General features: G+C 46.8%; 1 protein-coding gene and 1 long non-coding RNA gene across 2 annotated transcripts; one reads left to right on the top strand and one right to left on the bottom strand.

Annotated features, from left to right (window-relative positions):
- The first annotated feature begins 52,358 nt into the window (after positions 1–52,358).
- On the top strand, positions 52,359–54,310 carry LOC115651725. The gene is made up of 3 exons (XR_004000419.1): positions 52,359–52,396; positions 52,838–52,986; positions 53,476–54,310. It is a non-coding gene; the product is annotated as an uncharacterized LOC115651725 (long non-coding RNA).
- Positions 53,564–63,900, bottom strand: ALOX5AP (arachidonate 5-lipoxygenase activating protein). The gene is made up of 5 exons (XM_030562918.1): positions 63,778–63,900; positions 58,933–59,032; positions 57,829–57,899; positions 56,484–56,565; positions 53,564–54,481 (listed from the first exon to the last, which is right to left on the bottom strand). Exons 1-5 carry the CDS (start codon positions 63,845–63,847, stop codon positions 54,319–54,321), a joined length of 486 nt encoding a protein of 161 aa, XP_030418778.1. The 5' UTR covers positions 63,848–63,900; the 3' UTR covers positions 53,564–54,318.
- Between the last annotated feature and the right edge of the window lie 7,948 nt (positions 63,901–71,848).

Here is a 71,848-nt window from a genome sequence, read left to right as displayed (position 1 = left end):
AGATGGAAGATGCTTTAAGTGTAATGAACTGGGACATATCAAGGCCAACTGTCCCAAGAACACCATGCGAGTGCAATTGATTACACCACCATCACACCAAAGATCCCCAGGCCCGGATGCCTCTCAAATACCCTTGGAGCGAAGGGAAAATTTGAGAGTGGGCGGAAAGAAGGTTACTGCGTGGAGAGACACGGGGGCACAAGTGTCAGCTATCCACCAATCCTTCGTTGACCCCAAATTCATCAACCCAAAGGCCAAAGTGACAATTTACCCCTTCATGTCACAAGCTGTAGACTTGCCTACAGCTGAACTGCCTGTCCAGTACAAAGGCTGGTCAGGAATGTGGACTTTTGCAGTCTATGACAATTATCCTATCCCCATGCTACTGGGGGAAGACTTGGCCAACCAGGTGAGGCGGGCCAAGAGAGTGGGAATGGTTACACGTAGCCAAACCAGGCAAGCTTCCAGACCCATTCCTGTTCCTGAGCCGTCCACAGAGGCCCCGTCTGTGTTACCAGAGACCCAGACAGAGGTAGTGGACCCGGATTCCATGCCTACCACTGAAACAGCCACAGCATCTCCAGTCCCAGGCCCGGAACTGGAACAGCAACCAGCACCAGCACCAGCAAGTGCAACCACATCTTCAACCTCAACGCCAGAGGGCGCCAGCGAGCCAGAACTGGCAGAAGCAACAGACAGCCATACCCAAAAGGCTCAGCCAGAGCCTGAAATACCCTCAGGTGCACCAGCGGAGAGCGGTTCACCAGCAACGGAAACAACCCCATCACCTACATCGGTTCCAGAGGGACCAAGCCCAAGTCCACAGTCTGAGGAAGAACTGGTGACCCCAGCCTCAAGGGAACAGTTCCAGGCTGAGCAGGAAGCGGATGACAGCCTTCAGAATGCTTGGGGGGCGGCACGGAGCACCCCACCGCCTCTCAGATCTTCTAATCGATCCCGGTTTGTTATAGACCAAGGACTTTTATACAAGGAAATTCTTTCTGGTGGACACCGGGAGGAATGGCAGCCGCAAAAACAGTTGGTGGTTCCAACTAAGTACCGGGGGAAGCTCTTAAGCTTAGCCCATGATCAACATCATCCTCCCGTGTCATTTTCTGCAGCCAATGGCTGGCCCGAATGAACTGCGTCCTATCATGGCCATGGTTCAGCTCTGTAAGGGTCTCTACCTGGTTTACCAGTTCCCACAGCATAGCTCGGTCTTGAGAAACCTGGTCCATCAGCAGGCGATTAGTCTCTTGCTGCAGCTGCACTGCCTCCTGTTGGGCAGCTGCCTGGACACGGGTAGCCTCCTGCTGGGCAGCCGTAGCTTGTATCAATGCCCGCACTAAGTCTTCCATTGTGGTGAAAAAAATAAACCCTCTACCATTTTTTAAAATCACCCTCCTTCTTCTGCCGCGCTGTGCACACCAAGATCCCACCACTGACACCAGTTGTGACAAAGTTCCTCCTCTACCTTGGTGGGTCCTGCGCTTATTGGCAGATTTGCTTACCTCAGCGATCTCCCCCAGGTCTGGATCAACTCCTCCTGTGTCTGATCAGGAGTTGGGAGGTTTGGGGGGAACCCGGGCCTGCCCTCTACTCTGGGCTCCAGCCCAGGGCCCTATGGATTTGCAACTGTCTATAGTGCCTCTTGTAACAGCTGTGTGACAGCTACACCTCCCTGGGCTACTCCCCCAAGGCCTCCTCCAAACACCTTCTTTATCCTCACCACAGGACCTTCCTCCTGGTGTCTGATAATGCTTGTCCTCCTTAATCCTCCAGCAGTACACTCTCTCACTCACTCTCAGCTCCTTGCCCTCTTGCTCCCAGCTCCTCACACAAACTCCTTCTCCTCTGGCTCCTCCCCATCTGACTGGAGAGAGCTCCTTTTAAAACCTAGGTGCCCTGATTAGCCTGCCTTGATTGGCTGCAGATGTTCTAATCAGCCTGTCTGCCTTAATTGGTTCTAGCAAGTTCCTGACTACTCTAGTGCAGACCCTGCTCTGGTCACTCAGGGAACAGAAAACTACTCACCCAGTGACCAGTATATTTGCCCTCTACCAGACTCCTGTACCCAACTGGTCTGGGTCTGTCACAGCACCTATAAGGATACATCTACATTGTGTTTTGAAACCATCCTAGCGAGTCTCAGAGCTTGGGTCTACAGACTCAGGCTCATGAAACTCCTGCTATGGTGCTAAAAATACCTGTGTAGACATTAGGATTGGGCTAGAGCTCAGGCTATGAAGCCTGGGAGATGGAGGGTTCAGAGCCTCAGTACCAGCCTGAACAACTGCACAGCTGTTTTTAGTACTGTTGCATTAGGCCTGGACTCTGTGACTTGCTAACACAGGTTTAAAATACAGTGTAGACATACTGTTAGATACACACACATTTCAGATAGGGTTTGAATCTACTCCATATGGGGCCAAATTTAGTGGTATGCGCCAGTTATTTTTGAGCCACTCCATAAACCCAATTTAACTTGGAGATCAGACCCCAGATTTACAATGGTTTTCCATTGTCATGATGTTGCACAGGAGCTAGAGTGCACAAGGGAATCTAGCCTAGTTAGGAGAAAAACATTCGAACTGAGTAAAAGGAGATTAACTCTCATCAGGGGCTGCTTCCCATCTGCTCCTAGCAACTCTCCCTCCATCCCCTAGGACTGGGCACCCCAGCCTCCTGCAACCTTTCCTCTGGAACAGCTTAGCTGAACCATAATGAGACCTGTGCACCGCCTGTGAAACCTTCCCGCACTCCCCACCCCCAGCCCGCACTCCTGTCTGGCCTCCTGCAATCCCCGTGTGCCCCTACACCCTTCCACTTGAACTCCTCACTGTTGAAGCGGTAACTTCACTGTGGTAAGTCAACAGCTGATTCTCTCCCGTCTACTCCACTTGTGCTTCTCATTCTAGATGCGATAAATTGACCCCCGCTGGATCGATCACTGCTCGTCAATCTGGCGGGTAGTGTAGACAAGATCTAAGTGTATAATCTCATGTATAGTAGAACCTCAGAGTTATGAACACCAGAGTTACAAACTGACTAGTCAACCACACACCTCGTTTGGAACCAGAAGTACACAATCAAACAAGCAGCGGCACAAACAAACAAACAAAAGTTAATACATTACAGTGCTGTGTTAAACATAATCTTTTAAAAAAATAAAGGGCAAGCAGGATTTTTCTTCTGCATAATAAAATTTCAAAGCTGTATTAAATCAACGTTTGGTTGTAAACTTTTGAAAGAATAACCATAACATTTTTTCAGAGTTAGGGATATTTCTGAGATATGAACAACCTCCATTCCTGAGATGTTTGCAACTCTGAGGTTCTACTGTAGGTTGACTATATTTCCCTGTGATAATACAGGACACCTGGTAAAATTACTTATATTCAAGCGAATTCAATGGCAATCAATCAGAACTATGCAGTACAAACGTTCAAATTAACATCAAATTGACTGAGCCCTTGTTAAAAAGAAATACTGCGTACTTGGATTCTTTTTATTTACCTTCTTATCTTTAAGGCTTTAGGGTTCACACGGGGAGAGGTGACACACACATACTTTCGTACACCTCTCTCACACACTGGGGGTGACTGACAAACCTGACCCTCCCTGCCCGGCACTCTCTACCCTCCATGCCTAGCTGGGCCTCCAAGACGGACCCACCTCTTCTGGTACCTGGCGCCGCATCTTTCTGAGGCAACACGTGGGGTGGGCATGCAGAGTCACATGCCCCCCTCCCCAGATTTCTGGCAGGATTCACACCAGAATGTTGCCAGCAGCAGCCTTTCCAAACTGTGTGGGAGGGAAGGGACGGGAGCTGCTTCCAGATGCGGGGGGCGGGGGGGATATGACCCCTGGCCTGTGTCTTTGCAGAGCTCATCAATTCCTCACCCCCCTCTACCCCACCCCAGTGGCTGGAAGGAAGGAGCCTGCTAGCCAGACTGTTGGTGAGCTGAGCACTTCGACCAGGGGCTGGTTCTCCGCACAGTGCTCGGAGTGGGATGCAGCCTGCTGGGATGAATATGAGGGAGCAGCCAGGTGTGAAGGGGTAAAGCAGGGAGAGGACAGCAAGAGGGGAGCATGTAAAGGGCCAAAGGGTGGGCAGCAGAGGCTACACATAACAGGCCGCTGCCTGGCGCCTGCCCACACTCACTGGCCGCTGGAGCTCGCAGTGCGTAGCCAGTGCTGGCCAGAAACGGGACAGGGGGTGAGACTCTGCTGACTGAGAGCCAACATGCAGCGGGGGCTACGCTGATGGACCAGCAGGGAGAGCGCTGCAGCTTTCACCCTCACCAGCCTTGCACACTGGCTCCTTTTGTAATTTTCATGGGTATATTGAAATGACATAAAGTGGCCATGACCTATGATTCTCTATCAGTCAGGTCCCTGATTGATAACTACTTTTGTTTTCCCTTTTAATTGGAAATTACACTATTGCAATAAAGTTCATAAGCTTGGCTGAGAAGCCACTCAAGAAAAGGGAAAACTGAGTGAATACCAGTGTATTCTCCCTCTTTCCCATTGAGTGCAGTTTGCTAAAAGAAGATATAAAAATACAGCTGACAGAGAAGATTCTCAAAATCATTCATTGTAGTTGTTTTTCTACTGTTTTAGAAACCAAGAGAGAGTGTTTATATAAAGGAGAATGGAAGTTGTGAATAATTCCCACCAGAAGGCCATAATAAAATGAAAAGGAGTAATGCTCAATTCAATACACTTGCCCAAGAAAAATTGGTGTTTGCAAAAGGAAAAAGTAGCAAATGTTACTAAAAGAAGAATATTAAGGGCCACATCATCCCCTCCACTACATGGCATGAATGGGATGAAAGGAGGGGAAAATACACTGATATGGCATAATAATGTCAGAGGGAGGAGAGACAACATGGTGTTGTGCTCCCCTCCTTCTGAGACTGGATAGTTCTATCCACTTTAACAATCATGTGGTCAGGGCTCTGTGGTTTTTTAATGGAGTGTTTCAAGGCACAGGGGATGCAGCCAAGGAACCACATTCTTTCATATCATGCTCCCCTGGCATCTGATGGATATCTTTGCCCCGGTCCAGCCATCTCACGCTTTCTTCACAAGAGGTATTTTTTTTAAATAATATTTGGATCACACATTCAATTAACATTTCCTGGGATGTCTGCTTTGCATTTCAGAATGCACTGAAGCTTCCAATGACCATGAAATAGATACATGATCAGACAGTTGCTCCCCAAACTATTCCCTGCCTGAGAAGCGGCTCACCAAGCATCCCTTAAGGTACCACTGCATCTGGGTCTTTACTAAGTGTGCACTCCTTTCGTGATGGATGCCTGGATGGGCCACGCTGAGAATGATATACTCAGGGCAAACTGCAAGGAAGAGGGCAGACAATCCTCAAACTGGTGGTTTATTCTATAATTAGACTCACCAGGCCAGTAACAAAACAGCTTCTGTAATACCACACTGGTTACCAAGAAGCCGAATACATTCCCCAGAGAGCCAAGACTAATATAGTGAAAGGTTATTCACCATACATGGAGTTGACCAGTCCCAAATGGCCTGATACAATATGAGTCTCAGATCTTACCCAATACTTAGATGCCAGTCCTTTAGTAACTAAAAGACTAAAGGTTTAATAAGAAAAAGAAAAAGAAAGAAAAGAGTTGCTGCGGCTAAAAGATCAATATACATACAGATATGTGAGAAGTCCTCAGGTCAGTTTCATAGCAGAGATGATGAGATTGCTGATTTGTAAAACTCTTTCTGGAATCAATTTAAAAGGCAGCCCAGGTGTAGAGTTTGTTCAAGTTCTTCCATGAGAATTTCAGGGTAATCCAGAGTAAATCTGAAGACCTCAGTCTTCTAGCTTAGACCTTCCCTGTTAAAGTTTAAGGGTAAAAAAGGATCAGGCCTGAAGCTTTCTTTATAGTTTTCTAGCCCGCTGATAAGACTCTCGACAGCAGTTGTCACATCAGGACCTTCTCCTGACAAAGAATAGGCAGTGCATATTGTTGCTTTGAAGCTAAACTTCTATTTCCTATGCATACACAGGTAAACTAGCTGTATCCATTTACATAAGGCAATTAGCCATTCATAACTATCAAGACAGTTCACAAGTAATTTACTATGTGGAATTACATGTTTTTAGGAGCTAACAGGACAATAATATTATTACACCACCAGTCCCATCTAAATGATAATATCCCCTTTTGATCTCTGAATCAATAAAAGACGTTAATGAAGCATTATAAGACAGGAACAGGGTTAGCATTGACAAACTTATTAGATAATTTTGTTGGTAAACACAGACAAATTCACTTAGCATCTACCCTTGATTTCTATTCCTACAAATAAATGAGTTAATGTTTGCTGGTCTAGGACATCTCTCTGAAATTCACATACAAGTAGATTGTATGATTACATTTCAGTGCCTCTTGTTAGGTTGTTAGGAGTCATAGCCAAGTTGACCAGTTTGTCAGTATCACAACTTGTAAATTGTATCTTGAGTATTCATGGTATAGATAAAAAAGTGGGCACTTCACAGAGGCACCACAGGCAGGCAGGCAACGTTTGTTCATTCATCTCTATATCTTTCCATTAAAAAAACCCATGGGAAATTAAATGGATAAAACACTGAGCCAGATCCTCAACTAATGTAATTTGTTATAATTCCATTGCTTTTAGCGGAGCTATACAGTGGAGATACAATGCTTTACACCAGCTGAGGACCTAACTATGTTCATATAATGTTAAGGATGCAAACAACTAACAATAAAAAAGTCAACAACTTCAAAGGTTTAGGATTGTACAACATTAACTGTGTCAAATGGCACAAGTAGAGGGTTGTCTATTTTCTATTCATCTTATTAATTATAGAAATCAAAGAAACATTAGTGTGGGAAGGGACTTCAAGAGGTCACCCAGTCCATGCCCATGTGCAGATACAGGAATAAGTATACCCAGACCATCCTTGACAGATTTGTCTAACCTTCTCTTAAACAGCACCAGTGATGGGGAGTCCACAATCTTTCTAGATAATATGTTCCAGTTCCTAGTTAGGAAGTTTTTCCTAATATATAAATTAAATCTCCCTTGTTGCAAACTATGCAAATTATTTCTTATCCTCCCCTCAGTGGGCATGGAGAACAATTGATCATTATCTTCTTTATAACATCATTTTACATACTTGAAGACTTATGTCCTGCCTCAGTCTTCTCTTTGTTATACTAAAAATGCCCAGTTCTTTCAACCTTTCCTCACAGATCATGTTTAATGGCTAAAACCTTTTCCCACTGGACAGCCCAAGTAACTAGGTGGAGACTTGAGTCAGTGAGCGAGTAATAATCCTGTACTATAGTGGCATGATTACGAAACAAAACTAAATGATTTTACATTTTTATGGAAATACACTGTAATGGAATGCTAAACAGATATCACTCAGTTAGGGAACTGCCAGGTTTAGACTGGTGATTGTTCATGTCAGACTGGATGGAGAAAAAGGAAGGACAACTCCAGCTGTTGTAAAGAAAAGGAATTCAGTGCCCAGATTATATATGATTGAAACCAACAGTGGAGAGATCAGCAGAAACTGTCGACATCTGTAGTTTGTTCCTCAGCAAAAGCAGGCAGCATGGCAAATGCTACAGATGGTGGGTGCAGAACAAGAAGATTCAGAAATGACCACAGCCACTCATTGTAACTAATGAACAGCCAGATGATCAAGTTGTTATGTGTTTGGGTCATGTAATTAGTAAAACTGTTCAATTCGGAGACATTTAATAGACTGATATGTACCAAACATCAAAGATAGCATGATAGCTTACATGTTGTAAATGGTAGGAATGTAAAACTTAAAGGGGGAGATATAATGGAAAACTAATCTGTATTATAGTGTTCAGCCACTAGGTGAAGGTCTTCAAAATAACTTATTTAAGCTAACCTTAGCCATACCTGGCAGTGTATTAATGTAGGCTGACCAGACGTCCCATTTTTATAGAGACAGTCCCATATTTAAGCCCTCCTGCAGGTGTCCCAACTTTTTCTTAAAAATGGGCAAATTGTCCCATATTTTCTGTCTTCCCCGCATCAGTATTGACATGTCCTGCTGCTAGCTGGATCTCTGCTTGCCAGCAGCCTGCTCACCAGTGGTGAGTGAGAGGGTCCAGTGGCCAACGATGGGGATGGGTGTGCAAACCTGGTGGCGGGGCAAAGCTGCAGCGTGCGGGGCTGGCCAGTTCCCCTGCTGGTCCATCAGCGCAGCTCTTGCTGCGTACCAGCTCTCAGCCAGCAGGGCCTCGCCCCCCATCGTATTTCCAGCCAGTACTGGCTGCGTGCTGCAGCGGCCAGTGACTGTGGGCAGGCACCAGGCAGCAGCCGATTCCGTGTCACCTCTGCTGCCCATCCACCAGCCCTTTACATGCGCCCCATCTTGCTGTCCTCTCCCTGCTTTGCCCCTTTGCCCCACTGCTCTCCATATTCCTCCCCCCACCCAAGTGGGCTAGGGGCTTGGCTACACTGGAGAGTTGCAGTCCAGCTCCTTGTAAAACTGCAGGCCATGGGGGCAGCGCTGGAGCGGTGGTTTCCCTTGCGGGCTTTGCAATAGGCACTCTGCAGCTCCTTCACTTTAACCCTGCACTGCATCGCATCCCGGTCATGGCCCCTTTCCAGCACGGCCCTTGATATCTGCCCATAGGTATCGTAATTCCTACGGCTGGAGTGCAGCTGTGACTGCACAGTTTCCTCCCCCCAGACACTGATGAGGTCCAGCGCCAAACGAGCCCCAGCATGGAGCAATGGTGAGTTGTGGAATAGCCCATTGATGTGGTCTATCACGTCACAGTAATTGGCCTCGGTAATCTCTTCAAAAGTTTCAGCCAGAGTGTGGGCAATGCGCTTGCACAAGTTTATAGGGAGAGCCACCGTGATCCTTGTCCCAGTCAGGCTAACGTGTCCGCGCCACTGTGCTGCGAGGGGTGAGGGGACCATTGCTGCACACAGGAAAGCTGCATAGGGGCCAGGGCAGAATCCGCATTGCTGTAGAAGACCCTCCTGCTCTTCCCAGATGACCCGCAGCAGCGAGATATCTTCCAGGATTAACTCCTGTGGAAAATGTTGGGAAACTGTTCAGTGTAGATGCCCCCTGCAGCAGTTTGCTTTCCCCAACGCACAGAAACCGCTGCACATCCCTGAAGCAATCAGTCCCCCTTACTCACCATTTCGTGGCTGCTGTGGGTTATGTGCACTCTGTTTGGTATGGGAAAAGTATGTTAAAGTGAAGACTGTAAACTCCTTCACTGTCTGGGTGAGATTATAAACAATGCTGCCTCTGTTAACTGTTGCCATTTTTGCCTTTCGAAAAAAGTGTCCTTGACTACTCGACTGCCCGTATCATCCACTGCTCAGAGGCTACAAAACCTCAGGAAGAAGCCGCGAAAAAGCAAAGAAGACATGCTGAAAGCAGTTATGGATCACTCTGCCAGAGACAGTAAAAAACTGCAGGACTGGAGGAAAAAACTGCAGGACTGGAGGAAAAGGGAAAGCAGGATCCACCAGAGAAACGCAGTAGCTAAGAAGAAAAGCACAAAGCAGCTGATAAGCATCCTGGCGCGCCAAGCGGACTCTCTCCAGTCACTCGTAGCCATGAAGGCAGAGCACTACCATGCCGGCCCCCCCACATCCCAAAGCTCTTTCCCTTGTGCCCCAATGTCAGCTCCAAACCCCCTGCCCCAGCATCCAGGTTCTTACCACCACCACCAGCTGCCCCCAACACCTGTACGTTCACCAACCAGCCCTGAGAACTACGACCCTTACCCTCTGCACTCAACCCCCATCACCATGCAGTATTTTCATCCTGAAGTGCAGCAGTCATTGCACAGCACTCCAGACAGGACATATTCAAACCTGTGACTGTACAGTTCCCCACCCCACCCCCCTGCCCTTTTAGGTTCCCAAAATGTTGTGTGTCTGTTAAGAAAGTTATTTTCTTTTCAATAAATGAATTCTTGGCTTTGAAAACAGTATTTATTATTGCAGAAAGTAAAAAGATACCTTAGCCCAGGAAAGAAACAGGCACTGCAAATCAGCTTAGGAAAAACAGATTCCTACTAACATTGTAATCACTGCACTTCACTCCCGTGCAAGGCACCAAACATTACTGTTGGTTTTCAGCCTCAAATTCCTCCCTCAAGGCATCCCTAATCCTTGTAGCCCTGTGCTGGGCCTCTCTAGTAGCCCTGCTCTCTGGCTGTGCAAATTCAGCCTCCAGGCGTTGAACCTCGGAGGTCCATTCCTCACTAAATGTTTCACCCTTCCCTTCAAAATATTATGGAGGGTACAGCACGCAGATATAACCGCAGGGATGCTGCTTTCCCCCAAGTCTAGCTTCCCATACAGAGATTGCCAGCGCCCTTTTAAACGGCCAAAAGCACACTCCACAGTCATTCGGCACCGGCTCAGCCTGTAGTTGAACCGTTCCTTGCTCCTGTCAAGCTTCCCTGTATATGGTTTCATGAGCCAAGGCATTAAGGGGTAAGCAGGGTCTCCAAGGATCACAATGGGCATTTCGACGTCCCTTACTGTGATCTTCTGGTCTGGGAAAAAAGTCCCAGCCTGCATCTTCCTGAACAGGCCACTGTTCCGAAAGATGCGTGCATCATACACTTTTCCAGGCCAGCTTGTGTTAATGTTAGTGAAACGCCCACAGTGATCCACAAGCGCCTGGAGAACCATAGAGAAATACCCCTTCCGATTAATGTACTCAGATGCTAGGTGGGGTGGTGCCAGAATAGGAATATGCATCCCATCTACCGCCCCTCCACAGTTAGGGAAACCCATTTGGGCAAAGCCATCCACAATGTCCTGAACGTTCCCCAGAGTCACGGTTCTTCTTAGCAGGATGCGATTAATGGCCCTGCAAACTTGCATCAACACGATTCCAACGGTCGACTTTCCCGCTCCAAACCGGTTCCCGACCGATCGGTAACTGTCTGGAGTTGCCAGCTTCCAGATTGCAATAGCCACCTGCTTCTCCACTGGCAGGGCAGGTCTCAATCTCGTGTCCTTGCGCCGCAGGGTGGGGGTGAGCTCCTCGCACAGTCCCATGAAAGTGGCTTTTCTCATCCGAAAGTTCTGCAGCCACTGCTTATCATCCCAGACTTGCACGATGATGTGATCCCACCACTCAGTGGTGCTTGTTTCCCGAGCCCAAAAGCGGCGTTCCACTGTGCTCAGCATTTCCATGAATGCTGCAAGCAATTTACTGTCATATGCATCAGGTGACTCGATATCATCGTCGGACTCCTCACTGTCACTTTGGAGCTGCAGGAATAGCTCAACTGCCAAACGTGATGTGCGGGCGAGACTGTCATAAACAGATAGTTAAGGGTTAATGTCTCTTTTACCTGTAAAGGGTTAACAAACAGGGACCCAAACACCTGACCAGAGGACCAATCAGGAAACAAGATACTTTCAAATCTGGGTGGAGGGCAGCCTTTGTTTGTGGGTTTTGGGTTTGTGCGTTGTTCTCTCGGGGTCCTGGACAGGACTAGAGGTGCAACCAGGTTTCTGCCAATCTCCCTGCTACAGTCTCTTATCTATGCAGAATAGTTAGTAAGTAAAAAAGGCGGATATAGTATTTTAACTTGTTTTTCTTATTTGCATATGTGTACTTGCTGGAAGTAGCTTAAATTGTGTTTCTTCTGGAGAAAGCGTCTTTCTATTGTCTATAAGCTATAAAAACCCTGTATATTTACCATCTTGATTACAGAGAGAGTTTTTATGTTTTTTCCTTCTTTATTAAAGTTTTCCTCTTTTTTTAGAATCTAATTGATTTTTTGGTTATCTTTTGTAAGACTCCAGGGAAGGGAGTCTGCATTCACCAGGGAATTGGTGGGAGAAAGGAAAGGGAGGAGGGAAGAAAAACCTGCTCTCTGCGTTTATCTCTGTATCTCTTTCCGGGGAAGAAGGGAGGGGGAAGGGGTGATTCAAGGAGTTGACTCACCGTGGTCTCTAGTGTACCCAGGGCGGGAAAGAGCTGGGAGGAAGAAAAGGAGGGGGAAGGGAAATGATTCATTCCCCTTTGTTGTGAGATTCAAGGAATTTTGGCCTTGGGGATCCCCAGGGAAGTTTTTGGGGGGACCAGAGTGTATCAGGCCCTGGAAATTCCTGATTAGTGGCAGCCTATCAGATCTAAGCTGGTAATTAAGCTTAGGGGAATTCATGCTAGTACCCATATTTTGGACGCTAAGGTCCAGATTTGGGAATTATACTATGACAGAGACTCATCAGCATACTCCTCAGCAGCTCAGGCTCCATTTCCTACAGAGATCACACTGCACAGAAACCGTTGGGAGAGTCACAATGGTGCCAAATGTGGATGGAAATACAGTGACTGCTGGGATGTGAAGCGATGGATCACGGGGCGTTGGGACAGGAAGCGGAATGACCTGCACCCTTCCATCCCCTTCCCACAACCCACGGCGCCAAAATGGGATGAGGTGCTCTGTGGGATAGCTGCCCATAATGCACCACTCCCAACAGCGCTGCAAATGCTGCAAATGTGGCCACACTGCCGCGCTGGTAGCTGTCAGTGTGGCCACACTGCAGCGCTTTCCCTACACAGCTGTACGAAGACAGCTGTAACTCCCAGCGCTGTACAGCTGCAAGTGTAGCCATACCCTGAGTCCCATTCCCAACGCTGTGCGGAGAACCAGCCCCTGGTTGAAGTGCTCAATTCACCAATAATCTGGCCGGCAGGCTCCTCCCTTCCCCCACTACCGCTGGCTGGGCTGGTGCCCTGGGAAAGCCCAAGACCCTCCAGCTCAGGGGTGCTGGCCAGGAGAAACCGAGCCCTGTGTGTGCCAAAGCCCCACACAGCCTTGGCACAGGGAAGCTTCTCCCTCTCTCAGCGAAGCTCCAGAGTGGCAGAGGTGGGAGGGGGAAATTGATTTACAGCCTCTTCGTGTCCTGACCCTACAGGCTCCACAGCAGTCCCCTGGGCAGGGCTTAGCATCTTCTTCACATGCCTCCCCCGGCCCTGGGTCCTGTTCCCAGGGAGCACAGGGCTGCTTCGTCCCCAGGCACCCTCTGCTGCTGAGCCACCTCTCTGGCCGGGTTCACTGAAGCCCCTGCAGTCTGGTTCCCTGGGCCCTGGGGAACAGTGCATCCTTAGTTAACCCTTTCCTGCCCACGCTGTAGCCAGAGGCAGCTGGGTTATGTCTCTGGCCAGCAGCAGCCTGGAGGTATTAGCTGCCATTTGACACTGTGTGGGCAGGAAGGGACAAGCTGCTTCCAGCTGGGGGTGGGGGGAGAGTGGAGAGGGAAGGGGGCGGAAAAGAGCTCTGCAAAGACACAGGCCAGGTCATCCTTTCCCCCCCTCCGTCCCCCCGCATGTGGAAGCAGCTCCCATCCTTCCCACCCACACAGTTTGGAAAGGCTGCTCCTGGCAACATTCTGATGTGAATCCTACCAGAAATCTGTGGAGGGGGGCATGTGACCCTGCATGCCCCCCCACGTGTTGGGAAGACATGGTGCCAGGTACCAAGAGAAGCGGGTCTGTCCTGGGAGCCCAGCCAGGCATGGAGGGTGGAGACTAGAGCACTGGTCAGGGAGGGTCAGGTCAGTTGGTGTGTCCTCCTCCACCCCCATGTATGAGAGGTGTACAGGAGTGTGTGTGTGTGTGTTGCCTCTCCCCGTGTGAACCTTAAAGCCTTAAAGATAAGAAGGTAAATAAAAAGAATCTGAGTACGCAGGATTTCTTTTTAACAGGGGCTCAGTCATCTGAATGTTAATTTGAATGTTTGTATTGCATAGTTCTGATTGATTGCCATTGAACTCGCTTGAATACGAGTAATTTTACCAGGTGTCTCATATTCAGCATAGGGAAATACGGTCACCCTACATTAATGGATATTACAGTGAATATGTCTGGTGTGTATCTCTCTGAGAAGCAAGCTCTGTATTCAATCTATATCTGATACAAAAGCCTGACCTGCTAGCAGCAGCCTTGCAACCTCCTCTGTACAGGAAGTACAACATATATGTTCTAAAACGAAAATCTCAACAGAGTTTTGTAGACTCCCTCATCCTTGTCCTGCCTATGTCGAATAGTTATGTAACATGCACTCTGCAAGTACAATTCTGTTTTGAAAGAGAGACTGTAAACATAGCAACTGTACAATCAATAGATCTTCACTCTGTATTTATTCAGCCATAACAGCTTGCTCTAGTGAAAAAATAATTTGTGTTGCTTTTTAATTTCAATTAGTTCTGCAGAACCAATACATAAGAAAGAGAGAGAGTTGGTTCTGCATCATCAGCAGAATTATTTATGAAGTTCCAGTCAGCTTAACTTACACAACTGTACTGAAGATCATGAGGCTGCACAGATGTTGTTGCTATGACCATAACCAGAAGACAATGAGGTTGCTCAGGTGTAACTGGATGTACTTTGGTTTGCAGAATTTTGTTCTGCACTGGTGATGATCATAGATTATTAGGGTTGGAAGGGACCTCAGTAGATCATCTAGTCCAACCTCTGCTCAAAGCAGTATCAATCCCCAAATGGTCCCCTCAAGGACTGAACTCACAACCCTGGGTTTAGCAGGCCAATGCTCAAACCACTGATATGGGAGAAGGACCTAGCCTCCCATACCTCAGATCTCAGGTTTAATTTGCAGGGCCAGCAGTTAGAAAAAACAATCATTTCACTAGTACACTGAGCGCAACTCATATCAAAGTCTTTGGGAAACAATAAACATGGAATCACCAATGCTATTTTTGCAGAGTCACTTTTCAGATTAGAACAGCACTATAATAAGTAAACAATACAACATAGAAATTCTCTGTGGGGTACCGTGTAGGAAAGAGGGCTCGTTTGTATTAGCTAGGTCTGAGTACGTTGTGTAAAGATGGGCAATTTTCAGATGGGAATGAGGTGGCTTGAGTGTACAGCTTCATACATTCTGTGATTTATAATGTAATGTCCCGCTTTGAACTTCTCAGTATTCTCCACTCTATTTTGATTGGCTGGCAGCCTACATTTGTGCACTCTTCTCCTGCCATTCTCTTTAATGAGCATGAATGCTTTAAGGATGACAGCAGGACTGGCCTCTTCTTGCCCGACTGTGTTCCATTTGTGGATCAAACGTTTACAAACTATGATCTAATTGCATGCAAAGAACGGGGGAGGGGCTGTTCAAGGAAGCCATATAAAATTTTCCATTTAAGATAATGTGATCCAACCCTTTTTAGAGTAAAGTATCTGACTATGAGAAGCCCTAAAAAGTAGGGCAGGTTTGTAATAGTATTCAGGGGCAGCTCTAGGCATTTTGCCGCCCCTAGCATGCGGTGGACGCTCTGCTGGTCTCCAGTCCCTTGGCTCTGGTGGACCTCCCGCAGGTGTGCCTGCAGAGGGGCCGCTGGTCCCGCGGCTCCACTGAATCCGCGGGACCAGCGGACTCTTTGAAGGCATGCCTGTGGGAGGTCCACCGGAACCATGGGACCGGAGGACCCTCCGCAGGCTTGCCACCAAAGGCTGGCTGCCTGCCACCCTCCCACCCGTGGCTTGCCGCCCCAAGCACGCGTTTGGCGTGCTGGGGCCTGGAGCCGCCCCTGATGGTATTTTTAATCAGTAAGCAGTAGGTTAATAGTTCTGTTCTTTCCGCAACTTATCACTTCATTTCCCTTGATTTTTAGCAAGTAGAATTTTAGTGCAAATGCTGTAGAATTTGAAGTCAGATCAAGAACATTTAACTTGCAATTTAAAAAAGCCCACAAGTTTGTATGGGCAATAACATGATTTACTGGATAGGGCACTGCATGGAGAGTCAGATAACCAGATGTTTCTTGCCAGTTCTGCACTGGCTTGCAGTGTGACCTTGGGCAAATCACTTCACCTCTCTGTGCCTTCATTTCTGCATCTCGAAAATGGAAACGATACTCATCCTCCCAGGGCCGGTGCAAGGAAGTTTCGCGCCCTAGGCGAAACGTCCACCTTGTGCCCTCCCAGCCCTGCAGCAGCTCCCCCTCCACCCTGAGGTGTGCCCCCCACCCCCTGGCCCGGGGAGCCCTGCGGTACCTCCCCACCCTAGCTCACCTTTGTTCCGTGTCCTCTCCATGCATGCTGTTCTGCTCTAATTCTCCTCTCAGGCTTGTGAAGCCAAACAGTTGATGGGCGCTGCAAGTCTGAGAGGTGGGAGAAGCGAAGCAGCGACTGCGCGGTGGAACTCCCGGGCAGCCGGTTGCGCGCTGACTCAGGGGAACCCCTGGGCTGCCGGCTGGTGGCGGTGCGCTGACCCAGGGGAACCACTGGGCTGCCGGTAGCATGCTGATTCAGGGGAACCCCTGGCCTGCACACTGACCCAGGGGAATCCCTGGGCTGCTGGCTGCTGGCGGCACGCTGACTCAGGGGAACCCCTGGGCTGTGCGCTGACACAGGGGTACCCCTGGGCTGCCGGCGGCAGCTCAGACTCCCTCTCCCTCCCAGGGCAGCGGCTGCTCAAACACTTAAAAAAAAATTGGGGGGCACTGTTTTTTAGTGCCCCCAAATCCTGGCACCCTAGGCAACCGCCTAGTCCACCTAAATGGTAGCACCGGCCCCTCATCTTCCTTTGTAAAGTACTTGGTAATCTAGGATGAAAAGCAATATAAGAAGAAGTAATTATAATCAATAAATCACAGTGGGACCCCAAAACTGCCTCACCCTACTCAAATGTCTGGTTCCCCAGAACTGGTTATGTGCATCATGGGCAAGCAAGTTAACCCAGGTCAAACCAAAGGCAGTTCTCCTGACTGAAGTGAAAATTAATTTTATTTTAACATTCATTTTTTTAATTACTGTTGTAAAATTGATATAGATCAAACAATATGATCCTGCTCTCTTTTTAATTTCAGTAGGACTACTTATAGGGTAAGGAGTCACTCAACATGAGAATTGAACCCCAGGGATCTGATCCCCTTGAAGTCAAAGGAAAAGCTACTGGCTTCAATGGCTAGGAGTGGACCTGCGGGGCTGTGTAGTGCCTTAACCAGCTCTCACTGGAGTCAATGGGAGACTCAAAACCTGAAAGGAGCTGAGCACCATAACACCCATGAAAGTCAATAACAGTTGCACTGCTCAGCACCTGCAGAATTTGACCCTAATTCCTTGCGCCATTATTTAGGGACAGAGAAGAATTAGTGTAACCAGACTGCACTGCTGACAATAGCAGCACGTAGGATAGGATCTTCTCATAACCAGTAAGAACCAGGAGTAACTCCAATGAATCAATGGAGTTACTCTAGCATGACACCGGAGCAAGGGAGTGAAGATTCAGTCCAACTACCTCTACTTTCACAGGCCTGTCATAATTAGAGTTACTTAAAAAAATCTAGGTCAGAAACAGTTTAATCATAAAAACATTATCCAGAATGGGTGACAAGCTGTATTATAGAGGTTTAGCTGGTTAAATGATCAAGTTGAAGTAGAAAAAATAATAATGTTCACTTGACCCTCTTCCTAATGATCAAATCAAACATAAGGGTTTTTAAAGTTCAAAACATGTTTGACTTCTTTACACCAAAATCAACGTGAGGGCAAAATGCAAAGCCAATCAGAGCTACTGGACTGTGTCAGAGTGTTTGGCTTTTCCCCTCACCTTCATTCTCCCCCAAGTAAGGCAGAATAATTTCCACATTTTTATTCTAAATTTCTCCATCAGTTCACCTACTTAAATGTATCTTGTTCACATGAAGCTAGAGAAACTAAGTGTGTGCAAAATAATACAGTTTCAGTTACAGATTGGTAGTATTTTCAGTGCAACATCCATTTCAGGCCTGTACACAGGAACAGCAATGCTCTTTTTCTAACTTGTTTTGAGTTATTGCCCCCATTCAAAGTTGTACTGAAATGGCTCACTTTGCACTACTGAGACTATGAACTCGTCTGGGGAAAGGCCTCTTGCTGTGTATTCGTACAGCACGTAGCACAGCAGGACTCCCACCTTGACTGGGGCCTCTGGGTGCTGTTGTAAAACAAATAAGTGATAAAGCACTAAGGGCTAGAGCTCTGGCACCTCTGAAGCACCTTTGTTCTATGGTGACCATGCAAAGCAGCCTTAAAGGGAGCGTCATTGGTCAGAGAAGGGTTCTCGCTGTGTAGAGGAATACTCAGTTTGTGTAGTGTAAGTAAAAGAGCTGTTCAGCACTGTAGTATCCCGCACACTAAGGTACTGGTAGTGCGACAGGTGTACTATGGCTTGGAGGCAAGCGCTGATGGCTTTTGCAGGTGCTAGCCCTGGTGGATCCCACCCCCTAACACTCAGACACGTGAAGGGATATTTGACTAGGGCTGGCAAGGAGGGAAGGTTGAAGATATCCTAGGTGTAAAGGCTTAAACAGACACAGTTCTTGTTTTGGCCCTTGGGGGCAGTCCAACTGAGGATCAGGATTCTTCAGGCATAGTGCCCGGGGTGCCCTCTCCAGTCCAGTCTCTATTCCCAGCAAATAAGAGTTTGCAGGTTTCAAGGAGAGGATCAGCTAGTGATGTATATCTCTCTCCCTGGGCCCCCTCTACATCGGCTCCCTGCCCAGACTCTGCTATTCTTCATAAGTCCCACACAGACCTAGTCCCAGCTGCATGTCCAACAATCACACTCTGTTCCACAGTGGTTCCCTGGTTTTTACTGGATCCGACTCCTTTCACTGGCTTCTCGTCGCATCTATCTTCCCTGCATCTCCTGCCTAGCCATGCTGCTGCTGCTGCTTCCCAAATGTGCTCAGTCATTTCCTAGTTCAGTGTCTTTTCATTGAGATCCTGCCCCTTCCTCCTACCTGGCTAGGAGGAAGGGCATGTGCAGGGAGAGGGGATGGGAGTGATTGGGAATCATAGTCTTCTGGTTAGCAGATCCATCACAGTAGGTCCACCCTAGTGGTTCCCAAGCCACCTTCCCTCCTGCCCTTTACATAGGGTATGTGCCTGGGGAAAGGTGCCTTGGCTTTGGTGATTTACACCTACCAGAATGGCCCTTTGGGGCCATGAGCAGCTGAACATGAAGTAGATTAGCCCTGAGTCTGTGTTCCTTTGCTCTGGGGACCAGACCAATAGTCAGTCTGCCCCAGGATCAGGGGTCACAAAGATGACAACTTTACACCTGTACCTCTCCTAAATTACATTGAACTTGGATGCAGCCCAGGCCCTTACTGCAGATTTGCAGAGAAAATAAGATTATATAAACATCTGCAACATTGCCAAATTAAATTTGGCAGGATAGATGAAAGATTATTCTGTGCAGGTTCTTCATGAAGGAAATCTAAATTGAGATTCATGTTTTCCACCCCTCAAAATTCTTGTAAGGGTGTGTCTGCTTCAGATTATGTCAATTTATCCTTCTTGGAGAGTTTTCATTAAATGAGAACATGCTGAGCAGCTTATTGCATATGTACAGTGTAGCAGAAAGTCTCCTTCCACAGTCAGGAGAATTCTGTTTACACTGAAGAGTTAAAAAAATAAAGTGGGGTGTTGTGGAGACATTCCCATATGTTTACTATCATTCTAAACTCAACTCTGTCAGAAATCACTGAAGAAAAATGTTTGGAAGTGGAGAAAGTGTTGTCTTTACTCACTTATTTTCATCCCACAGGAATTAGTCACCATGGAGGCTCCTATTTTCAAGGATTACTCACAAGCTTCACTGGTGGGGAATGTGCAATGGAAGCAAAACAACATCATGAGGAATTCACAGTAAAACATTTAAAAAATAAGTGTTTGAGCGCTGACCAATACACAGAAAATTTTACACCAGTCTTGCAACTAGGATACTTTCTTCTCTGAAGAGCTTTTATTTTCAAAGAAATTTTCATCTCTAAATCAGACTGTACTGTAAAATGGATTTTAAGAAACACAGATACAGCACTGTAGCTAAAGTTTTTGTGCCTTCAGTTGACTGGGTCTATATACACTGAAGTATAGCTTCAAAGCGTTTTAGGAAGCTGGAGCTGTATGTCTCTGACTTTCAGGCAGTCATGTAGCTGAAACCCTTTGAAACTTAAAGTCTAATAAAATTGTGGCCATGACACAAATTACATGTATTAGTTTCAATCTGAAGAAAAACCAAAGTGAGTGTGGGACTGAGCCAACAGCAAAGAAACAGAAAACTATATGTGCTCTGTGCATATAAGAATGGGCTTAAGTGTGAAAATTGCTCCACTGGCATCACAGGAGACTGTCTCCAGACTGACACAGCATGGGCAGTTTCTATGAGTGACTGAGGCATGGGCCGTCACACCCTGTGGTTAGAGCAAGAGTCAGGAATCAGGAATCAGAGCCAGAGGCCAGATACCAGAGCCAAGAGTCGGAGTCAAAGGTCAGGACCAGGTTATTTGGAGTGAGGCTAGACAGATGCCAAGCTGGCTACAAGCAAGCACAGGTGCTACCGCAGTCAAGAGTGAGTGCTTCAAGTAGCCACTGACAGGTCCAGCTCTAGGCACCAGCGCTCCAAACATGTGCTTGGGGAGGCACTTTCCAAGGGGTGGCACTCTGGCTCCTTTTTTTTTTTCAGCTTGGGGCGCAGAAAGCCGGGAGCTGGCCCAGAGCGGAGGTGAGCTGCGACAGTCGGAGGCACGGGGAGGGCCGCAGGAAGTAACCCTGGTGGGGGGGAGAGTAACCACCCCCGCCCAGCTCACCTCCACTCCACTGTACTCTGCTCCCCCGAGTGCGCCGCCGCTCCACTTCTCCCCCTCCCTCCCAGGCTTGCCACGCAAAACAGCTGATTTGCTTGGAAGCCTGGGAGGACGGGGGGAGAAGCAGAGTGGTGGTGGCAGGCTCAGGGGAGCAGGTGGAGCGGAGGTGAGCTGCGGCAGTGGGGGGAGCGGGGTGGGCCACAGGAAGTAACCCTGAGGGGGGGCAGAGGAACTGCTCCCCCTCCAGCTCACCTCCACCTCCTCCCCCAAGCACACCACTGCTCCGCTTCTCTCCCTTTCCTCTTGCCTGGGAGGGAGGGGTAGGAGGGGAAATGCGGTGTGCCCGGGGGAGGAGGCGGGGCTGGGGATTTGGGGAAGGGGTTGGAATGGGGTGGGGAAGGGGCAGAGCTGGGGTGGAGCCAGGGGGGATTGGCCTGGGAAAATGTTTTTGCTTGAGGCTGCAAAAAACTTGGAGCCGGCCCTGGCCGCTGACAGGCTGCTGCTGCTGGACTTGAGAGCTATACTGCTGACTTTGCCAATCAGTCAGACAGGGAGGCAATTAGGCAGCCTTCTACAGGCCAGCCGCACTCATTATGTTGCTTCGAGACTCTTTCTGTAAGCCCTGATTCTTGACACCTATTGACTCACCAGGGTCCAGGATGGGCGGGTGCAAGCCAGCCCACATTTTAAACCGCCTCCCCAGCCTGAGGGGAGAAGCCACTGGACTGAGACATCAAAAGAGTTTGGGGGGCAACAAATGAGAAAACAGGGTTGGGAGTGAGGTCACAGGGTCAAAATCAGGGAACCAGAGGGTATGTTACCTGCACAATTTAGGGCATCCATCCCCCTACCCTTTCTCATTGGCACTCAGGGAGTAAGAGACCCAACTCTACCCCTCCGTGGGCTCAGGCTAACACCCATTCCCAGTGGCCTCAGGGCTCTCTAGGTCTGTGAGGCAGTTTCCCAGTGATAGAGCCTTACACAGTAATATCCTTGACCTCTATTTATTAATAACTGATCAACAGAATACACATGCTAAGCATACAATGCTCACCACTCCCAATAATGCAGATAAACTTTTCTTGATGGCCAGTAAAGATTAGCTCATCTGGGGACTCCTGCACAGTATGATTGGCAGCTTGTTGAGGTCTGGCAGCTTTGATCTTGAGTTGTCCTGGAGTTAGGTTCCAAAGAACTTCCTTTTGGAGCCCAGTTTATATAGTTAAAACTTGGGTCCTACTTAGCCATACCTTAACCAATAATTTTAAACAAAAGTATTATGACACAACATTTTAACCAATCCTAGCACTTTATGAAACAATGCTTTAACCAATCATACCCCGTTACCTTAGTTGATTAAAATCTTGCAAAATGAGTTATGCAACAGACAGAAACAATTAAAGAATCAAACAGAGACCATACAGATAAACAATAGAGACATAGGGACCATAATGGCAAAACAATTGAGAAATATAGATTTCACAATCACAACTGTTCATAACTGGTTTCTTGCCAGACAGAATATTATCAACGTTTTCTTTAAACATCTTAAGATCTGTTTCTTTAGCTGTAAAAGCAGCAAAGAGTCCTGTGGCACCTTATAGACTAACAGACGTTTTGGAGCATGAGCTTTCGTGGGTGAATACCCACTTTGTCGGATGCATGTCATGTATTCACCCACGAAAGCTCATGCTCCAAAACGTCTGTTTGTCGATAAGATGCCACAGGATTCTTTGCTGCTTTTACAGATCCAGACTAACACGGCTACCCTTCTGATACTTTCTTTAGCTGGAGATAGTGGGTACTTTTAGGACAGGAGTGCCTTCTTGACAGACTGATATTACATTGTTTTGGTGCAATTTAGATGGAACGTGAAGATGTGACTCGGCAACTCAGCTCATGGTTGCTGTTTTTACTACAGAAAAAAGGCCTGGGACCTTACAGGGATACTGAGCAGGGATCCCTGGACAGCGCCCACTGTGCCTCAAAGGCGTCCAGCGGGAGCCAGTGGACACAGCCCAGAGGAACTCTGCCCAGAGACGTGGCGTAAGGGATGATCTGATAGGCCCCAGAGTATTAGAGCACCTCCACCTTCCTCCTCCTGGTATGGTGGATGGCCACCTTGGTTGGTGCCAGGAGGAGGCTGACAGGAGGTCTTGTGTCTTCTTGGGGCCGTGGATGGGGTGTGCGTAGATCAGGAGGTGCAGGGAAAAGTGCAGCCAGAACCTGAGAAGGTTCTGGAGGAGCTGAAAAAGGGGCTGCAGCCTGGTGCACCTGAGGTAGATGTGTGCCACGGTCTCCCTCATCACGCAGAAGGGGCAAGTGTCAGCAAGGGGAGTGAACCCTTCCAGGTACACGTCTGTGCTCACGGCTCTGCCCTGTTCCCTGACAGCTGCTGTGAATGCTTCCCCACACTGCTCTTCTACTGTGCCTCACTTTCTGACTCCCTCTATGGAACAGAGGGTAATTCAGCCACCAAACTCACCAACTCTCTTTGAGACTGCCAAAACAGGGCTCAATTCATGCTAATTTCAGTGGGACTGCTCACAGAGTAAGGGACTTCTTACAGTGTGTCAGGGCAGCAGAGTCAGGTCCTTCATTCTAGATTCTGGTTGGCTCTTGTGTGGGAGCATAGCTGAGGGTGAAGGAAGGAGTGTTTCGTCCCCTGCCAGGGTAGAATGCACAAGCGGGAACCCAGGGCTGCTAATGGGATACTTTCCAAGGGGTGTGTGTTGCCCCCAGTGAAGTGGAAAAGGCAGGGATCAGGCTCTGATCCCAGTATTCCTTAGTCATTGGAACTGGCCTAGCCACCTGTGGAGGGGTAGGAAAGCCTGTGGACCCTTCAGAATGTTGTAGCCGTTTGTGCATTTCACCCATGCACCAGGAATGTCTAGGAGGCATCCTAGCTTCTCTGAGTATGTCTACACCGCATCTAGATACCTGTGAGAGGCCTATGCCAGCTGACTCGGGGTAAGAGGCTCTTTAATTGCGGTGTAGAAAGGCTAGGGCTGCAGCCTGAGCTCTGGGACCTCCGACCTCGCAGGGTCCTAGAGCCCTGGCTTCAGCCTGAGCCCAAACTTCTACACTGCAATTAAACAGTCCCTCAGCCTGAGCCCCATGAGCCCGAGTCAGCTGGCACTGGCCAACTGCTGGTGTTTAATTGCAGTGTAGACATACTCTCTGAGACAGAATGCCTCTGGTGTTCCCCTGGGGCAATGCGACTCTGGCCAGTCCCAGCTGTTTCTAATTGGCACCATCAGTCTGGTAGCTAGTAGTGGAGTGAAGTAAAGATCGTTTCTGAAATGAATAAACCAACAAGAGACCAGCATCCCCACACTAGCCCCGCATGCCCTGAGTTACATCCTCCTGTTCCCCCCATCACCATTTTCCCTCCTATGCTCCTTCCATATCTCTGCTCCCTTGATTCCTGTTCAGTGCACACACACACCACAGTGCTCAGGGTGGTTGCCCAGATATTGTGGCATCAAAGAATCAACAGCCTTCTGTAGAAGGCTTGTATGTCTGCATGCCTGAGTGGCCGTAAACCCTCATATTCACAGGCAGATAAAAGACCCCAAGAAGGCTGAGTAGTATGGCGTCCAGTCCTGCAAGGCACTGAGTTGGGATGACTCAGCATCTTACAGAAGGCAAAGGTGCTCAGATTCTTGAAGAATATAATCTTTTATGTGCACAACATGGTCTTTGGCCTGGTCTACACTACGCGTTTAAACCAATTTTAGCAGCGTTAAACCGATTTAACGCTGTACCCGTCCACACTACGAGGCCCTTTATATCGATATAAAGGGCTCTTTAAATCGGTTTCTGTACTCCTCCCCAACAAGAGGAGTAGCGCTAAAATCGGTATTACCATATCGTATTAGGGTTAGTGTGGCCGCAAATCGATGGTATTGGCCTCCGGGCGGTATCCCACAGTGCACCACTGTGACCGCTCTGGACAGCAATCTCAACTCGGATGCAGTGGCCAGGTAAACAGGAAAAGCCCCGTGAAATTTTGATTTTCATTTCCTGTTTGCCCAGCGTGGAGCTCTGATCAGCACGGGTGGCAATGCAGTCCCAAATCCAAAAAGAGCTCCAGCATGGACTGTACGGGAGATACTGGATCTGATCGCTGTATGGGGAAACAAATCTGTTCTATCAGAGCTCCATTACAGAAGACGAAATGCCAAAGGGTTTGAAAAAAAAATCTACAGGCTACACAGTGCTGCGTGACAAGCGTAACGGGAAGCCAGAGACTCAAATGGACGCTCATGGAGGGAGGGAGGGGGTACTGAGGACTCCAGCTATCCCACAGTCCCCAGCAGTCTCCGAAAAGTATTTGCATTCTTGGCTGAGTTCCCAATGCCTGTAGGTTCAAACACATTGTCCGGCGTGGTTCAGGGAATAGCTCGTCAATTTACTCCCCCCCTCACGTGAAAGAAAAGGGAAAGAAATCATTTCTTGACTTTTTTCAATGTCACCCTATGTCCACTGAATGCTGGTGGTAGACGTGATGCTGCAGCAGTGAAAAGCAGTATCCGCTCCTCTCCCTTCCCTGGTGGCAGATGGTACATGCTTGATAACTGCGGAATACTCCTGGCTGGCCTCAGGGGCGCCTGGGTAAAAATAGGAATGATTCCTGGTCATTCCCAGTAGATGGGACAGAACGGCTGGTAACCGTCTTCATCATAGCCACTGGGGGCTGAGCTCCATCAGCCCCCTCCCTTTCTGGTGTAAAGAAAAGATTCTGTACTGCCTGGACTATCATAGCAGCGGGATGCTGGGCTCCTCTCCCCTGCACCGCTTAATGTCCTGCCTGGACTGTCATAGCATGGGGAAGCTGCCTCCCCCTCATTTTATCTCACTAACAAGTCACTGTTTCTTATTCCTGCATTGTTTATAATGTCATGACATAAATGGGGGGGACACTGCCACAGTAGCCCAGGAAGGTTGGGGGAGGAGGGAAGCAACGGGTGGGGTTGTTGCAGGGGCACCCCCTGTGAATGGCATGTAGCTCATCATTTCTGCAGGATCTGACACAGAGCAGCTGTGCTCTCTGATACATTGCTTCTCTAGTACACTTGCCTCAAATTCTAGACAGGACTCACTCTATTTTTAGAAACCATAGAGAAGGAATTGACTCAGGGAGTCATTCCCAGTTTTGCTTTTGCACCCCCAGCCAACCTCAGCCAGGGGCACCCATGATAGCAGCAGACAGCACAGAAGGACAGATAACCATCATCTCATTGCCAAATCACACTGGCAGTAGACAGTACAGAACAACTGATAACCATCTCTGCTATCACGCAAAAGCAAATGAATGCTGCTGTGTAGAGCTGGAGTATCGCCTCTGTCCGCGGCATCCAGTACACATATGGTGACTGTAAAAAAAAAAACTGAACGGGCTCCATGGTTGCCATGCTATGGCGTCTGCCAGGGCAATCCAGGGAAAAAGGGCGCGAAATGATTGTCTGCCGTTGCTTTCCCGGAGGAAGGAATGACTGATGACATTTACCCAGAACCACCCGTGACAATGATTTTTGCCCCATCAGCCACTGGTCTCTCAACCCAGAATTCCAAGGGGCGGGGGAGACTGCGGGAACTATGGGATAGCTACGGAATAGCTCCCCACAGTGCAACGCTCCGGAAAGCGACGCTAGGCTTGGACCATGGACGCACACCGCCGAATTAATGTGCTTAGTGTGGCTGCGTGCACTCGACTTTATACAATCTGTTTTATAAAACCAGTTTATGTAAAATCGGAATGATCCCGTAGTGTAGACGTACCCTTATTTACACTGACAGACGCTCTTTCAGTTCAGTTAATGGAGAGCAACAGTGACATCTAGTGGTCTGTTTGTATGCACCCCTGCTAGAGAGGGGCAGAAAATACAAATCATTTCAAAATTTCAACAAAGAATGGGAACAAAATTTGATGAAAATGGGTGTGTAAAATGTTTTACTTTGTTCTTTTATCATCTCCATTCTCAGTTTAAGCATATCTCTGCTACCCACCTCTCCTGTTTAAAAGAGGCTACCAATAGTGAAAGTGTGTGTCTACTAGGGCTCGCTTCTATTTTTCTCTGGCATGTGTGTTCAAGACCACGTGCAAACCATTATGATTATTACTAATAAATAGCAATAACATTGTTGATCACCATCAATATGCTCAGCCCTGTACATGTCACAAAATACAGGTAGTCCTTGTCCCAAAGAACTGTACAATCTAGAAAACAGATTAAAATAATAGAGATAAGGATAATCCAACAGCATACTCATAGGAGTTTTCAAAGAACAACTAAGATACAAAGCATCATTAAACAGAAAAGAATGGAATAGCCCACCTATGTAAAAAAAAAAGTTATTTAGCTCTCTGTTTTCATACTATGCACACTCATTTTTAAAATGCAGATGTGTTAAACCAGCTGTTTTTGAAGAAGCCCTGATGACATTTAATTACTTAAATTAATTACTTAATAACACAATGCCCACATTGTAAATATAGTCTGCAGAGGTTCAAAATATGTCTTGATAGAAATGTGGACTAAACTGATCAGTCTGCTTTGTAAAAAGCAGGAAGAATCCAGAGTTTGCTACAAATACCTAGAAGGCTGCAAGCTAGTTGCTCACCATGTATTCCCAAAATGACAAGTGACTGATTTTGAAACCAACTCTCACCATGCCTAAGTGCTCCAAACCAATGGCAAGAAACAGAGGAGGCATTTTCTTTCATCCATGGTTCCTGTGACCTCATCTGGTTAGTGTACAAAAGATTAAATGAAGTGTATGGTAGTTACCAGATTCTCCGATTTTCTGTAATGCTCATTATTTTTCATGATATTTTGTTGTCTTCATTTTTTGAAAAAAGAACCTGAAAGATGCCTGTAGAAATGGCAATATTTATTGTAAATGATCATTCGCTCTATTTGCTCAGCAGAGGAAGCACAGATGATGTGATTGTGCAGTGTGCTCTCTTTTCTGCAGAGTCCAGGGCTATGACCCTGCCTGCTCCCTTCCTTTTTTGAAGTGGTTTGAACCTGAAGCACTAGGAGGAAGCAGTCGCTTGCCTTCCCCTGGACATCGGGATTGTGGCTGTGCATGGTCCTTGTGTAGGGAGTTGAGGGAGTAAGTTTCCTTGCATGCTGCCCCTAAAGCACCCATGCAAGAGGCAAGAACAGTCTAGTCCAGTCACTTAAAAAAGTTCCCTTGGTATCATGTCAGCCAGATGGAGATAGCAATTTGTCTGCTATTTATACTGTGTTAGCATCCAAAGGCCCCTGTGTGGGATCAGGGCCTCATTGTGCTAGGTGCTGTACAAACAAGTAAAACAATGACAGTCCATGTCCCAGACCACCCACAATCTAGGACAGTGGTTCTCAAACTGTGGGTCAGGACCCCAAAGTGGGTTGGGACCCCATTTTAATGGAGTTGCCAGGGCTGGCTTAGATTTGCTGGTGCCTGAGGCTGAACCGTGAGCCCCACTGTCCAGGGCCAAAGTTGAAGCCTGAGGGCTTCAGCCCTCGGTGGCAGGGTTCAGGTTACAGGCCCCTTGCTTTGGTCTGAAGCCCCCCTCCCTGCCCAAGGCGGTGGAGCTCAGGCTTTGGCTTTGGCTCTTCCACCCAAGGCAGTGGGGTTCAGGGGAGCTCAGGTTTTGGTCTCCCTCTTGGGGGTCATGTAGTAATGTTTGTTGTCAGAAGGGGGTCAAGGAACAGTGAAGTTTGAGAACCCTTGATCTAGGATTATTACAAGACCCAGCAGGTGGATAAACAGAAATGAGAGTGAGGTAGAGGAAAAGGTAACAGTAATGGTGGGTGTATTTGCAGTCTCAGTGGTGTCTGGGAGAGGTTCAGTGATGTATATGGTAAAATCAAAGAATAAAAGAAAATCAAATAGTGAATGAAGGACTATTTGTTTACTCAACTATAGATTAGGTCATTGACTAAGCGTATTAAAGGTGTCTGCATATACTTAGCTTATTCAGAGTTATGGAGAGGGGTTTTAGTTGTTGGTGTTTTGAAGCGTGATGAAACTTAGCAGGCTCTTGTGGTCTCTCAGGCCATGTCTACATCTAAAATTTTGCAGCGCTGGTTGTTACAGCTGTATTAGTACAGCTGTATAGGGCCAGCGCTGCAGAGTGGCCACACTTACAGCAACCAGCGCTGCAAGTGGTGTTAGATGTGGCCACACTGCAGCGCTGTTGGGCGGCTTCAAGGGGGGTTCCGGGACGAGAGAGCAAACCGGGAAAGGAAACCAGCTTCCCCGCGGTTTGCTCTCTCGGTCCCGGAGCCAGCCAGCAAACCGCAGGGAAGGAGACCTGCTTGCTCGGGGTTCCGGGACCGAGAGAGCAAACCGGGAACGCCGCGGTTTGCTCTCGCGTTCCCGGAGCCAGCCAGCAAACCGCAGGGAAGGAGACCTGCTTGCTCGGGGTTCCGGGACCGAGAGAGCAAACCGGGAACGCCGCGGTTTGCTCTCTCGGTCCCGGAGCCAGCCAGCAAACCGCAGGGAAGGAGACCTGCTTGCTCGGGGTTCCGGGACCGAGAGAGCAAACCGGGAACGCCGCGGTTTGCTCTCGCGTTCCCGGAGCCAGCCAGCAAACCGCAGGGAAGGAGACCTGCTTGCTCGGGGTTCCGGGACCGAGAGAGCAAACCGGGAACGCCGCGGTTTGCTCTCTCGGTCCCGGAGCCAGCCAGCAAACCGCAGGGAAGGAGACCTGCTTGCTCGGGGTTCCGGGACCGAGAGAGCAAACCGGGAACGCCGCGGTTTGCTCTCGCGTTCCCGGAGCCAGCCAGCAAACCGCAGGGAAGGAGACCTGCTTGCTCGGGGTTCCGGGACCGAGAGAGCAAACCGGGAACGCCGCGGTTTGCTCTCTCGGTCCCGGAGCCAGCCAGCAAACCGCAGGGAAGGAGACCTGCTTGCTCGGGGTTCCGGGACCGAGAGAGCAAACCGGGAACGCCGCGGTTTGCTCTCGCGTTCCCGGAGCCAGCCAGCAAACCGCAGGGAAGGAGACCTGCTTGCTCGGGGTTCCGGGACCGAGAGAGCAAACCGCGGCGTTCCCGGTTTGCTCTCTCGGTCCCGGAACCCCGAGCAAGCAGGTCTCCTTCCCTGCGGTTTGCTGGCTGGCTCCGGGACCGAGAGAGCAAACCGCGGCGTTCCCGGTTTGCTCTCTCGGTCCCGGAACCCCGAGCAAGCAGGTCTCCTTCCCTGCGGTTTGCTGGCTGGCTCCGGGACCGAGAGAGCAAACCGGGAAAGGAAACCAGCTTGATTACCAGAGGCTTCCTCCTTCCACGGAGGTCAAGAAAAGCGCTGGTAACTGTCTACATTGGATTACCAGCGCTGGATCACCAGCGCTGGATCCTCTACACCCGAGACAAAACGGGAGTACGGCCAGCGCTGCAAACAGGGAGTTGCAGCGCTGGTGGTGCCCTGCAGATGTGTACACCTTCAAAGTTGCAGCGCTGTAACTCCCTCACCAGCGCTGCAACTTTCTGATGTAGACAAGCCCTCAGAAGCATAGTCACCTAGGAGACTTAAAAAGAAATGAATCACTGGAATTTTAGTGTTTTTAAAATGTTTTTTGGTGGTTTGACTTTTCCTAAAAGTAACAATGTGACTGTCATCCCTATCTTCATCTCTCAGAAAAGCATTTAGAATAAGCAAAAAGAACAGGAGTACTTGTGGCACCTTAGAGACTAACAAATTTATTTCAGCATGAGCTTTTGTGAGGTACAGCTCACTTCTTTGGATGCATAGAATGGAACACACAAACAGGAGATATTCATACATACAGAGAACATGAAAGTGTGGAAGTATGCATACCAACAGGAAGAGTCTAATCAATTGAGATAAGCTATCATCAGCAGGAGAAAAAAAACTTTTGAAGTGATCATTAAGATGACCCATAGAAGGTGTGAGAACTTCACATAGGGAAATAGATTCAATTAGGGCTGCTAATCTGAAACCTGTCATTTAGAACACGCTCATTTCAAGCTGTGTGACCTTATTTTTAAAAAATGATTATTAATTTATTATTATTATTATTATTATTATTACTATTATTATTATTATTGAGAGGCAGCAACCACTCTAGTTAAGGTTTTAAGATAAGTGGTTACCCATTGCCATTCTAGCCCAATTTCAGACATTCATCATAATTTCCCAAAACTTTCATCTTTAGGGCTGAAATTTCCCAAGGATAGTCTCTGCCTATAGGTAAATAGTCTTGGAAAGTTTGAGTAAAAATTATTCAATCACTTCTGAATATGAAGAAAGTGCACTTTTCCCATAATACAAAAAAATATTTCAGCCTTTCTCTGAGCAATGGGACAGCTGAAACAGCTGAGGCGAAGAAGTTACAATTTGACAGGGAAACAGCCTAATCTGACAAGATGCATCTTTGAGTGTTCTGGTAAAAATTACTGCATTATATATCTGTCTGAAAACTGCAGGCCTCACATGGACAGTACAGTGTGTGCAGGGATTTTCTTGATAAGTTTGTAAAGTGTGCAGATAAAGAATGTACTCTGCGTGTGAAATTCTTCTCTGTGCAGAGGATCAGCAAAAGGCCAATGCACCAACATCTTTTCCCTCTCTTCATACTCGGAAATGGCTGACCTATTTATGTGAGGCCTTGACCTAAATGGCGCATTGCCTTGCACTAGGTCTCTGCACAGATGTGAATTTCACCCTGTAAACATGTGTGACTAAGCTCTGCAGTGATAAGTGTAGTGCGGGTGCATAATGAACAGTGCTGAGTGGGGGACGAAAACTGTGTGTTATGCGGTGAGACTGAATTTGGAGTAGCCCCGGGAAGGAAGCAGTAGTTTACATTTGCCAGTGAGTCTGGAGAGGCCATGAGAGAAGCAGAGGAAAAAAAGACAGGACAGCTGCTTCTTAGGACAGGGCTGGGGTGCCTGACCAGGAATTTTTACAGCATCCAGTGTGTTCTTACTGCTGTTCAGGGAAACAACATTTGTATATATTTTGTAAATAAAGAAATTATGAAAAGAAACTACCCTGAGTCTATGTCACTTTGTTTTCATGCAAAAGGTAGCCACCCTGCAAGGCCCTGAATTTCCGTTACCACTCAGCCCAAGGGCAACAGTATTTTCTTCTTGTGATGAAGGATCTGCAGTATGTTTCAATGAGACATTTACAATCTCGCTTACCTAAACTGTCATGTCTTGACAATGAATAAAAGGAACTCCTAAAATATCATGTTCAAATGGAGGCATTTTACAGTTGTCTAATCTTTGTTATTGGGAGGTTTCTGACATAACAATCTCCAGCCTTTCTGACTATTGACTCACTAATGAGGTCTGAATCATCCAAACAAAAGCTGGAAACTATGTGCTTTGCATGGAGGAGAGAGGGATGGCGTGGTTATAGGGCTATTAGCAAAACAATTGCTGCCATCTTTTGGTTAAAATCACATGGGGAATAGGAAATTACATTAACAGGAAGGTTTAAAGGGACATTGTCAACTAGTTTAGGCCTAAAATGTAGGTTTAGTTAGAGGAGGGATTTTTTAAAAACAAAATCCGATATGATTCTAAATGTTTTCAAATGCATTATTTTAAAATATCTTTTTAATTTAAATATTCTTCTGCAGTTGTTATTATTTATTTGCATTACAGGAGTGCATGGAGATGCAAGCAAGAAATAGGGCTGTGTCATGATAGGGGCTGCACAAACATGTAGCAAACAGACTGCCCCTGCCCTCAAAAGCTTATGGTCTTGGTTGATGACAACATGCAACAGATGTGGGAAACAAAAGAGTCAGGAAGGGAAGGAGAGAAAATGAGGTAATGTTGGTATGAGCATGTTTTTGTGTGGATTATACAATATAAGTCACCCATTCTAAACACAGCTTTGTTGGGCTGGGGTTCTCCAACCTTTTCATTCTACAGACCACGTCGTAAAAGAAAGGTTTTCCCCTCCCATAGCTCCAGTCACCCTCTTCCCCCACTGCTTGAGTCTCAAAATAGGTTTTACTGCATGGAAGGACTCTGTAGTCCACAGTGGACCATAGTTTGAGGACCCCTGTAAGCGCAGGAGAACCAAAAAGTGAACCTGACTGAACACAGGTGAAACTGACCAGTCTGGTTCCATTATCCGGACTGAGTGAAGTGAGATTTTAAAAAGATATTGAATTTTAATCATCTGAAATTTAACGTGTCGCACAAGGAATTTTTAAAAAAAATTTTTTTATCATGACACTATCCCTTTAAGAAGGATGACTGTTAGGAAAGTAACAGGAGAATCTCATTGTTGATGGATGAACAGAGACCTCTGGACCCAGCTCTGCTAACATTTTTGTCATAGTCAAATGCCTTGCAATACATTTGTTGAGTATGTATCTGGGAAGCAAAGGACAGGTTCAGCTACTAAAAGCTGATGTTCCTCTGAGAATAAAAAATGGTTAAAGTCAAAAACAACATGCAGAGGAAATGAAAAAAAAAAAACCCTCTCAAATACGTGGTGGTTACTGAAGGCATTTCTGGTAAAAAGCATGACTAATGTTCTTACTGAAACTGTACTGGACTCATGCCAGCAACTATCACCACGTAGTGTACTCAGTTTCACAGTGCTTTCTTTAACTGGTCTTCAGGCAACAGACTATTCAGTAATGCAGTCAGGTGAGTGCGAAAGACAAATAAACCTTCTGCGAGTCAGCAAAAGCGAAAAGATAAACCAATATTGTGCAAGTACTTAAGGGGTCCGTTTAAGCTGTTCACTTACGAAGGATAAACACAGCAGAGAGTACAAAACATTGTCAAGCAGTACAGGCAACCCCTAGCCGAGCCAGCAGAAGACATGAACCTATTTCTAAGAAGCTCCTTACACATCAAAAGATATATCATACTATCACAGTAACATTTCTAAGGAGAATGGGAAGGGCATAGAGGTCAAATTCTACACCCTGTGGGGTGGGGACAGGGGTTGGGGGCTGCTCTTGGGCACCCTCCCCCCCTCCCCACCTAGGGCTGGTGGAGCATCCAGGGATCCCCACAGCAGCCTGGGCTTCCTGGGTGGCTCTTACCACTGCTCAGCTCTGGCTTCTGGCCTGGCCAGGGCCAGAGCCTCAGGGGGAAGAGGAGGAGCAGGGGTGTGGCCACAGAAAGGGGCAGGGCCTTGTGCCCACCCCCCACCCTTGTACCCAGGATCCAGTGCTCCTGATTTAGGTTCTGTATTGTAAACAAAGGGCTGGTCTACATAAGGAACTTGCTTATACCTACCGCTGAGAGATGTAGCAATACCAACCTAATTCCTGGTGTAGACAGCACTAGGTCAATGGAAGAATTCTTCAGTCGACTTAGCTACCGCCTCTCAGAGAGGTGGATTACCTGCGCTGATGGGAGAATCCCTCCCATCCTTCTCTTCTTTACTGTCCCTTTCCTTCTAGCTCTCCCTTCTGCACAGCCTCCTCATACGTCTCTCTTCTGCTCCTCCCATTCTCCCTTTCTTCTACTCTTTGTGAAGAAGCCTAGAAGAGTAGAGTGACCAGATGTCATAATTTTATAGGGACAGTCCTGACATTTGGGGCTTTTTAATATATGGGCTCCTATTACCCCCCACCCCTTGTCCCAATTTTTCCCATTTGCTATCTGGTCACCCTAGAGGAGAGGCCTGGTGTCATGGACCAGGCAAAGGCAGTCAGACCTGGTCAGAGCAGTGGGGACTAGGCCTAGTGGTCAGAGCAGGAGTTGAGAGCCAGGATCCAGAGCTGGGATTAAGAGCCAGAGAAAGAGTCAGGAGTCAAGCCAATGGATCTGGAACAAGGCAGGTGGGCAGGAACCAGGAAGGCAGGGCTCAGGAGTCAGGCAAAAAGACAGTGTCCATTGTAGCAATCATGCAGAAATTCACCTAGTTGCTCAGACAATGTTTGTGCCTTCTTCCTGCTTAAATGGCAAGTCTGAGCCAATTGGAAAGGCCAGACATCTCTTCCAATCAAAAACTTTGGGGGTGGTGAGCTAGGGTTCACCAGTCTACACTTTCTTCTGGTACCAGTGAGCTGCCAGGTGGTGGCTGCAGTCTGAGGACTCTTTGTGGACCCACAGTCCCATAATCCCTTACACCTGGCTCTGCAGACCTTTGTTGCCATGAGTAGCCCTGTTTCCATTTAGATTTGCATACACTGACATAACACTGTAACATTTGGTTGCAAACTCTGCCAGAGAATATTTTGTAAATTGTTTTTAATGATTTTTTAAAAAATATTTAAATGACTCCATTGGTCTAAAGCAGGGGTCAGCAACCTCTGGCACGCTGCTCGCCAGGGTAAGCACCCTGCTGGGCCGGGCCACTTTGTTTACCTGCTGCGTCGGCAGGTTTGGTGGACCGTGGCTCCCACTGGCCGCAGTTCACCGTCCCAGGCCAATGAGGGGGGTGGTAAGCTGTGACCAGCACATCCCTCACCCGCGCCGCTTCCCGCTGCCCCCATTGGCCTGGGACGGCCACCCATGGCCAGTGGGAGCTGTGATCGTCCGAACCTGCCGACGCAGCAGGTAAACAAACTGGCCCGTCCCGTCAGGGTGCTTACCCTGGTGAGCCGCGTGCCAGAGGTTGCCTACCCCTGGTCTAAAGTTTTATAAAATCTTTGTTTTACAACACCTAAATTCTGGGCCAAATTTGACTTCAGTGTCCCTTTCATATTATGAAAAGTTTAAATAGGAACAAGCTTTCAGGAACCAGGCTCTTCATCAGGCCTTTGCAGAAGAGTTATGTAGAGTGACATTATGTATAATGCAGGGATTTAATTCATAATTAAATTCAAAAATCAAAGGAAATGATGGGAGGGGAGAAAGGTAGGAGGCATGGATTGGCATTTCTCTCCTCAGATGCTCTGTCTGGATTACAAATGACTAGAGGCTCTGTCAATCAAAAATATTATAAATTAATATTATATCTATATTATATATATTATAATATTATTTTTTTTAAAAAGGGTCTACAGAGCCCTTTGTCACTGTAATCCAGAGGGAGCTATTAAGGAGAGGAACTCTAACTCCATTTTGATTTGGTTAACTGTCTACTTTGATCTATACTATCTCTCAATTTAGTATAGGCTCTAACTAATTACTATTCTCTCTGTTGCTCTACCTTCCACCAGTCCCACCTTAAAAGCATACCCATTTTTAAGCTTGATTAGGCCTGATGAAAAGGAGCTTTTAAAACTTATTTTTTAAATTTTTTTTCTTTGTTTACCAGACTATTCATTATTATAAAGCAAATATTGATCCCAATGAAGTTAATAGCAACCCCCCTTCCCACTTTTGACTTAGGGCTTGTCTACATCAGAAAGTTGCAGCGCTGGTGAGGGAGTTACAGCGCTGCAACTTTGAAGGTGTACACATCTGCAGGGCATCACCAGCGCTGCAACTCCCTGTTTGCAGCGCTGGCCGTACTCCCGTTTTGTCTCGGGTGTAGAGGATCCAGCGCTGGTGATCCAGCGCTGGTAATCCAATGTAGACACTTACCAGCGCTTTTCTTGACCTCCGTGGAAGGAGGAAGCCTCTGGTAATCAAGCTGGTCTCCTTCCCCAGCTTGCTCTCGCGTTCCCGGAACCCCGAGCAAGCAGGTCTCCTTCCCTGCGGTTTGCTGGGTGGCTCCGGGAACGCGAGAGCAAACCGCGGCGAAGCTGGTCTCCTTTCCCGGTTTGCGCTCTCGTTCCCCGAACCGCCGAGCAAGCAGGTCTCCTTCCCTGCGGTTTGCAGGGTGGCTCTGGGAACGCGAGAGCAAACCGCGGCGAAGCTGGTCTCCTTTCCCAGTTTGCTCTCTCGTTCCCCGAACCGCCGAGCAAGCGGTTCTCCTTCCCTGCGGTTTGCAGGGTGGCTCCGGGAACGCGAGAGCAAACCGCGGCGAAGCTGGTCTCCTCTCCCGGTTTGCGCTCTCGTTCCCCGAACCGCCGAGCAAGCAGGTCTCCTTCCCTGCGGTTTGCAGGGTGGCTCCGGGAACGCGAGAGCAAACCGCGGCGAAGCTGGTCTCCTTTCCCGGTTTGCTCTCGTTCCTGGAACCCCCCTTGAAGCCGCCCAACAGCGCTGCAGTGTGGCCACATCTAACACCACTTGCAGCGCTGGTTGCTGTAAGTGTGGCCACTCTGCAGCGCTGGCCCTATACAGCTGTACTAATACAGCTGTAACAACCAGTGCTGCAAAATTTTAGATGTAGACATGGCCTTAGTTGCAAGAAGGAATACACCTTACACCTCTATCTTGTAATTGTGTTTACAAGAAATGTCCAAAGTCGCATCTTCCCCTTCCGAGGCCGTGACCCTTCTGAGCCCTCAGCCCTAGCCCAGAGCCTCCCACACCATAGCCGCCGGCCCCCAGCCCAGGCTAGACTGAGGTGGTCATGCCAAGAGGAAGCAGGAAGGAAGGGCTGGGGGGGGCAGAGTGTGAGTGGGACCACACCTGGCTGTTTAGGGAGGCACAGCCTCCCCCAACCTATGGTACAGCCTCCCTTGCTGCAGAGCCTCCTCTCCTCACAGACCCAGGAGATCCACCACCTCCTAAGTACTCCGGGCAGGAGCATGGTTGCTACAAGGATGCTCAGCTGGGCAGTTGCTATGTGAGCTCTCCACATCGCAAACAGGAAGAGCAATTTCAAAACTTCCTGGGGCTTTGAAAGGGGAGGAGTGCATACCTGGGTACCTGGCTGCAGGGCGGCAGAGTTCAAACCAGTGACCAAAGCAATCACAGTGGGCACTGCTCTAGGCTTGGCAGTTCATACCTCTCAGTTTGCTGCATCTGTGATGAAAATAAAATAAATGCTTGAGCCCTGCTGCCCTGGCACCTAATTGCTTGAGCTCCAGCACCTCTTTTTTTACAAATGAAGCACTGGTAGCAGGAGAGTTAAAGCAGAGGGAGGAACATTGCAGTGTGTACACCTCCATATTTAGGTCAACGTAAGCTGCCTTATGTCGACTTAACTTTGCAGTGTAGACAAGCCCTCAGTGTATCTCTTCACATGCCCCCTCCCTCCACCCTGATTTATAATTCACACTATGGGATATGGGAGAAGAAAGGAATGCTAGAGAGCTGCCAGGTGTGTTTGTCCCATTCCTATTTGTGTCAGTCAGAGTAATGTGCACATTTGGGAGGACAGCATGTGCTTATGACTCTTTTTCTGGTTTCTTTCTTTTCCTTTTCTTTTGGCTAAGATAAATGCCTGGTGACTTTACTACCTGGCAGAGCTCATTTGCAATAGTGGCGCAATGTGTCTGTGTGTGCATCTTGATCTCCCCATGCTTCCAGTGATTGGATTTCAAAATGGTTGAATAGAAATTAAGTAATTGCTCCTCTGCAGAGTTAGTATTTGTTATGAGAGGGTCATAATTCATCAGAAGAAGTGCTTTTTCAAGGGGTCTTGCTCGATGACCTGGTTCATAACAAGGCCGTCATTTATTCAGGATAATCAGGAGCAATTCAGAATAGATTCATAATTTTCTCAGGAGCATCTGCCTCACTCTGACACCTAATTCCCTGTGTGAATTTATATTTTTTGACAAAGAATAGATCAGATAATTACATAGATAAAATAATACACACAAGATAAAATTAATATACAGGCAGAAAGAAAACAAATCACAAATCTGAAACATATTGCTGTACTGACAACAGTTCCTTGAGAACAAAGGACTTATTTATAATGAAATGGCAAGTATGAACACTAAGACCAAACCCTCAGTAGCTAATTATTCATTCAGCTATGCAATTATTGATCATACATCTCCAAAACAGCTGATTAAGTGCCTTGGGAAATTCCTTAACTGTCATTGCATGAGAAGTTATTTCTAGAGAGGCTGTTTGAGTTATACCCTTCCACCAGTGTCTTATGACCGAAACTGCAGTGATTTTCCATTTTTTGCAAACTCTGTCTCTGCAGTAAGAAATGTCCTTGAAATGAATGTTTTCTTAGTGTTGGAACGGCCCCTTACAGTCCCTATATGATCAAATATAAATGTCTCTGAAGCGCGATACATGTCAAAGATAAAGTGCAAGAGTGAGTGAGAGGAGGCGGATAGAGCACGAAGTGTATGGACCAGCCACAATCTCCATTCCTGTCCTTGAACATAAGGAGCAGAAAAATACAGCTCTGATGATATCATTAAAGTTTCCAAAAGCCCTGGTCACACCTCTTTCCCCTATGGAGCTGACACAGTGCTGGGAAGAGGGAAGTGACATCCTTTCACAGACTGCAGTGCATACTGTAGTACAGAACACCCTGCACTCTATTAGAGGATGTCACTGAGGGTATGTCTACACTACGGGATTATTCTGATTTTACATAAACCGGTTTTGTAAAACAGATTGTATAAAGTTGAGTGCACGCGGCCACATTAAGCACATTAATTCGGCGGTGTGCGTCCATGTACCAAGGCTAGCGTTGATTTCTGGAGCATTGCACTGTGGGTAGCTGTCCCATAGGTATCCCATAGTTCCTGCAGTCTCCCCTGCCCATTGGAATTCTGGGTTGAGATCCCAATGCAAAAACAGTGTCGCGGGTGATTCTGGGTAAATGTCGTCACTCAATCCTTCCTCCGTGAAAGCAACGGCAGACAATCATTTTCCCCCTGGATTGCCCTGGCAGACGCCATAGCATGGCAACCATGGAACCTGTTTTGCCTTTTGTCACTGTCACTGTATGTGTACTGGAGGCTGTGACAGATGCAGTACTGCAGTGCTACACAGCAGCATTCATTTGTCCTTGCAAGGTAGCAGACAGTTACTATTTGTATTGCACCATCTGCTATGCTATTGTAAATTGGTGATGAGATGACAATTATCAGTCATTCTGTACTGTCTGCTGCTGTTATGGGTGCTCCTGGCTGGCCTTGCTGAGGTCAGCTGGGGGTGCATGTACAAAAATGGGAATGACTCGCTAGGTCATTCCCTTCTTTATGTTTTATCTAAAAATAGTCAGTCCTGCCTTTAATGCTGCTAAATTCAGTTTAAACGTGTAGTATAGATCAGGCTTGACATTGTTCAGATGAGCTCTCCCCAGTTACCCTGAAGGAATTCTGGCTGAGATAGTGGCCTAGTCTACACTACGTGTTTAAACCGATTTTAGTAGTGTTAAACTGATTTAACCCTGCACCCGTCCACACAACGAGGCCCTTTATATCGATATAAAAGGCTCTTTAAACCGGTTTCTGTACTCCTCCCCAATGAGAAGAGTAGTGCTGAAATCGGTATTGTCATGTCAGATTAGGATTAGTGTGGCCGCAAATCGACGGTATTGGCCTCCGAGAGGTATTCCCCAGTGCACCACTGTGACGGCTCTGGAAAGCAATCTGAACTCGGATGCACTGGCCAAGTAGACAGGATAAGCCCCAGAAACTTTTGAATTGCATTTCCTGTTTGCCCAGTGTGGAGCTTTGATCAGCACGGGTGACAATGGAGTCCCAAATCCAAAAAGAGCTCCAGCATGGATTGTACGGGAGATACTGGATCTGATCGATGTATGGGGAGACAAATCTGTTCTATCACAGCTCCGTTACAGAAGATGAAATGCCAAAGCATTTGAAAAAAATCTCCAGGCTATGAGTCCACAGCACAGTGCTGTGTGACAAGCATAATGGAAAGCCAAAGAATCAAATGGACGCTCATGGAGGAAGGGAGGGGGACTGAGGATTCCAGCTATCCCACAGTCCCTGCAATCTTCGAAAAGCATTTGCATTCTTGGCTGAGCTCCCAATGCCTGAAGGGTCAAACACATTGTCCGGGGTGGTTCACGGTATATCTCGTCAATTTACTCCCCCTCCCCCACAGTGAAAGAAAAGGGAAAAAAATTGTTTCTTGACTTTTTTCAGCGTCACCGTATGTCTACTACATGCTGCTGGTAGACACGTGCTGGGCAATGAACAGCAGCATCCTGTCCCCTCACTAGTGGTAGATGGTAAAATATGACTGCTATCCATTGTCATCATCAGTCTGTGAGTGCTCCTGGCTGGCCTCAGGTGAGGTTGGCCGGGGACACCTGGGTAAAAATAGGAGTGACTCTTGGTTATTCCCAGCAGATGGTACAGAATGGCTGGTAACTGACCTCATCATAGCAAATGGGGGCTGAACTCCATCAGCCCCCCCCCCACTTTCATGTCTAAAGAAAAGATTCTGTACTGCCTGAACTATCATTAGCAGCAGGATGCTGCGCTCCTCTTCCCACCACCATTTAATGTCCTGCCTGGACTATCATAGCAGCTGGAGGCTGCCTCCCCCTCATTTTATCTCACTAAAAAGTCAGTGTTTCTTATTCCTGCATTCTTTATTACTTCATCACACAAATGGCGGGACCCTGCAATGGTAGCCCAGAAGGGTTGGGGGAGAAGGGAAGCAACGGGTTGGGTTGTTGCAGGGACACCCCCTAGAATGGCATGCAGCTCATCATTTCTGTGGGATCTGACACAGAGCAGCTGTGCTCTCTGGTTCTCTAATACACTGGTTTTCTAGTACACTTACCCCATATTCTAGGGAGAACTGACTCTATTTTTAGATACAACATAAAGGAGGGAATGACCCAGGGAGCCATTCTCATATTTGTTTTTGCACCCCCAGCTGACCTCAGTAAAAGCCAGCCAGGAGCACTCATGACAGCAGCAGACAGTACAGAATGACTGATAATCATCATCTCATCATCAATTTACAGTGGCACAGCAGACAGTACAGAACAACCAATAACTGTCTCTGCTACCTTGCAAAGGCAAATGAATGCTGCTGTGTAGTGCTGCAGTACCGCCTCTGTCAGCGGCATCCAGTATACATACGGTGACAGTGATAAAAGGCAAAACGGACTCCATGGTTGCCATGCTATGGCATCTGCCAGTGCAATCCAGGGAAAAAGGGCGTGAAATGATTGTCTGCCGTTGCTTTCACGGAGGAAGGATTGAGTGACGACATTTACCCAGAATCACCTGCGACACTGTTTTTGCACCATCATGCATTGGGATCTCAACCCAGAATTCCAATGGGCAGGGGGTGACTTTGGGAACTATGGTATAGCTACGGGATAGCTACCCACAGTGCAATGCTCCAGAAATCGATGCTAGCCTCGGAACATGGACGCACACCACCGAATTATTGTGCTTTGTGTGGCCGCGTGCATTCGACTTTATACAATCTGTTTTACAAAACCGGTTTATGTAAAATCGGAATAATCCTGTAGTGTAGATGTACCCAGCAAGAATGACTCCAGGACTCCAGCTGGTGTGGATGTTCTCAGCACTCTCCTACCAGTCACAGTATAGCCCAGCGTTAATCCTGGCCTAGTCTTATAATGTTATGGCACTGCTATAGCAGGTGTAATGTTGTATGTATCATTTAGTGCACAACAGCTTCAGTTCTAGTTCTCCTGGGATTCTGCTTTTATAGCCAGTCTACGTTTTGCTAATTAATTAAGACCTGAATTCCAAAGCTGAACAAAATATTAGTGTGTGACACATGCAACCTTAAGCTGGGCATTTCCTGGCATTTGTTGCAATTTTTTATTTTCCATGTAATAGTACTCAGAAACCCCGCTCAGGATCAGGGCCTCATTTACATCATTGTAAGGCTGCTTTGCATTTTCAAAGCAGTGTCAAGGGGTCTTAGTGTAAATGAGAACCAGCCCTATTCATTATGCAGCACCTGGCACAATCAGTAGCGGATTAGGGCTGCATGCAATTATTTAGCTTGAATTTCATGAAGAGTAAGTAAATGCAAAGCACCCTAAGTCCTACATAGTATGAATCACTAGAAGTGTAAACCTTACCGACTTGTACCAGTGTAAATGAGGCTATTGAGGCCAGCTAGATAGCTGACTGCTAGCTAGCCCACACATACTGTAAGTCAAACCATAACTTTTCTGAACCCAGAACATTTCCATAGGCCTAGAGACTGATAGGATTTGTAGTGCATGTGGGGGAGGAGCAGATGTAAGTGGGCCACAAGCCAGTGTAACCTGATTCTCACACTACAGTAGCCTGCCGAGGAGTGACAGAGTGTCAAGGCACCCAGACAGAAGGGACTGTCTCTTTGTAATATGTTGGTACAGTGCCTAGTCCAATGGGGCCTCTAGATGTGGCTACAATACAAATAAATAACAGAATAGGTGTGGTGGATAGCAACCCAAGGAGTCTGTCGGCCCATGAGAGACGTGCATACAAACAATTTTTACCATTTGCAAATTGCAGAAACAGTTCAGTGTAAAGCTACGAAGTTCTCATTTTCCTGAAATTAGCTAAAACAAAACTTTCACTCTTTGTAATGAAACGTGAAAAATAATCTACCCTCCCCACACCACAGACTACAACTGCTCACGTTGAGCTCTCTGGTGATCATGCCTCCTTTGCTGGTGCCTACCAGGCATATCACAGACACCCACTAGATGGCACCTGCACACTTCTGGTAGCCAATAAGAAGCAAGGAGCGTGTATGATGAAATCTCTTCTTAACTGCACAAAGAGGCAGTTCCAAATGTACCCTCAAGATGGGAAGGGCTTATAATTGAAGGGGGTTATTCTTTTCTCCTCTATAAAGAAAAAACAAGACTAAGGTAGTAAGGCCATTGGGATGGAGACCATCAAAGCTTTATGGGGCCTTGATCCCTGCCTGGGGTCTCAGCTACAGTAATGCAACTAAGAAGATAAATGGAAGGAACCAATTTGTGACCTGTTACCCTCATCCAACCCCAATTTGACATAACAAACTTATAGAAAAATGTGTTAAATAGATACCAGTACTGCCATGGTCTCAAATGATACAAGACACCCTAGCTCTCCTCAGCATTCACTCCTGTTACAAGAGACTAGTGTATGGGCAAGAGGCTGGGCACAGTCAGCAGTTAATTGCACACTGTCCCTGGCCCTAGCCCCATGTACTAAGGAAAGGTGAGCCCAAGACCTCTTTCCTGCACTGTATCCCTGTGCAAGGGCCACAGCCATTAACAGCGTCAGCACTAGGAGCAGTCCCTGGACTGCTCCCTTCTAGCATCCCATGGGCACCCAAATCATCCTTAAAAAAGACAGAGAGGAGCCAGCACCATGACTATTCCCCATCCTCACTGGCCTATGGAACCATCTGATGACAATGGGGGAAGCAGAGGCTGCATTATCCAAAGCAATGGTGCAGCATGCACATTCCTTCCTATGTACTGGGAAGCTGAGTGAGGGATTGTGCCCTCTGAGGTACAATCCTTCCCTGAGCTCCCACTGGGTCCTTACTGAGGGCTATGTGCATTTTGCACCCTTTAGCCTCTGCTAGTGTAAACACACAGTTTTGATGGTTTTCCATGGGGATTTTAGTACTGCAGTCCAGCCAATACTTTGGCTGGAACATGGGACTAAGTTAGACGCTTTGCAGTTGTTAGGCCTGAATAAAGATATAGCAGACAAAACCAGGTATGCCAACCTGACCAAAGTCAGGCTAACAGAGGTTTGTGGGTAATCCCTGAGTAAAAAACACTGAGAAGCAGCAGCATGTCTCACAAGCGCTGAAAAAAAGTAAAATAAGAGAGAAGCTGCATTCCTGGCATAGTACCAAATGTGCTGTGTTCGGGCAGCTCCTTCAAAGAACTGATAAGAGTCCTAGTTTCGCAGCCTCCTTGTTTTCACTCCCTGGTTTTGTTCTTTGTTTGTTTTTAACTCCCCTACATCTCTAACTTTAGGCATGCCTGTATACTAAAGGTGTCTAGTTTCTAGTTGTTAAAAAAAGGGGGTGGGTTGCTCCAGTAAATAATTTATAACGCAACAAAACTGTCTATATAGGCTTATACTAAAATGTAAAAGGGGGCTGGTTCTCTCTGGAAACAAGCTGCTCTCTATTAATGCGTGCACTTGTCAATAAAGAGCTTTTGATCGGACCTTGCTGGTGTTGCCTGTCTCTCTTGCGGTCAAACAACAAACTTTGCCATCGGGGTTAAAGTCCCTGACACAGTCATCCAGGGAATCATTTTACTTTTATTCACATTCTGTATCATCCTTTCATCTGTTTTCAGCATTGGTCTAACCCTGATCCCACTGAAGTCAATGGGAGTTTTACTATTAAGTTCAATAGGAACAGAGCTAGGCCAACACTGAGCACTTTTGCAAATCCCACTGTGAAGAGGGTGGGGTTGTTTTTAAGCAACAATTTTTGTTACATGTAGTCTAACTCCATGTTGAAAAACAAGTCTGAACAGGTGAAAAATAACAAACCAAATGTCCAGGTTCCAATTTTTGTGCTGTGCTTTCTTCGCCAGGCTTCAGAGACTTGAGAAACTTTGCTTAGACATGAAGTTAACAGAATGCATAGTGCAAAGGCTGAGTTGCAGAGGATTGGGGAGCCAGGAATCTGGCAAACAAGGTGGAAAATCATAGTGGCTGCTCTACCTGACGTTTTTTGTACCACTGTAACTATGACTCTTTACGTAGACTGTAAGCTAAACTTCGGGGCAGGGATTGTCTTTTTGTTCTATGTTTATATAGTGCCCAGCACAATGAGGGCCTGGTCCAGGCCTAGCGCGCCTGGGCACCACCACAATACAAATAATGCTAATCTGTGTAGAAAACCAATATGACATAGATAGAGGGGAACAAGCACAACTGTGGCCATAGTTATACTGGCCAGCTTCCTCTGGCCTTGCGCTTTGCGCTTGCATTAGCTGTGGCAATGATAGTCACTGCTTGCAATGCTGAGCAAAACACATAGTAACTGAGCTGCTTTGGTGCTTACACCATTGTTTCTTGAGATGGACAGTTGCCACGACGCTGATATGAAGATGCTTAAATGTAGGAGACGATTTATACTATACTGATAGACGACCTTGAGACCAGTGTAATTGCGTTGACAGTGGGGATTGCACTGCTCTTTCTAAACGGATATAGCTAAAGCGGTTCAAAAACTGTGTGGGGCCAGGCCTTTGCTAGACAATCACAAGCGTCCTGTGGTAGACCAGCTATTGCCGGCCTCTATCTGAGCCACCTTCTTTCCTCACTTTCTTGAAAGTCCTCTGGCATAGGGATGTCTACACTGCAACCACAGAGTGGGATTGCAGCTCGTGTAGACATACCTGAGCTACCTTTAATCTCGCTAGCTCGGGGACCAGTACTAATGAAATGGTGACAGTGCCTGCTTATCAGCATGAGCCCTACATGGCTGCCTGGACCTTGGGTAGTTACTCACAGGGCTATCCCCCGCTGATGCCAGTTCTGGGCTATTTTTAGCTGTCAGTTGCCAGGGTATTTTAGCAGTTGTGAACAGTGGTATTTTGGTCTATTTTGCTGTCCTGTTGCCGCTGGCCACACTGGGGAGTTCTCGGGAAGGAGGGAGCCTCCTCATCTTCCCCATCCCCTGTCGACATGCCCCACACACCGCTTGTCTCACCTCATGCAGGACATAGTGGATGGTTTTGCCTACGTGGGGTTCCCTAACTGCAGTGAGGCAATAGACGGAACACCCATCCTTATCTTGGCACCAGACCACCTTGCCAAAGAGTACATAAACCAAAAGGGTACTTCTCAATGGTGTTGCAAGTGCTGGCAGATCACAAAGCCCATTTCACTGACATCAACGTGGGATGGCTGGGAAAGGTGCATGACGTGCACATCTTTAGGAACATAGGTCTGTTCAGAAAGCTGCAAGCAGGGACTTTCTTTCCAGATCACAAAATAACCACTGGTGATGTTGAAATGCCAATTGTGATCCTTGGAGACCCAGCCTACTCCTTGCTACCATGGCTCATGAAGCTGTACACAGGCAGCCTGGACAGCAGTAAGGACTGATTCAACCATAGGCTGAGCGAGTGCAGAATGGAGCTGGAATGTGCCTTTGGTCATTTAAAAGGTTGCTGGCATTGTTTGCGTACTAGGCTAGACTTCAGTGAAAGCAATATCCCCATTGTTATTGCTGCCTGCTCTGTGCTCCATAATATCTGTGAAACAAAGGGAGAAAAGTTTCCACTGGGGTAGAGGGTTCAGGCAGATCACTTGCCAGCCAATTTTGAGCAGCCAGACACCAGGGCAATAAGAAAAGCACATTGAGGGGCTCTGTGTCTCTGTGAGACTTTGAAAACAGTTTAATCAATGAGTCAGAGATAATGAGACACTTATCTGTGTTGTTCCTTGCCAAACTGTCCTCTCTATACCGTTTTCTACCCTGTAAACTCCACCCCCACCAACCACCGTGTGTTGAATGAATAAAGAGCCTTTTCTCCTCAATTGGCTTAGGGCTTGGCTACACTCAAAACTCCAAAGCGCTGCCTTGGCAGCGCTTTGAAGTGCGAGTGTGGTAGCAGCGCCAGCGCAAGGAGAGCTCTCTCCCAGCGCTGCACGTACTCCACCTCCCCGTGGGGATTAGCTTACAGCACTGGGAGCCGCCCTTCCAGCGCTGGGGCGCTGTTTACACTGGCGCTTTGCAGCGCTGTAACTTGCTGCACTCAGGGGTGTGTTTTTTCACACCCCTGAGCAAGAAAGTTCAGTGCTGTAAAGCACCAGTGTAGCCAAGGCATTAGTTTTATTATGCACACAAACACACAGAGACAGCAAAGAAAAGTAAGATAACCTGGGGCAAAAGGGCTGATAACATTGTGTAGGGAGAAACAAGGAAAGCTTGTTTACAGATGCACTGCAATAACAATCAAAGGTGTGGAAATGAGCGTCTTCTGGTCCTTGTACCCTACCCTGGTATTGAGTGCAAGGGACACCGAACACACACCCCCTGCCTCATAGGACATTGCGGGGAGGAGAAGGTAGAGCTGGGTGATGATGGCAGCAGGTTCAGCATAGGCTGCAGAGGGACTCTAGTATCCATGGTTTCAGCCGCAAGGAATGCAAAGCACAAGGGTAATACTGACAATGCATACATTGTTTCTGGTGCAAGGTTAATTTTTGTAATTAAAAAACACCCCTCGATACACTCCACTGCAAGCCACAACGTAATCACAACTGCTGGCTATTGCAAGAGTCGGTTTGCTGCTACACCCATGGTGAGTAAGGCCATGAGGTCTAGGCAAGAAGTCTTGTGCTGCTGCTTTTGTGAAAACATCCTTGGGAGTACAGACTGGAACTTGAAAAAAGCCCCCTTTCTCCTAGAAACCTGGATGGTGCTTGAGGACAGGCACCAGTTATGATGCTCTGTACCGCGAGGGAACACCCAGCACCCCCATGTTCATCCTTGTAAAATGATTTTGTGCTATACAATGCAAAGTTTGTCATGTCAGGTGTCTTCGGAAGGCTCAGGATGCACTGAGGCCTTGGCTACACTGGCACTTTACAGCGCTGCAACTTTCACGCTCAGGGGTGTGAAAAAACACCCCCTGAGCGCTGCAAGATACAGCGCTGTAAAGCCTCAGTGTAATCAGTGCCACAGAGCTGGGAGCACAGCTCCCAGCGCTGCAAGCTACCCCCATAGAGGATGTGGTTTATGTGCAGCGCTGGGAGAGCTCTCTCCCAGTGCTGGTGCTCCGACCACACTCACAGTTCAAAGCACTGCCGCGGCAGTGCTTTGAAATTTCAAGTGTAGCCATACCCTGAGCATTGTTGTTATAGTGATGTTATAGGTTATACTTTCATGTACATATAGTTATGAGGCTGAAAATGTGTCTTGATAGGATTGATAGGATAATGAGCCTTGTGGATAAGGGAGAAGCGGTGGATGTGATATACCTAGACTTTAGTAAGGCATTTGATACGGTCTCGCATGATATTCTTATAGATAAACTAGGAATGTACAATTTAGATGGGGCTACTATAAGGTGGGTGCATAACTGGCTGGATAACCGTACTCAGAGAGTAGTTGTTAATGGCTCCCAATCCTGCTGGAAAGGTATAACAAGTGGGGTTCCGCAGGGGTCTGTTTTGGGACCGGTTCTGTTCAATATCTTCATCAACGATTTAGATGTTGGCATAGAAAGTACACTTATTAAGTTTGCGGACGATACCAAACTGGGAGGGATTGCAACTGCTTTGGAGGACAGGGTCAAAATTCAAAATGATCTGGACAAATTGGAGAAATGGTCTCAGGTAAACCGGATGAAGTTCAATAAAGACAAATGCAAAGTGCTCCACTTAGGAACGAACAATCAGTTTCACACATACAGAATGGGAAGAGACTGTCTAGGAAGGAGTATGGCAGAAAGAGATCTAGGGGTCATAGTAGACCACAAGCTTAATATGAGTCAACAGTGTGATACTGTTGCAAAAAAAGCAAACGTGATTCTGGGATGCATCAACAGGTGTGTTGTAAACAAGACACGAGAAGTCATTCTTCTGCTTTACTCTGCGCTGGTCAGGCCTCAGCTGGAGTATTGTGTCCAGTTCTGGGCACCGCATTTCAAGAAAGATGTGGAAAAATTGGAGAGGGTCCAGAGAAGAGCAACAAGAATGATTAAAGGTCTTGAGAACATGACCTATGAAGGAAGGCTGAAGGAATTGGGTTTGTTTAGTTTGGAAAAGAGAAGACTGAGAGGGGACATGATAGCAGTTTTCAGGTATCTAAAAGGGTGTCATCAGGAGGAGGGAGAAAACTTGTTCACCTTAGCCTCCAATGATAGAACAAGAAGCAATGGGCTTAAACTGCAGCAAGGGAGATTTAGGTTGGACATTAGGAAAAATTTCCTAACTGTCAGGGTAGTTAAACACTGGAACAGATTGCCTAGGAAAGTTGTGGAATCTCCATCTCTGGAGATATTTAAGAGTAGGTTAGATAAATGTCTCTCTGGGATGGTCTAGACAGTATTTGGTCCTGCCATGAGGGCAGGGGACTGCACTCGATGATCTCTCGAGGTCCCTTCCAGTCCTATGAGTATATGAGTCTATGAGTCTTCATGGCTTCAATAAGCCCAGGCAAAAACTTGCCAACAGCAGAGAGGCAGTTCACACCTCATCAGGGCATATATGGGACAAACCCAGCCCAACCTCACAGGAACAAAGGATGCTGGCCTAGGCAGCAAAAAAAAAAAAAGGATCTGTTTGACTCTCAAGTGAGTCATCCCCTTTCCTTTGGTCAGTTTTGGACTAAGATGAGGAAATGCTCACCTGACTCTGAAGCGGGGGGGCGGGGAGGGGGAGCCAAGAGGGAAGAAAGAACATGATAAAAGAGAGAGACGTTTGCCATGTTTTTCCTCTCTCTTCCACTTTCATCTTCAGACATCACCACCAAGCGACTGAAGCACTGATCAAAGGGGAAAGCCTGGCTGAAGAGCAACCTGCCAGCCTGTGGTGAGAAGCATCTACGTTTGTAAGGACACTTAAAGTGTTAAGATCACCTTAGAATGCATTTTGCTTTTATTTCATTTGACTAAATCTGACATGTTATTCTTTGACTTATAATCACTTAAAATCTATCTTTTGTAGTTAATAAATTTGTTTGTTTGTTCTACCTGAAGCAGTGTGTTTGGTTTGAAGTGTGTCAGAGACTCCCCTTGGGATAACAAGCCTGGTACATATCAATTTCTTTGTTAAATTGATGAACTCATATAAGCTTACAACGTCCAGCTGGCATCACTGGACACTGCAAGACGGAGGTTTCTAGGGTTGTGTCTGGCACCAGAGATATTGGCTAGTGTCATTCAGTTGCATAATCCAAGGAGCATCTTATATGCCAGAGGCTGTGCGTGAACAGCCCAGGAATGGGGGTTTTCATAGCAGAGCAGGGTAAGGCTGGTTTCCAGAGGGGAGGATTGGAGTGACCTAGCATATCACCAGTGCAGATAACTGCTTGAAATGCTCAGTTATCCCTTTCAGCCACAACCATGGCATGTTTGGGAAAGCAGGTTGTGTAACCCAGATTTCACCAAACAGAGGATAGATTACTTGTTGAATTGTTTGCGGTTTAAGGGCTAACATTGAAAACTTCCCCCATTTCCTCTAGGGGACCCTATGCGATAGCATTCTCCCGAAGGTAACAGAGGCGGCAAGGGAGCAAATGCTGCAACCATGTGGATACAGACCTGATCCTTATGCTACAGTACTGTGTGCTGCAATGATTCTGGCAGAGTTAATACTAGAGTGGTGTGGGAAAGTGTCCTACCATGATGGATGAAATACGGCAGCCCTTCCCGTAAACATTCTGCAAAAGATTGCAGAGTACCTCCATGAAAGCTTCCAAGAGATCTCCATGGAATATTCCCAGGCCATCCCCATGGACATAAACAAGTCTTTTTTAGAGAGCACCCTCTGCATAGCTGGAGCGGCCAGTGATACCCACTACACATACTTTTTTGTTCAGATTAAACATAAAAAATAATAGCATGTAACCCCTACAGTTTGATGGGAAATGTGTACTGACCAGAGGTGCCTTCCATGGCATCATGCTCCACCGCCAACTGGTTCTGTGAAGGGATGGGCTCCAGGGTTAAAAACAGTTCTTGGCTGTCAGGGACAATAGATCCTCTGCTTGCCTGCCTCACATTCTCCTCCTTCTCCTCTTCCTCATCAACCATGTTCTCCTTGTTGTTGCTCAAGGTCACCCAGGGCTCCTGGGAGGTATCCACAGAGCGTTTTGGGGTAGTAGTGAGGTCACCACCGAGAATTGCATGCAGCTCCTTATAAAAGTAACATGTCTGTGGGGCAGAGCCAGAACGGCCGTTCACCTCCCTTGTATTCTGGTATGCTTGATGAAGCTTCTTTATTTTCATGTGGCACTGCTGTGTGTCCCTCGTGTAGCCCGTCTCCCCCATGCGATCTTGGCATAGATGTCAGCATTTCTTCTGCTGGATTGGAGCTCTCCCTGCACAGACTCTTCTCCTCACACAACAATAAGACCCACCACCTCCTGTGTGCTCCATGCTGGATTGTGTTTGCGGGCTCGAGTCTCCACGATCAGCTGTGGTGGTGAGCTCTCCACGCTGATCAAACAGGAAATGAAAATTCAAAAGTTCCCAGGTCTTTAACAGGGGAGCAGCTGTTTCCTGTGTACCTGGCTGATGTGCAGTGAAGTTGAAAGTGCTCTCCAGAGCGGTCACAGTGAAGCACTGTGGGACACCCCCTGGAGGCCAATTCATTCAAATTACACAACGCAGTATCTACACTATTCCTACATTGACCCGTGGATGTTGAATCAAGAGCTATGCCTCTCGCGGAGGTGGAGTACAGAAGTCGACTTTACAGGCCACTTAGGTCAGTGGAAGGGACTTGGTAGTATAGACACATACATTATTAGATTGACTTAATGCAGTTTATGTCAACCTAAGTTTGTAGTGTAGACCAGGCCTGATGGACCTCACTTCACTCCCAGTGAAGACAATCTGTTCTGCTACTGATTTCAGTGAGAGCACTTTCATGTTCTATATCAGTACTGCCAGCCAGCAGCGGTGGAGTTGTTATATGGGAAGCCCAAGGTTTCTAAGCCCATCTCTAGAAATAGTTAAATAAATATTTTTAAACAGGCATGCTCTATCTTATCCTTGCCTTTGTGGTTAAATCCCAGTAGTCTTTAACCATAACTACCTAACACTATGTACTCCTGGGGGAATTCTGCACCATGGCACAATGCAGAATTGTGCAGAAATTAACGTGTGTGCAGAATTTCCTTTCCCCACAGAAATGGGCTGCAATGCTAGCAACCACTAGGAGCTGCTGGACTTGGCAGACCCCAGCTTGCACATAGAAGACACTGCTGCGGAAGGGGGAAGGAGCTAGAGGGTTCCTGGTGCTGCAGTTCCTAGCATGCCCTGAGGGAAGGAGAGGGTGGCATGCAGGAAATTCTGTGCAAGCCTGGGACCAAGCATCAGACTGTTTCTCCCTCTGGATCCCTGGGCTCTGGGGGCAGGGAGAGGAGGATGAGTGTCTGGGAAAGGGGTAGGCCTGCAGCTGGGCTCTGGGAAGGGAGGGGATGTGAGTACCTGGGTTGGGGGTGGGGCAGGAGCTGTTGGGCTCTGGAGAGGATACGGTTTGGGTGTATTGCCTGGGGGGCTGTAGGTGGGCTCTGGGGGAAGGGATTGTGAGTGTCTGGCCCCCCAGCTGGGCTCTGGAGGGAAGAGGAGGGCAGAGAAAGAGGAACTGTGTTGTCATAGGGGTTTCTTTAACTCTCTACTCCCGGGGGAATTTTTGTGTGTGTCTTTATTAGTACAGACATACCTGCTGACAGGTATTTTGAAATAAATTACCAAAATAATTGAAACTGATGTTATTATGTAGTGTTATTTTGACAAATAAAATTTGCAGGTTTTTGCAGAATTTTAAAATATTATGCACAGAATTGTTATTTTGGGAGGGCAGAATTTTAATTTTTTGGTGCAGAATGCCCCTGGAGTACCCTGTGATGTGACTGAAGCTGAAGTAATGTGGTATGGAGCAGCAGAAAAGCTGATTGCGAAGCAATTATCTGAAACATGCCATGAAGATTTGAAGCAAAGGAAGGGAAAAAAACATTTGCACTATACCAGGAGGTAAATTTTCTAGAGCTGTAAGTCAAAGTGTTAAGGTTATGCATGATCAATATTATACATGCTTCTGTTTTGTCAACGTGTGTGTGTGTGAGAGAGAGAGAGAGAGAAAAAAAAAACAGTAAATCAGCTGCTTTCTGAGGATACCATTTGTAAAACAGCTCAACTCCCTCTCCCTCTCCCACAGCCAATAATCTCCACCCCTCCCAGTGGAGTTATAAATAGAGCTCTACTCATCCTGCACGCCTGTCGGTATAAGCATAAATATGGTAGCAATCTTTAAAAAGTGAGAGGTTTGTCTGTTTGCCTACATTGGCATCTAATCAAACCATCCCTTGATATTGACTTGTAAGGGCATGTTATCAGTGTTATAAGCAGGGAATTAAACCCATTAATAGGGCAGGACTTGTTAAATATGCATTCTTTAGATTGTGTTCATAGCTATTAGCTTGCAATATGGGCTCAGCCCTCCTCCTGCCTTTCGTTTCACAGGAAGTTTTGCCATCGATGGATCAAGCATTAAATGAAGACGACATGACAAACCACTTTCGTCTTTTTAGATTGCTTTATTAAAAACAAAAACAAAACAATCTGAAAGATAATGGAGTCTCATTTACACTAACATCCCTGTATACTCCTCTGGCAATTTACCCTACAGCTGCTTTCATGTAAATGAGATTCAGATCCAAACTGCAGTCATGCAGTACTAGGGGTCTGATTCCCACTGACAGCAATGAACGTTGTATATATGTAGGGATTGAAGGATTGAGCTCTGGGTTTTCATGGCAACTGAAGATGAATGAAATTCAGCCAAAACATTTTTTGGCTGAAAAATGAAGATTCAGTGACACCAAAACATTTTGCAAATTCATGTCAATTTCCCCAAATTTTTTGTGTAAAAAAACCTCAAAAATTCCAAAAAGTTGATGAGTTTTGTTTCAACGGTTTTGAAATGAAACAGGTTGATTTTTCTATTCAAAATGACTTTTCCTTTTGAGATTGCCTTCAATTTTATTTTTAAAACATTTAAAAGGTGTTTAAAATCAGAATGGAATGTTTTGTTTAACCTGAAATGGTTTTTTGGTTGTTTCATTTTTTTAAACCTTTTTAATCTGAAGAATTAATTGAAAGTATTACCCTTCCTAGGGCACACTGACTGATCACAATAAATCATTTTACTGTAGGAAAAAGGTTAAATCAAACCACAAAGCCCACAGAGCCTTAGATTTACAGCAGTCTAAAAGGGTTTGTAGGTTCATTTCTTAAACAGTTGAATTATAGCTGCTTCTGGATATTGATCTGTAAAGCACAGCGAACCACTAATGCTGCAAAGAATTAAGGAATGAGTAGCAGTGGGGAGATGGTGTTGGTTACAGTTTTTATATACACTTCAAAATCACTTCCAAAAATGAGGACCAGATAATAGTTGAGGATCCCAGCAACAGACATAAGGAACAGGAATGATATGATGCGTTTTCCAAATATGTAACCAGGAGTGCTGGGGAGAAAGAGAGAGAGAAAAGTAATATACCAAGATTTATCACCTTGCTTGAAAAGTGCTCAACCTCTATAACTATCATTCAAAGCACTTTAAATAGACCTCAGAAGCTCAGACCCATGGGCCAAATTCCTCATTGACTTGCACCCTTTGACCCCCTTTAATTTCAGCAGAGATGCACAGGTGTAAATCAAGTTGGGCCCCCCAGTGCTGAATTGATACTTCTTCATACTAATGAGTGCTCCATTTAAGAGACACGTGTCTTAGCTATTAAATATGATCATGTCTGATCATATTTAAAACCTAATTTAATCACCTTGTTTTAATGGTATGTAAAATTTATAGGGGTCAATTTTATACACCTGGATGTTACTCACATTAACCTTAATAGGAGCTGTGTAGACATCAACAGGTGAATGGACCCCTATTCTTTCACTTTGCAAATGGAGAGAGATAATCACACAGACATACACTGAATTATCACTGTGAGCAGGAACCTTTCCCCCACCTGCTCTGCAGACACAGTCCACAACGTGTGTCAAGTCCAAACTCCCCTGTTCCCAGAGTTTTGTTTTATTAACAAAGAAAAGAATAGTAAGATGATAGAAAAAGCAGCTCCCTTACTCCACTCCAGCATCTTGGGGCTCTCCCCAGCCCAAGTGCTGCTCTGTGTAATTCTTCTACTCCAATATGTACTTGAGCATCTGTTTTTTTTTTTTTTTTTTTTACTTTAAGTATGTGAGATAATCCAGTAAACAAACCTCTTCTTTTTTTAACTACCAGTGGAATCAGTCTGTCAGTGCAGGTGTGTAAAATTAATGGGAGATAGTGATGGGAAAGTGGACCCTGTACTTTGTTTTATGTATCCCTTTAGTTGTAAACTCTGGGCACTTATACATAATTGATCAAAAATGCAATAACCTACTGGTCCAGATTGGCTCCAGAATAGACGGACATGGCCTGAAGGTTAGCAAATCCAGGCTATTTTAGCACAAGGACAGGGGTATGTGTTCCAGAGGCAAGAACCCCACATGGAAAATGTTTTGAAACAGCCCTTTTAAACCAGGGGCCCATTAGCTCTAGTATCTCTACCAGGTGCAAGGGAGAGAGAGGTGGATTCTCAGTTAGGCAGGTTCCAAGCCATGTAGGGTTTCATAGATCAAAACACCATCGTAATCTCCAGGCCTGATTACAGAGCTCTAGGGTGCTCCTAGCATAAAACATTGCTTAAGAAGCAGGCAAACATATTCGGCTCCATCTTAAATCATTCAAAATAGGCTTATCCCTGGTCTTGTCTGGGTTGAGCCTCAGCCATTTTGCCCTCATCTAAGCCCAGTCTCAACCAGGCACTGGGTAAGACATTCAAACACACCAGCTGGGGTAGACAGAAATAGGGCTTGTCTTCATTGCAACGCTAACTCAAGTGATAGCTCGAGTGTTGCCTCTAACTACTCTCATCCACGTACACAAACCCTTAATTTGAGTGCAGCAGTGTTTTTATCTTGAGTTGGCCGGCCTGCCAGGGGGTAGAGTGTAAAGCTGGAGTTAGCACAACTCATCTGCTGCTAACACAACCACTCTGCAGTGTGGATACAGGCCGCTTGAGTGCTGCTAGTCCTCCAATGCCTTCCCACAATTACCCCTGTGCGCCCAGAAAGGACAGACAAGTTCTCCCACAATACATTGTGAAAGAATTCGTAAAGTGTCTTATCTTACTACAGCACTAAGAATCATGGGATGGGCCCCCAGAAGTCTTAGTGTCATAAATGAGTGAATGTAATTCCAGTGTGGACACGGCAATTCCAGTGTTATTTTACAGTGTGGCTGCTATCACTTGAGCTAAACTAACTTGAGAGGAGTAACTCAAGTGTAGATAACTCAAGTTAACTCTGCAGTGAAAACGTACCCATATACATGTTGAACAAGAAGGGTGTCAAGATGCCCTACCCATGAAAACATTTATCACCCAAAACACTTGTAAAGCACTCCAGGGAATTCTTACCTTTGTGTCCTCTCCCCCAGATAGCCAACAAAGTACTTTTGCCTCACAAACAGATATATCAATCCAGCAAAGGCAGCAGCAGCTGAAAAGAAGATAAAGCAACACATATTACAAGCTACCATTCAAGTCTCCAATGTAGGCCTCATTATCCATAGAGATCCGTATTGCTGTTCATGCTGGATAGGAAAACTGGGGAAAGTCTGTATTCTGAGAAGCAGGACGAGCGGTGGGACCCAGAAATTGAAGAAAATAAATTATGCGGAGAATTGCACGATATTTCCTGTCACCTTTGCAGAAAGCCTTGTGGGCCAAATTCTGCCTTCAGTTATACCTGAAAGTCAATAGGAGTGCTCCAGCAGTGCATGAGGACCAGTGCTGAGCCCACACCCAGGACCATGCTCTGCTCTTCAATGAGCGCTGCACTGCATGTGCCCAAGAGCACAATTTGGCGTATGTTCTGGTTTCCCCAGAAGCCCTGAGTACGGGGCAGCAGGTCACTGCACTACCCCAGCAGCAGGCCAGACAGCATACTGTGGTCTGAAATTCAGTTTTCAGCACAAAAAGGGTTTTCTTTGTGTTTTAACACTGGCTTTTCCCAGACCATCAGACCAAGCCCCTACCTGAGCCCAGCCAAGAAACTTCTGTAACCCAGAAACAATGACTTACCCTGGGGTACAGCAAGGCACTCAAGTGTGTGCCTGACTTTAAGCGTATGAATACTCCCACGGAATTTAATGGGACTGTTACTCACATGCTTAAAACTAGGCACATGAGTAAGCACCTTGCTGAACTGGGAGCTCAGAAATGAAGGCTAGTCTAGAAGGCAGCAATGAGCAATGAAGCTTTCGCAAACACCCCTACACTCTGGACACTATTTCCCTGCAGCAGTCTGACAGCACTAATCTTCTCTGGCAGTGTCCTTCCAATCTGCCACCACTGGTGGATTATAGGAGGTTGAATGGATTGGCTACTCTGGGCCCTGTGCTCTGAAAGGGGTCTCCCAAAATAACCACGCTTCCATTAGGAAACCTCACTGTCTTGTCCACACCACAGCTGGGAACTGGTGCCCCAGGTTCCTGACCAATCTGGGTTATGTTTAACCATGAGCCATCCCTGTCTGTAATGTAACTCACAGGAGAGTGAACAGCTAATACATTAGCAACTCGAGGCTGCAGGCCTTTTCTCTCTGCAATCTGGCAGAGTAACCTCAGTCTGTCCCTTGCTGAAGCGTGGGGAGGAGGGGTCAGGTCATGAGCCTTTTTAAGAGACAATATTAAACTGAACCTCAGAAGACACACAAGTTATATATGTGTATATGTAGAGAGAGAGTTGAAGTATGTGTTACCTTGGCTACAAAGCAGCCCAGCACACCAAAGCACAACAAGAAACGTCGGGTATGCATCTCTGCAGTTTTGGCTAGGAAGGAATTAAAAAGGATGAGTTAAAAACATACTGAGAAGAGGAAAAATATCCTTCTGCCTTGGAAACACAGTTACCAGCTTACATATGGAGCATCTGGAGAGTTACCTCCCTGTTACCTTGGGACAACAAGGGGGGTCATCCATCTACCACGTCAGAAATAGCAGTGCAAAATGGATGGTGTGTGTGAAATCCATCTCCTGAACTGCTGCGGTTAATTATGCCTCATATATTAAATGCATGACGCACTGTATGAGTTTGGGCAACTCTTGTAGCCCTGGTCCATATTAATCAAATCAAAATTAATCAAAACTCAATAATAAGGCAAAAGAGAGGATGGGAATCACAGCAAATCCGAGGCACTTGTAAAATCTGACTGTGGTTTTTTTCTATAGCTTATTAAAAAGGAATTATTTAAGCCACTTTGTTCATAAGAGAATGTCACTGTAGAGGGAAATATTCCTTTATGGGGCCTAGGATACACACCCATGCAGGGGAGTATATTTATGTATTGTAAAGTACAGAGCACATTGCCAGTGCTTAACAAATAAATAATGATGTAATTTTCTTTTCTTTCTTGGGTAGTAGTGAAATTCCCCTTTTCAAAGGTAATCACAAGTGACCGCAAGAACAAAGCAGCCTGGCCTAATGGCTAGAGCACAGGTCAGGGACTTGAGAGACCAGAATTCGATTCCCAACCCTGCCACTGACCTCCTGTTGGTCAGTTCACCTCTCTATACCTCTATCCTGCTTGTTTAGACTGTAGACTCTTTGTGGCAGGGACTCTTTCTTACTATGTGCTTGTGCAATGCTTACTACAATAGATTCCTGATCTTGCTTGGCGCCCCGAGGCACAATTATAAAATAAATAATAATGATAATAAAGTACAAGGGCCTGATCCGACATCAGTGAGGCCTTTCCATTGTCTTCAGTGGACTTTGGCTCAGGCCACAAGCGAAGGCAAAGATTAACCTCAACAGCAAAGGTCTTGCTCTCTTCCCTACCCCACCATATGGTTTGCATACTCACTTGGCAGTGAAGACACGCTCAAAGGCCGAAGATCCAGCCCGCTGGAAAGTCTTGCTGTTATAGTTCTTGCTTTCATGCTCCACTTTGGTTGCAAAAAAGGCTGTTAAAGAAAGGCAGGGTTTGTTCTGACGGTTAAACTGGACATGTTGTGCATGCTCAGTATAATGGGCTGCGTTCTTCACTCAACAGCTCTGTATCCCTCTTGGCACCAGAACTGTGTGCTGGTGTAAACAGGAGCAGAATTTGGGCCAACACATTCTCATCTAGGTTTAACCAAGCACTTTAGTTCACAAATGTGACATGTAGTCCCTTCTGAAGTGCCTACATGTTTTTCTGGTGGTCCTGGGGGCCTCACTTCTGAGCCCAGTGCTCACAAAGGAAAAAGTTTATTTGCTATTTTGTCTCCACATCACACAGCTCCATATCCAAACTGGAAGAACATGCATCAAACCCTTCCCTGAGTTACCTTTCACATTCCTGACATGTTGTGTTAAGCCCAACTCTCACCCCTCATTGGAAGAGATGTCAGATTTTACTGAGCTCTGAGAATTCATCCTTTCCCCAGTGATAAGGAGGGTGTTTTGCCCTTTATCTCATTGGCTTCCATATGGGATTACTGGTCACAGCACCATCTCAAGGCTGGATTAACAACACAGCTGATTTGGGCTGCTTTTGCTAGGGCAGGCACCTGCAGATGAAATAGCCATAACTGATGGAGTGAAGATCAAAGCTTAGCTATATTACAGTACCAATGTGTGGTAGATTCCTATTTCCATTCATTTGGGTGGAAACAAGGGTCTGGGTGGCAGCTACACTCTGCTTTTACTTAGCCTTTAATTGGGAAACTTCCACTTAAATCAGTGAGAGTTTCTCTGAATAAGAGGTGAAGAAAAGCTGAGAAGGAACCTGAGGATTTGGCTCTTAGGTATCGGTGATCTATGTTGTACATCTATGGCACAGAGATCTCAAACACACACCCTTGAATTGTTCTGGGCTTGTGTTGGATCTCAAAGGACCTCTACCATGAACCCTTCCAAAAACTGGAACAGATTTTTCTTTTGCATGTCCTCACCTGTCCCACCCTTATAATTTTGCTGATTTATAAATGCACACAGATTTAAATTTACTGCTAGACACTAGAGTCACATCTAGCCTGCTTTCCATGAGGATCAAAGACCCAACTGGTTTTTAAACACTGATGCGTGTATATCCCGGGAGGGCTATCCACTACCACACTTTGACCTGAGTCATAAGAGTAGTTCAGCAATGACAAATGGACGTAGTGTTATGCCCAAAAGGTGCAGATGGCCTGCCATCAGGGGTGTTGTATGGAATCACAGACTTCTGAAAATAAATGGGTGTGCTAAAGCACTTTCCTTTGTGCCCAACTGTAGGTGCATCTGAAATCCTGGAGTAGTGCACAACAGCTGGATACAAAGCAGGGAGCTAGGTCCATTTGGCCAAGGGAAGGGTGTGGTGCTAAGGGGGGTTCCCAGGTCAGAATGAAGTGATGCTGGCTGGAAAGATGAAATACTTGGCCCAGACATTGTCTCCATTGAAGGCATGCAGCTCCTATTCATGAAAGTGGTGTGAAGCGTCTGGGTCCTGTCCAACTCCTTGCTAAGTGTGGACAACCAGGTAGCATCCATTGCCAAGAATACTTTCTTTCACCTCCCAGCTTGCTGGGAAACTTCGCCACTTCCTCAGGAACCTGGCAACAATGATCTGTACATTTGTCATCTCCAAGCTCGATTTCTGTAACTCATTGTACATGAAGTTAAATATGAAGACAATATATAGGCTCCAGCTGATGCCGAATGTGGCTGCCCCCCTACATGGCTCAGGCCACTGTAAGAACATCAGGCCTGTGCCCACATTTGTGGTTCCGAGTTAGCTTCCAATGACAGTTTAAGGCTGTGGTCCCAATTTCCAAGCAATTAAGCCCAGACATCAAAGAATTAATTTCATTCTTGAACTACTGTGACTGATGCACTCTTCTGGGACAGTGCAGATCTCAAAGCCCAGGATGAAGCATGGGAGAGCTGGGGACAAAGCTCTCTCTGTTGTGGGGATTAGTCTATGAAACACTTACAGAGGAGTTCAGCTGAATCCAGAGTCTGATCATCTTTAGGAAATACTGCGAAACCTCTCTCTTTGAGACAGCCTTTCCACCTCAAGTGACACTCACAATACAAACACCCTTAACAACCCATTAAATCCTCTCCTCCCCAAAAAGTCCCACCCTAGCCTACCCCAATTAAAATTCTAACCCCATAAAGACAGAAATGCCAGAGAGACTCCATTGAAGTCCACTTGGGACTTCATTATTGCTATCAATTTTACATGGAAGGTGTTCAGATGCTGTGGTGATGACTGGCAGTATAAAACTCTAAGATAGATAGACACAGTTGCCATACGACCTTGTTAAGAAGCAGAGGCAGAGAGACTGCCTCTGCTTGGGCACAGCACTGGCTGCAGTAGCTGGCCTGGGATTTCTGGAACAGCCTATGTAATGAAGGTCTCTACTGCTGTTCAGGGAAACAGGACTTTGGGTATATTTCTGTGTGAAACTGATTTGTCATCCAAATGGCACATTGCTGAACTGGAACATTAACATAACTTCTCCTATGTATGTTGCTTGTTTTTTAATCTCATATTCCTATAAGGTATTTTTTACTCCATTTATCATCACTTTCATTATGGAGCTAACACCATAGATAAAAGACTTCGGGGGAGGAGGAAGGTATACATGTCTGCCCTTACACTGCCCTTGATTGGTGGCAGAGAGCCGCAACAGAACACAGAGACAGGACCATTGGGAGTTACATACAATGGTCAAGTGCAGTGTTTTGCATGCCCTGAGTGTGTGCTAATAACATCTGAACATGTTCCAAAGAATCCCATTTTCCTTTGGGTGACCTCGTAGGTAAATATGGGGTAGTGCTGGTTCCGGGTCTGAAATGCAAATTCAGCTCACTTTACTACTTTTATGATTATGCATTTATTTTTATACACACATACGGGTTACACACCTTGGTGCTTGCTACTTGTCCTTTATGCCACTTCATGGAGCAAAGAAGATATAGGGGAAGACTCACCTGTAGAGATCTACTGCACATCCCCACACCACTTGTCACATGGCTGTACTGAGGTGTGCCAAGGTGTGACCATAGCACCCCTCAAGCAGTTCTAACTTGCACCAGGAGCCAAATTAAACCTTGCTGCCCCCAGAAAAAGGGGAAGGGAAAGATGGTTTTCAAATGACATTTCCCCTCCTCCTCTCCCCCCCCCGCCCCCAACTTGTCTTACCTTGGATCCTGTGCCAAGCATAGTTCTTGCCAGACCCAAGGATTTGGATCAATAATCTGAAAGTCAGATTTCAATGCTATATAAAATGTGCATGAGTGGAACAAGAAAAGACAAGTTTCCTGGATGGATTAAGTAAAGGAATTGTACTGGAAATATAGGTCTTTGGACTATCTCTCCCCAAACTCCTCTGGTAAAATAATTGGAAACATACCTGGGCATATCTATTAATGGATGTGCCTTGATTACCAGGGGCCAAATTCTGCCATGAAATGTGAATGCACAACCACTAGTAATGATGGTTATTTACTTGCCAGTGCTGTACAAAACAGAGTAAGGCACCGTCCCTGCTCCAAGATCATCATCTCAAAAACCTGTTCCTGCAAACACATAGTGGCTTCATCTGAAGGCAGAATTTGGGTATAAACCACAAACACATTGCTTTTGTGAGAGATAAGAGCTCTCTGTTGGACTGCTCAGCTGCATTTTCACTCTGAATGTTGCAGCTCTGCTTGTGCCGCACCCACCTCCGCTGCCAAACTAAGTAGCCCACGAATGATCTACCCCTACTGAATTCAGTTCCTAAAACTGCACATGGTGCCTGATCCAAAGTCCATTGAGAACCATGGTCATCTTCCTACTGACGTCAGAGGGCTTTGGATCAGGCCCATAATGAGGAGGTCAGATATCCATGTCTCAGGTTGCCATCTCACAATTCTCCTGGAACTTGGGGCAACATAAATGAGATCATTTTTTTAAAAAATCACCCATCTGTGTGTCTCCTGGGTCAAGTTTTAGGGGATCGAATATGTATAAGACATGAGTGCCAAGTAAGAAGTTTGCAGAAGAAAAACATTTAGTTTGCCTAAGGAACATTAAAAGAAACTGAGTTAAAGAGATTGATATTTCAGAGCTTATCTTATTCTAATTCCTCTGATAAAGGACATTTATAACATTCTCAGCCAAGAAGAGGTTAAGACTAGCAAACTGAAAGACTGAAGAATGAGTTTCAGAAAAGTAGGATAACTAGTTAACTTGAACTGGTAACCAGGCCAGAATTCTTTCTGGTATAATTCAGTTCAGTACCCTTGATCAGACTCATTTACACCCACTGAGGATCTGATCCATGTTTCATGTCAGTCGCTCAACTTCCCAACCTCTTCCACATCCCAAACCAGTTCTCTGTTCTTGGACATATTTACAGGGATGCAGACAGTAGCTGCTAATACTGACATACATTTAATAAACTTACTATAGTAAACCAAAGATCAGTATCATGTCACTGCTAATATAGCCAGCCACTAGTACAAAAAAACTGTATGTTAAAAAGGGAAGGGGGTCAAAAACGTTCTGAAACCAAGCTTGCTCATATATGCACACACACATATATGCACACAGAGCCATATACAACAGGAGAAAAACATATTTAAAATAGGTCAATTTACATTTAATATTCAGTGCATAATAGATACCAGGAACGTGCTACCCTCTTTCTCAGCTTCCTCTTTCCCCCTAAAATAAATGATTATCTTTTCTTACCATTTTGGAGAACACTGATAAGGCTGACTATTGCTAGAAGGACAATGCTCCCCAGCACTTCATGGTCCATTTTGGCAGCAGGCTTGTCAGAGTGGACTCTGTAGCCTTTTCAGCAGTGCAGCCTCAGAAAGCACAAGAAGAGGAAGTGACAGGCTATCTTATCTTGCATCATTAAATCTTTCTGATGGCTTCACAGCTCGACACCACAGCCCCTCTTATTTAGAAGTATATCAGTGTAGTATGGTTGCAGTCCATATCTCACAAGCTCTTTGGCTGCCTTTTCCTCCATGTGTGAATTAAATTTATCTATAGATATTGCCCATAGCAACCTAAGGCAATTTGTCCATGATCCATGAGGATAAATACTGTAGAGAGACATCTCCTCTTTCAAAAAGCAGCATAGTCACAATACTGAAGGTCACCTGTGACAATTCTAGGAAATCCAGTCAAAAGGAAACAGAGCTCTAGGCTGCAAGAAAGCAGCTGTGGTTGCCATGTTAGGGTCTGCAGGCATCCCACTACTACAAGAGATATTAGGAGAAAATGTATTATTGAACAGTCAGACCCAGTCATTACTTCATTTTCCCTTATGCCCACCTGTAGCGGGACAGTTACCCCGCTCCTGAGAGAAAAGGCTAGGCTGATTGGGGAAGCAGCCACAGCTGGGGCCACGCTCCAATTAGGCCACAAAAGGGCTGTGAGACGGGCTGAGTCAGTCTCTCTAGGTGTGGAGAGAGAAAGACCTGGCTGCCTGGGGGAAAAGGGTACCTGAGTTGGAGCAGTGCTAGGGAATATGGCAAGGGAGATAAGGAGCTCCAGCCTGGTAGACCCCTAGGCTGCAGGCCTTATGCAAGGCCTAAAGAAAGATACTGGGGTTAGGCAGAAGCAGCTGGCCAATCCTCCTTTGCCAGTGATGAGTGGTTTACAGACTGCAGTCTTCTCCAGTGAGTGGGGGCTAGGTGATGACTGGCAGTAGCCACTAAGACAAGGTGGGGATAGCAGGGGAGACCTAGAGTAGGGATACTGCAGGGGCAGAATCCTGAGGTAAAGGGCATTGGGGTCTGGGTGGGACATGGAGCCTGAGGCAGGTGAGCCCCTGGCCTACAGAGGGTACTCTGGGCTGAAGTTGAGCTAATTCTCAGGATCACCAGTAGGAGGTGCCATGCCAGTGAGTCTCTCTTCACTACACAACCTCACCATCCTTGAATATAAATCCAGCAGTGGTGTTACGCATCTAATCACTCCAGGGACCTTAATGGGAATAACATATAGACCTCAGAGTCACAAAGCTAGAGCGAAGTGGATTTTTTCCATCCACATGCTCAACCAGAAAGGAGGAAGGTGCGGTAAGCGCAGGTGTGAGGAAGGAACTACCGTTCTCAAAAAGAGAGAGATTCTTGGTAACTAAAGTGTCAGAAGAAACAATCTGAACAATAGACACTTAAGCAATTATGCAATACAGTCGGATATTCTGTGTCACTGTATAAAGCAGGGGTGGGCAAACTTTTTGGCCCAAGGGCCACATCAGGGTGGGGAAATTATATGCAGGGCCATGAACATAGGGCTGGAGCAGGAAGTGTGTGGGGTGCATAAGGTGTACGAGGGGGCTTAGGGATGGGTTGCAGGAGAGGGCGCAGAGTGTGGCAGGGGGTTGGGGTGCAGAAGGGGCTTGAGATGCGGGCTCCTCCCCGGTGCCACTTGGAATGGCTCCAGGGTGGCAGCGGCGTGCAGCAGGGCTAAGACAGGCTCCCTGCCTGCCTTGACCCCATGCTGCTCGCGGAAGCAGAACATCCCTGCTGGTCCTGCAGGGCGGGGGGGGGAGCGGCGGGCAGAGGGCTCTGCATGCTGCCCTCCTCTGCGGGTACCTCTCCTGAAAATCACATTGGCTGCAGTTCCCCATTCCCGGCCAATGGGAGCTGTGGGGGGTGGTGCCTGGAGGCGAGTGGAGTGCAGGGAGCCCGCTGCACACACACTCCCCACCCAGGGGCTGCAGAGATGTGGTGCTGCTTCCAGCAGTGGCACAGGGCCCGCGGCACCATGGGGGTGGATATCCCACTGGCCAGATCCAAAGCACTGACAGGCTGGATCTGGCCGTAGTTTGCCTAACCCTGATATAAAGCAATAGTCGTGTTTTTGGTTTGTACTGGCAGTCTTGCATGAAGAGAACCCCATAACTGAAGTAACAGGTTATGGGTGACAAGCAATTATTTAAGAGTGGGTAAAAAGAGAGAAGATGTAGATCAATGCCATGAACATGATGGCTGTGCCCAGAAACACCCAGTTATTGTTCAACCGTGAGCCTGCAGCCATTACCGTGTAAACAGCCTCTGAAAAGCTTCTTTTAGCTTCTGTCAGATTACTTTGATGCCTTCTCCTAAAGTGTTAGCCTAGAAAGGCTGATGTGATCTGACACACACTGTCTGTAATGATTCTGATCTCTTCAAATTAACAGACCTATTCTCATGGGAAACGATTTCTTAAAAATGTTCACCCATGTAGGGATTTAACATTAATGCAGACATGACTTTTAATGGATTTATGTCAGGGATAAATCTTATATATATTCTTATATGATCCTTCTCACCATAGGAATCATAGGATCTGAACGTCCTGAATGGCCAAAGCCCTGTTGGGATTGGCTAGCTATGCCTTTCTGGTGATGGCACAGCTGTGAACCAGCTCCCAGTGGCAGCATAGCTCAAGGCTGGTCTATACTACACAGTTAGGTCAACATAAGGCCGCTTATGTTGACCTAACTATGTCAGTGTCTACACGACAGCTTTCCTCCCACCGATGTAATTTTCCTGCTACACCGGCATTATAACTCCACTTCCAGCAGAGGCATGAGCTTATGCCAGTTTAGTTAGGGCAACATAATGTCTATGTAGACACCGAGTCCCTTACATGGGCTGTCTGGTCCATTTCATGGCAGGAGCTGTGAAATGGACAAGAAAGCCCTTGCTCCCCTGGAAAGCTGGGTAGCTGGACCCTGCTCCCAGCTGGTTGAAGCCTAGGCGAGAAGCAAGGGTGGATTTGGACACCTGGGGTGAGAAGCCTGAGTGGTCCCCTGCCTGCTCCCCACCAAGAGCTGGGCAGCGTTGTCTAATTCATGACTAGGGGAGTGGGCAGGGAGGGGCTGAGAATCCAGGGCGGCTGGACCCCACTCCTCAGTGGCGAGGAGCCCTGGGAAGCTTCCCCAAGCTCTGGGTGGGAAAGCGGGGGATGGATGAGAAGCCCCAGGGCAGCTCAGCTCCCAAGGCTGCTGCTGATGAGGATGCGCACCACTGACCCGAGGAGTTCAGTGTGGACATGCACCACTGTAGTAATTACTGCTGTGTCTGTCAGTCAATCTAACTTAAGTCGACTTAGGTTTGTAGTGTAGACATGCCCAGATACTTTCGCTCTCCTCTGACAGTACAATTATAGCTTCCAAAGTCTAGCTAGGTGTTTTTATCCAGACTAGTCACTCAAATGCAAAGTATGAATGAGCACTTCAACAGCATCCCTCATACAAAATCCCTCAGAATGGTCAGATATGCAAATGATCAGCTCTGCTGTGGTTCTTGCAGTCAGAGCTGTAGTAGAGAGGGAAGAGTTGCACAGTACCCGCCCTGAGGCAGTCACACCACTTCTGCGAACAATGTTTTTGCACCTCTTTATAGAGCTGCAGCGTGGGGATGATTGATGTTTGCATCCCAATTTTCTATGACAACAGCCCCATTAACTGCCCTGCACAGTAAAGCACCCCAGAATGTCCACTGATCCCTGGCTTGTGTGGGTACCTTTGGAAATCAGACCTATTATCTGCAGTAAGCTGGTGCTGTGCAGAAGGAGTGGATCCTGCCAACAGATGGGCCTAGGGTGACCAGATAGCAAATGTGAAAAATCAGGACAGGCTGTAGGGTGTAATAGGTGCCTATATAAGCAAAAGCACCAAATATCAGGACATCTGGTCACCCTAGATGGGCCACTCTCCCAGGACCTCATTGATGGGGAGCATCCTGTGTTACACCTAAGCAGAGAACTCTTTCCTACAGATAGAAGGAGTGCTAGATCCTGTATCACCCTCTCCCTGAATGGATCATCGCCAGCAGGCACTGAATCTGGGATCTCTGGATCTAAAGCCACAAGCCTCTATTGGCTGAGTGAAAAGACATCTCTCAGTCAAGAGTTCTGTAGGTTCATTGACCTCTTTATGTGGCTCAGGAGGGGACAGGGTGCCGCACTGAGTAGGTATAGGCAACACAGTAACATAGGTGGTCAAAGCCTTGAGGCACTTCCTGGAGCACCATATACCTTGATCACCAACCATGGGCCTCTGGAATGCCTGGACATGATGGAGATCAACCCCAGCTGCCATTGTGGTATATGGCTCTGCAGCCCTGTGCTCTCTCAGTGCACCATACAACAGGCAGAACCCACAGGAGTACAGACTGCTTTCCCCAGGATGACGGAGGCTTGCTGATTGAGGACTATCAGGGCCATCTCCCAGTGGGTGGGGATTATATACATGCCATGGTAAATGCACTGCAGCCTGTGAAGGGTTACTATATTGCTGCCTGTCACTTGGTGCAGTGGAGAAGGGTATATAAGAAAGAGAAAGCTAAGTTAGAAGGGGTCATAGATGAGGGTGTGTCCTCTTCTCCTACTTATGGCAGGGAAAGCCTCTGGAGTTTGTTACCCTCATTTCAAGTGAGTTTTTTGTTTGTGACCATTTCTTCTGGCCAATAAACAATGCCCTGTGGAAAGTGCATTACAAAGGAGTTGGGTGTGGAGTTTGATCCCTTTCTTCGATTTATTTGTTAGTTATGTGTGTGTGTGTTTTGGTGGGGGAGTATCAGTGTTGTGAGTATATTTTTTGATATGGTGGAAAGATTTTTTTGAAACTTTTAAAAACCTGAACTTCAGGTCCTGACTCCTGAACACAGCTGTGTGGATAGCATGCTGCAGCATAGCTGACACTTGTCCTGCTCTGTGTTGTGCTGCACATGCAGCACATCGACCATGTCTCGCTCTGCTGCTCCTTGTCCATTGGGCGGTGTGCCAGGTGGGCTCCCCTCTACTGTGCTTTGGACCACGAGCAGTGTGCCAGATGGCTCCTGCTCTGTGTGCAGCATGCTGCTAAGCCCTCATCTGCCACCGGCAGCTGAAACCCCGTAAGCAAGATGGATCCATCAACTGAGGGCCAAGATCTCACCAGCAGGGAGGTGAAGTGTCACGTTCCGGGGCTCCATGCAGAGCAGTGAGGGGTTGTCACCACCTGTCCTGTAACTCTGGGAGCCTGAAATGCTCTGCTGCCGTAGTTCACAGTCCAGACACCAGCAGACAAACATGCCAGTCACACCCTGAGTGTCTGTGCGCCATACGCCCTGGGAGCAGCACCTCTGGCCCCTGCAGCCTGCCTATAGCACAACAGGGCCACGGGCTTGGTTACTACTCCAACACACTCCCCCTCCTGAATTTTCCCAGAACTGTATGCCCTGAAGTGTCCAGCCCTCTTTTGCATCACCCAGAGAAATAATAAGGTTTGCTTGCTCCTTTAAAGAAACAAAAGCACACCACAGCTTATTAACTTAACTGGGATTAATACACCCTTCCTTTTAAACACAACACAGACTTCATTTCTAGTAAAAATAAAACAAATGTATTAATGGGATATAGGTTAAGTGATGCCAAGTAACAGGACTAAAGTTAGAAAGGATATAAACACAAAAATACACTTTTTAATGGCAAAGACTTAACATGCTACAGCCTTGGCTCATGGTAGATTTCTTACCAGTCTGTTTTCTTTCCAGCCATGGCTGACTTTTTCTCAGCCAGGAACCACCACAAAAGTACAAAGTGCTGGTTTCCCTCTTCTGACTAGACGAAAGATCTTTACCCAAGCAAGTTTCTCACCTATGTTCAGTTCCCAGCACCCCGTTTCTCAGCTTGGAAGAGCTCGGGCCCCTTGTCTGTCTAGGCATGGATGCCAGGCATGACTTTTGTCTTTGCTTGTGTCTTCCAAAGTTCAATGACCTTGTTTCAAGAGGCAGGGTGACCTCATGCTGTTCTTCTCTTCCTGTGGCCTTCCCATCCCCGTGCTGATTTCAGGTTTTATTGTTTTTAGTCACACCTGGCTTAATTTCTTTGGAGACAGGTAGATACTCAGAGAGGAGGGAAGGCAGCTAAAACCTGTTTCTCCCTTTGTTTGGTCACAGATTGTAAAGTATAGTACCAATGAGTATCCATATTTCCTTATGTAGTGTTCATTTCACAGTGATATTAATCCGCATTATTCATAAACCAGCTCACTCAATACTGGGGTGAAAGTAACTTAAAGAACTTACCAGTACGCAGAGCGTCCAGGGTCCTGGGCAAGGTGGAAGGGTGGTTCTGGGCCTCTGGAATGGGCAGGGCCTCAGGCAGAAGGAGTGGGGCTGGGGCCAGACTCCCCCAGCCAGCCCTTCAGTGCTGCCCAGCCTGTGCTTCCTGGGGCTCTGTTGGCAATTTAAAGGGCCAGGGGCTCTGGCCACTCTGGGGAGCTCCAGGCCCTTTTAAATTGCTGGCCCAGGGGCAGCTGCCCCTTTTGCCCCCCGCTCCCTTCAGTGGCCCTGCCGGTAAACTTGGCTCCGTACCAGCAGTCACTTTCTTACCGGTACACACCGAACCGGACTGGACCGGCTTACTTTCACCTCTGCTCAATGCACTTTTATAATACAGTAGTAATGTAGACCAACAGTTGATTCAATTGCTTATCACTTGAGGTTCAGCCCTTGACTTTAGGCCAGTAAACCTTTTCAATGTATTACTGGAAAAGTAAAACCCAGGCCAAACTTCTCTCTCCTGCTGGGGTGTGGACATCAACCAGGCTGGTCAGAGAAGCAAACACATTTCTTTGTCTATGGCAATCCTGTTTATCAACTCCCCCTGACATGCCTTGCTTAAACACATGTGGCATCTTATCTCCACCTGCTTTAAAACTGTACATTTCTTTAGTTTTGTCCCGTCCCAAATGGATTCTCTCCCACTCTCTATTTCAGTCAGGGCTGGTTCCAGGATTTCTGCCGCCTCAAGCAGCCAAAAAAGAAAAAAAAAACAAAAGCCGATTGGCAGCACTTCGGCAGCAGCTCGATCGTGCTACTCCATTGTTCGGTGGTGGGTCCTTCATCGAGGGACCCGCTGCCGAAGGCCCGGACATCCCGCCCCAATAGCAGATGGAGTGCTGCCTCTTTGTATTGGCTGCCCCAAGCACCTGCTTCCTTAGCTGGTGCCTGGAGCCAGCCCAGATTTCAGTGATGGTGCAGAAGGGGAAGTATTTCCCCCTGTGTGTGGAGAGTTGGAGAGCAGGGAGAAGTATGGAGGTGGGAAGGTGTTCCCCTTGCCTTTCCTGAAGCAACTTTATATTTCGGGGGTTGGGGGAAGAGCAGGAACTGGTTCAGTTGCAAACACTGGCAGATCAGGGAGAGGGAAGTAGAGAGACACTCTCTAATCTAAGCACTCACGGCTGGCAATTTAGCAGTCTGAGGTGCATGTGCACTAGAGCCAGGAAACAGACACAGGCTAATCAACCTTTGGAATAAGAAATGAGGTAAAAGTTACTGAAATAACATGGATTGATCATGGGGGAAATCAGAAAAAGGGACTGAAAAGATGTCGAAGTAAATTTGACTTTTAGGTTTCAAGTTACATCCCTCATCACCTGAAGCATCCATCAGATCATCTTACTCTTGGGGACAGGTGAACTGGTTCTGATTCATAGGAGCCGGAGATGGTAAGGCTGGGAGGTGGGGTTACTGTATTGGGAGGGACTTAGCTTTAAATACTGCCTCCTTTCCTTGTACTTATTAGAACCATCATGTCGATTTGTAGTTATGCCAATTGAAAAGTGAAAACCATATGGTGCTTTGTGCCCCGTCAATCCACAGTTATTTTTGAAGTATGTTATTTTAGTGAGTGACTTATTTTGTGAATGTGTCTTCCTAATTGTCGAGTAGTTCTTAGTATAGGTTTTACTGCTTCAAATGTTGTATAGCACTAGCTGAAAATTAAAATATGGGTGTTTTGTTTGCTATATAAGCAGATTCCACTT

This window comes from Gopherus evgoodei, chromosome 1, assembly GCF_007399415.2.
Source record: "Gopherus evgoodei ecotype Sinaloan lineage chromosome 1, rGopEvg1_v1.p, whole genome shotgun sequence".
NCBI classification, from domain to species: Eukaryota; Metazoa; Chordata; order Testudines; family Testudinidae; genus Gopherus; species Gopherus evgoodei.
This window is presented reverse-complemented; position numbering and strand designations above follow the sequence as displayed.

Coding starts and splice junctions, on each gene's coding strand:
- ALOX5AP (XM_030562918.1), bottom strand. CDS start 63,847: ATGGACCATGAAGTGCTGGGGAGCATTGTCCTTCTAGCAATAGTCAGC. Junction 59,033..63,777: donor TATCAGTGTTCTCCAAAATG/GTAAGAAAAGAT, acceptor TTTCTTTAACAG/CCTTTTTTGCAACCAAAGTG. Junction 54,482..56,483: donor CTGGGGGAGAGGACACAAAG/GTAAGAATTCCC, acceptor CTTTCTCCCCAG/CACTCCTGGTTACATATTTG.